Source organism: Mya arenaria, chromosome 2, assembly GCF_026914265.1.
Source record: "Mya arenaria isolate MELC-2E11 chromosome 2, ASM2691426v1".
In the NCBI taxonomy this organism is placed as follows: domain Eukaryota; kingdom Metazoa; phylum Mollusca; class Bivalvia; order Myida; family Myidae; genus Mya; species Mya arenaria.
In genome coordinates this window covers 3,294,756-3,366,844 of record NC_069123.1, presented here as the reverse complement: position 1 = coordinate 3,366,844, position 72,089 = coordinate 3,294,756, and the positions used below count along the sequence as shown (strand labels likewise).

The 72,089-nt window shown below is 33.5% G+C and overlaps 2 protein-coding genes and 1 long non-coding RNA gene across 5 annotated transcripts; all 3 read left to right on the top strand.

Annotated features, from left to right (window-relative positions):
- Positions 1 to 23,088: 23,088 nt before the first annotated feature.
- Positions 23,089 to 30,517, top strand: LOC128241715 (uncharacterized). Of its 3 annotated transcripts, none has more exons than XR_008262458.1 (7): positions 23,089 to 23,852; positions 24,153 to 24,859; positions 25,048 to 25,136; positions 25,455 to 25,613; positions 26,690 to 26,786; positions 27,505 to 27,596; positions 28,976 to 30,517. It is a non-coding gene; the product is annotated as an uncharacterized LOC128241715 (long non-coding RNA). The 3 variants fall into 3 exon arrangements; XR_008262457.1 differs by having other exon boundaries at positions 23,089 to 24,398; positions 24,757 to 24,859; XR_008262455.1 differs by having other exon boundaries at positions 23,089 to 24,859.
- An 11,611-nt stretch (positions 30,518 to 42,128) lies between these two features.
- Positions 42,129 to 49,413, top strand: LOC128205331 (uncharacterized). The gene is made up of 6 exons (XM_052906878.1): positions 42,129 to 42,211; positions 44,147 to 44,231; positions 47,990 to 48,187; positions 48,453 to 48,686; positions 48,960 to 49,208; positions 49,337 to 49,413. The coding sequence occupies exons 1-6, from the start codon at positions 42,176 to 42,178 to the stop codon at positions 49,411 to 49,413; spliced, it is 879 nt and encodes a 292-aa protein (XP_052762838.1). The 5' UTR covers positions 42,129 to 42,175.
- Positions 49,195 to 67,544, top strand: LOC128241708 (sushi, von Willebrand factor type A, EGF and pentraxin domain-containing protein 1-like). The gene is made up of 15 exons (XM_052958750.1): positions 49,195 to 49,232; positions 49,704 to 49,850; positions 50,094 to 50,195; positions 50,753 to 50,993; positions 51,392 to 51,541; positions 53,490 to 53,648; positions 53,829 to 54,005; positions 59,038 to 59,109; positions 59,477 to 59,602; positions 60,436 to 60,687; positions 61,554 to 61,692; positions 63,044 to 63,174; positions 65,484 to 65,580; positions 65,982 to 66,073; positions 67,014 to 67,544. The coding sequence occupies exons 2-15, from the start codon at positions 49,752 to 49,754 to the stop codon at positions 67,301 to 67,303; spliced, it is 2,127 nt and encodes a 708-aa protein (XP_052814710.1). The 5' UTR covers positions 49,195 to 49,232; positions 49,704 to 49,751; the 3' UTR covers positions 67,304 to 67,544.
- The last annotated feature ends 4,545 nt before the right edge of the window (positions 67,545 to 72,089 follow it).

The following is a 72,089-nucleotide window of genomic DNA, read 5'->3' as shown; positions in this document are numbered from 1 at the left end:
CCCAATGAAATCGCCACCGGAAAACAAACTTTAATTTGAATGTCTTTTCGACATCACCGAGTTCGACTACCGTCCTTGCTGCATGTTTGGGATTAATGAAACAAGTTTTTCGAAATTTTCTGACATCAATGTGTGTATAACCACGCACAACTTGTATTAATCTGTGTTTGTGTTGTCTATATGAAACTGTTTTTATGCATGTCTTTGCTTGATAACAATGTTAGTGTTCTAGTGCCACAATCTATATGAAGGAAATATGTTTTAATTAGCAGAAACTAAGTACTGATTAGGTGGTACTATATCCCAATTTAGTACGAAATAATATAACGTTATCAGGAGATAATAAATCCGTAAAATGAGATTTTTTTTCATAAGCTACAAAGTTCAAACTATGATAAGTATCAGGAAAATGGAAATTAACGCACACTAAAATAAAGTAAGTCTTAATAAGGACCCTTTATCCTCTAATTTACATTTTAACGTAATCTTTTTCACTATACGCCGCGATTAAAGCATAATTTCCACCGCGTTCATACCTATAATTTACCCCTGTTTTCCGCCGCGTCGAGTCACCGCAATAAAAGGATCCAAACATTAGATACACTGACAACCTTTCGTTCCGAAAACATGCATTCAGTGTTTCGCCGTGATGTTGCTTACGGCGATATGCAGGTATTTGAACAAGTATAGGCGGAACAAATAGAAGAATTGCTTGCAGAACTGATTTCATTCGATTGCGAGGGTAATTAATACCATCTCCCAAACTTATAATTATTTTGAATACTTTTACAACTCCAAATCATAAATTTCAGGGATCAAGCTACGTTCTGAGTACAAACCAAGATTTGTAGTTAATGGATCGAGTTAGAATGAGTTTAATAAAATTGACATGAATTAAATTTTTAGGATGGATACAAAGAATAAGCCTTTAGAGAATTTACAAATACCTTAATTACCGCTAATTAACGTTTCGCAAAGCCGCGTAGAGCGGATTCCCTAACTAGGATCTAATTTAAGACTTTTCTTATTAGGAGGAATTCCTTAAAAGGAAATATTATATCTTATTTATGACTTATAACTTCCTTATTAGGAATAGAACAGAATATCGATTAGACATAAAGTACAACTAAACTGATATTTGACATTAAGTTATCACATAACGATATAAAAGATTGATAATTTTCAAATTTAATACAATATATTATTGAGTATAAATCATTTTCAAAAGCTGGCAGTTTTGTTACAAACCAACCCCTGTTCCGCATTTTCCGAAAAAAATCGACTTACTTGATTTCCTTGGCGTTGCTTCCCTTGCTACTGCCATTTGGTTTTGATAAAGAATGAAGATGAAACGGGATCCGGTCAATCGACCCTCCCCCCCATTCGCAACTTCCCATTCGGAGCACCTCGGCCATTTTTATCGAAAACAACATAGGATGTATGAATCAGGTAATGTGGTTTATATATTTTTTAATTATATCATTAATTAAATGTAGTGTTTTAGAGTTGTATTTATTGTTCTAAGTTTAAATTGTTTGCCAGTGAAGTGAATTATTGTAAAAATCATTAAGATTCCAAAGAATAAAGTCATAAAGTATAACTACTAAATAAAAGTACAACTCGATCTACTTGCAGCGGATTTAAACGTACCATTATTTTAGTATGTAAACCGTCCAAATACATCCGACGTTGTTTTCGATAAGAATGGCCGAGGAGTTTTGAACAACTTCCGCGTCCGCGACAATTTATTTCCGAGGTTTCTTTTCCACTTTCATGGTTTATCACAAAAATAACGAGTAAAACATATGGATCCTGATTAATCTTTCCACTGACGCTTGTAATTTGAAAGTTAACAAAAGGAAATGGAAAGTCAATTCAAGTCAAACAACCGAACGTATGTAACAGTTTTAAACTGACAATAAATCCTGTGTTCTTGAGCCGGCTAAAGTCTGAATTTGTGAATAATTTAGTGTACCAGTTCCAGTTTGATATGGAGGGGAGGTTTAAGAAATTTAATTGGAGCTCGGTGTATAACTCTTTAGTACCCCTACCACAAATAGGCAACAGCGTTGCCTCTGTCTAATCTACTCCTTTGACCAGATGTGATGCTGAAAGATCAAGAAAAATATTACCTGCCATTAAAAAATCTAGTCACTTAAATTCTTATAAAAAACTCTTAATTTAAATTGACATAACAGTAGTGACACGCAATTTCTTAGGGGCGGCAAAAAGGGATGTCGGGGATGAAAATCCAGCAATGAATAGATAGTTGACTTATTGTTGTAGTGTGCATTGTATTTTGGTAAGAAGTGGCCTGGTTAACCCAGTTAATTAGAGTTTCATGCTAGCTTTTGGGTGTGTTTAGGCTAGAGTCCAACAACAGACGCATTTTTCACCCAAGGTTAACTTTGATGTTAAATGCCAGGGTGTCTTGGTAAGGCTTTAGATAAAAAGGCGAAGAGTAAAATTTGTGTGTAATCCCTATCGAACATGGGGCATCGGTTAGTGTTTAAGTGATCATAGGCTCGAGCCCATCATTGGGCACTCTTTTCCTCGCATATTTACAGTTGAGTGTAATTGTGGTCATTCTTTGATTAAATACAAGTAATTATCAAATCACTCACGTTTTATCACTCACAATTGTATCTTCCTAAGTAGAGTGCAACACAATATTCCATTAAAAATGCTGACTTAAAACAGTCAAATGTAAAGTAATATTATGCAATGCTGGTTGTTCAAATTACCTTTTATAAAAAAAACTCCAATGTCTATACGTTGTCCAATTCCTCGCAAGTATTACAATTGAAAGTCACTGCAATGTTTGCTTGGTAAATCAATCCATTTCAACCAGCTGCTCCAAAATACGAGCACGGTCGTAAAATTTTAAGATCGTCTTCGTTTCATTGTCGCTACCTTATTTTGGGTCACTGACTGTCAGTCATTGACGGTTTCTGAAAGTTGTGTTGACATGGCCTCCATTTTACTTGGCTTATTTTCATTCAAGGGAAGTAACACGTATACATGTATCGCAAAGATACAGGTTGACTATATAAAGCTATTCGTATCGCTATCATTATATCAATATGTTTGCGATATCAAAAACCCAGAAATATCTAACATTTTCAGGGAAATTAAAGCAATGCATTGTGGTAAATGGTGCAATAAGCAATCGGAACTCCTTGGCCTGTTTTATCTTTAAAAATGACCGAGGAGCTCCGAATGGTACAATGCATTGCGGTACTCGCTGGGCATGCATACTTAAAATAAAGGGGACAACAAAGTGTCCACTCGTTTCAAGGACTTTTATTCATCTAGCAACCATAGAATGGGTAGCACAGAAGCCGGATTCCGTGGTAACGGTAGAAACGAAATTTACGTTTCGTGTATTAAACTTGAACACGTTAAGTAGAGACATGTGATAAAATTAAGAAATAGAAATTACAGTTCAGTTCACCATTAAGCATAACAATCTAATCGTCATAATGACACATATACATACCAAACATATAAATGACATGCAACGATTTTATCAAACAGCATGTTATGAAATAAATTAATTTGATTTTATTGTTTCTGGGATTAAAATGGTGAGAATGAATCGATATTGTATGTTTTTTTTTTAAATATTAAATACAATCGGACGTTATTTAAGATGGATCAAACAGTAATCATACTGGTTGGAGAGCAGTACTCGGCATGTTTTTGAAGATTATCTCAGTAGATTAAAATGTAACGAAAGTAATAATTATACTAAATGAAACTAGAGTTGAAGGTCTTCTAACTTTACAATATTAAAATTTGTGACGTCATGAAGGGCATGATGTATTGGGGTCACACAGGGGGAAACCAATTAGTTACGGACTATGAGAAGCAGTATCCGGCAGTTTTATTTCAATACCTCTCCAGGACTATAAAACCGAACTTTATCGGGGTGGGGGGTATGTCTTTCTGTCTTACATACAAAAACAACCTTTCACAAACACAAGGTGAGACAATTTGTTAAAGTTGCCAGCCAATACATGGAGGGTAAGTGAAACGGAAAAGGAGGTTGAAAATAATATTTATACCTTTAATATAATTTTAAATAAATATGAAAAAACCGCGTCACCAATAAGCAAATAAAGCAAATATATATATATATATATATATATATATATATATATATATATATATATATATATATATAAAATGAATAAGTGATTTCACAGTTTTACGAATAAAACCAACTACACGTAGAAGATTGTATTATATATAAAATACAATAAAACAACACAACAGATATAACGGTACCAGGTTCATGATTAATATGACCAGTCTCTTCTTCTAAGCCTAAGCAAAACACAGAAAAAAACATTCTGCGCCTGCTTCAAGAGTCGCCCTTCAGATTATACATTTCAGCCGGACACAGACACTCAAAACGATACCGTCCACTCGACACACATTCACTTCCTCTGCCACAGCCATACCACTCAGCACCCCCTTTATCATCGCTCCTTGTCCGCTTGCTCTCTCTTATTCTGCTCCTCTTTCTGTATATTTTCCTTATCTTCTCTTCACCAGCCTCTCTTCCTCCTCTTCAAGTCTTCTGTCTCGCGTTTCCTCCCGCTGTATTGCACGCTACTCCATTACAATTCTCTTTCATTAATTCTCGGCCGCTCTGTCCTGATCAAAATAAGAGTTTTGGTTAACACTTTACTGACTAACATGTGATACTGGGGTAACCCTACTTCATGGTCATCTTTAACATATACATTTATTCATCGCGTACATATCGTCATGTCAATTTCAAGATCATAGTGCCTGATTTGAAACTTGGCTAATTAAACTTACAAATACAATTACGAGTTATTATATAGGTCACAGTTATTAGTTATATCGTTTCAAACATATGCTTTAGGTCTGATTTAAAAACAAATAATTATATGGTTATTGTATCAAAGTAAATGCAAAACTGATTGCCTGAGCATTTCGCCATGAGTTGAACATAACCGCGGGCCTGGTCCCTAATGTGATCTTGAATGGTAGACCGAGGAACGCCAAAATCAAGTGCTGCCTTTGAAACGCTCATAATTCTTCGGCGCACACTGGGCATGGCCAGTTTCAGATCTTCGCACATGTATTTCATTGCCCTATCGTTGAGTAAAATAAAAACACACATATAATGTGCTATGGTTCATTGTGTATATGTAATAATGCATTCACTGGAAACAACCACGTAACTGTAGTTAATTACGACATAAGATAATTAGTTATACAATATTAAAAAAACGAAACTATACAATTATACTGCAGATAACCTAAGATCATCAAAATCAAATTTTCTTATAGAACAAGATTTATCAACATCTGGACATTGAAGATATCAGGCTTAATTGAAATTGATATTAAAACATGTAATTCATAATACTTCCAAAATCATAGTACGATTGATTTCATAGTAGTCCAAACGTTCAATTAATATTAACATCATCACGTTTATCAATTAGTATTCATACGTTCATCAATAGTTTTCATTAAAGTATGTAAACAGCTACATTATTTTGCTTTCACTTTTTTGTTATTGACCATTGTAAATTTATCCAACATAAAATAAATGCATTGTCGACTTTTTAAGGGGTTATTAACGGCTTATTAAATTTAATTTCCCCATGGAGCGCCTCTATTAAACAGGGAAGTAATACTGCACTTACAGCGCTGGAGTAGTCTCGCTTTAACAACGCGTCTAAAACCATACCATGGAATAAAGAAATATTGATTTTGGTCTCAACATTGTATGAAAGAGGTTGACGGGCAAAATGAAAATAACATTTCAACATGTTTTTAAATACATGTTTCTGTGGTCAATCGAATCACGTGAGCATCCCCCATGAAAAAAGTTGTGATTTTTTTTACATTTCCAATACGTTTTGGGAATAAAATGTTAAAACTAACGCTTTTTGTTGAATTCGATGCAAATGGTGTTGCTTGGATACGGTTCTTTTTTACTAGTGTCACCTTCTTTAAGGAGATTGAAAACACGAATAAAATCCGATTGACGGCTATTGCTTTCCGCCGGCTACTGCTCTCCAACAAGTATATTGATTTTATAAATAGCCACATATGACTGCGTAAAGCACGTAAAAGTGCATTAGATTACATCGTAAGGACAGGGACAATTTTGCAAACATGTACAAAAATAGCAAAACATAGGAAAATACACAACTATCAATATATGAGTTTCTACCCTTTCAAATAAGAAAACATCCATAACACATAGATTATATCAACGAATCACGACGTTCGAACGCCTTATAACAATGCATTGCTATTTTTCTAATGAGTATTTTATTACTAATTATTAATCAATAAAATATATTTCATCTAACTAATGTGTGTATAAATGTACTAAGGAATATATTGGCGTATAAGGTCTGCATACACAGGGCATTTGAGAACAAAATGGAACTCGTCCTCAATTTTATTTAAAATACATATTGTACACTAACTTCCATTTCTAGGAATTTCATGTATGTCGACCTATATCTGTATTTGATTTATGCTATATATGAATATATAGATAAACGTAATTAAACCAGAATAATACAATATTTTGTATTTTCTTCCAGACCGAGATACACTGATTGTTCAAATTAGTTTTAATTTCACGGAAGACATCTAGAGCAGAAGATAAATCTTACCAAAATACATGCACAAAGCACTCATTTTTCAACGAACAGGATAAAGCCATACTTCATTGAGACCAGATGATTAAAGAATCTCACGAACTCTTGACACTCCGTTCGTGGTGTAGACGTTGTTATATACATTATAAATCTGATCAAGTAATAAATCATTAAAAATACTGTTTTCTTGCTTTACCAAGAGGAGCTTTAAAACTAATTTCACCATTCAATATACAATGGGAATCTTCCCAACATACAAGGCCAGAGAGTTAGTGGATTGTTAAACATTTAAAACCCATTTCATAAGTTCCTCATGCACTCTCTCTGAGACCTCCGCATTAAAAAAAACATACTTCGGAACCGTGTTTAAAACAGATAACACATATTCGTCGGAGAGGTTAAACATGATGTTAATTGGAACTTCAATATTACGAACCATCCCAATTAGTGATTACAGTGAGCTCAACCACTTTTCTGCAAGGGTTTGCGCAGCTTGTATAAATGAACCGCCACTGGTTAATAACATCTAGATAATTAAAAGAACGAAACTGTTCTCGTTTCTGATTATTATAAAACTATTTATGATTATTACCCATCCTTCCACCTTTCTTACACCATGACCTTAGTTTTATCAATGTTTACCGTGAGGTACAATTTACTACAATATGAATATAAACTATTTAAAGAGTTCTGCAAACCATGCTTTGTCTCTAAAACAATAACAGCATCGTCTGCAAATCATAGTAGATATATTGAAATTTGGTAAACAGTAATACCGACATTTATAATTTCTTATAAATGCATTTCAATATCGTACAAGAAAAGTGAAAAAAATATCTTAGAAGTAATCTCCTCTTGAAACAAGCCAAGGTGACTGTTGAAAAAATCTGACAATGTCCCCAATTGTTTTACACAAAGTTTCACCTCGCTATACATAGATCTAACAAGGGACATAATTTATCGTCAATTCCAAATTTCATGAACTTATACAAAACCCTGCGTCTATTAATATAATCGTAAGCTTTCTGATAATCAAAAAACTAGGTGTAAGTATGTTATACTTCTTAATTAATATCTCCTTATCCCTTATTAAGAGGGGACGCTTCTGTTGATAACTAATATACCAGTATTTGCTGTGTTTTTTTTATTCTAATATTTATAATTGATATGGTGTTTAAAGTCACATTACGTTTTAGTTATGATTTTGTTTTTGTTTTAAGCATATCCAAATGACTCATCTTCACCATTTAATCATTTGTAACCGCCAAAATGATTTAAAGGTTTTTATCGCAATTACAAAATGCAATACAACCGGAATGTATATCTTAATTCAGGCTTCATTACGAAATTTTCATGGTCGGTGGCTTTTTGAAATCCTAAAAAAATGTGCTTTATTAACTCATTATCTGCATTTGTTTTAAATCAAATTAGCTGTAATATTGGGTCAAGGTTAATCATGAGACTGGTAAACCTCTCCATAAGTTAAAAAAGTTATGCATCCAATATAAGAGGGTTAATTTCATATCAAAATCATGCAAATAAGACATAAATGTATTCTGTATCGAGTGGAATAGAAATTTGTTGTTAATTGATAAACTTGTGCCCGATCCCTTGGTTAAACTGACTTCCCAACAGTAAATTATAATGCAATGGTTACAATACGGCTTGTTACATAGTTTGAAAGATTTACATCTAATATTTTTCTTTATTTTAAGTTACATGCCCGCCAGGATATACATCAAACGATGGGGTTTATCCATGCACACCGTGCGCTGCTGACTCGTACTCATCAAATACAACAACATGCACACAGTGTCCGAACGGAGGGTCGACAGTCGGAGTGCCAGCTGCCTCGTCTGCACAGCATTGTTTTGGCTAGTATTTTTTCATATGAAATAATTATAATTGATGAAAGAAGTTATGGTGTTTATCTTATACCTTGTTATATTTTTTGAAAGCTCTGAAGGAAATAAATTATATAGCAGACGTGTACATAACCTTATGCTTTATTTAAAAAGTAAACCAACTTTTATATGCGCTTTGACACCTGATTTCTTTACCGACATCATTTTAATTCCAGACCCTTGCCCGAAGGGACAGTATTCTTGGTCTGGTTATATGAACACAGCATGCAGACCATGTCCCCTACATCATTACCAAGCTACGCCTGGGATGACGTATTGTGACCCATGCCCTACTTCTCATACGACATTACAAACGGGAACCGTGGACAATACATTTTGTCTTCTTATAGAAGGTAAGGGTTTGTCTGTCTTGTTTATTTCACTTCAAAAGAAAGAGGAGTAAAATTAAGTCAACGGACATTCAACAAAGGGTTGCGTAAGTATTATTAAATCAAGTAAGTGTAGTCCCGTAAAATTGAAAAATGTAACACAAACATATCATTTTGATAACATGTACAATAATTAAACATACTAATCATTAGTATACATTTAAGAAATAAAAAAGCGTTATTACTGCTTTGTATTTATATATGATAATTTCGCAGGTTGTAACAGTGCTTACTGCAACGACAGAGGGACGTGTAATACAGCATTTGGACGGAAGAACTGTCAGTGCGGTAAGGACCTTTTACTTGTAAAATAAACAATAATTTTATAATCAGAATATGTTTAATTCAAACAATTTATTACGGGTCTACTTTCCAATGTTTACTGTCAAGTTCATGAAAACATTTGTTACGATATAAGAAATTAATAAAAAAAGAAACACAAAGAGCTTCATATTCGTCTCGATGCTTGCGGTACCTAACAATCCTTGATAAACAAGCTTAGGTTTTTATATAGTATATATGAACTGTGCTTTTTGTTGAGTTTTGTGCTGTTTTCCATGTTTCTTGTATGTGATTTTTCGTTTTTGTGTTCTATGTCTTTGGCGTTTACCCTGTGCCATTAAGCGGGGGTTATGTTGAATCTTTTGGCTACTGAGTTTGTTTTTGTATTTTTTCATATAATTATTGCTCAGTAAGAACAGTAAGTGAGTGATAATTGTTCAGAATGTATAAACGAGCATGTTTTATGACATTTCACAATTTATTGGGACATTTTTATAACATGTATAGCCCGAACGAATTTGTGTAACTAAATGAACCATCTCCAAGGTTTTCGTGTAGGCGTCTTTGAATTTTACGATTGTTTGTAATCTAAGCTTCAGAGATGTTCAAGTTGTGTGTAATCTCAGCCTTTGTGTACTTGGTGCGTAGTCTAAGTGCTAGTGGAAGTAACGAGTGTACGTTAACTTAGCTACTATGAAGTTTTAGTTTGTTTGTAATCTTAGCTTTCTTTGCGGTTTAAGTTTGTGAGTATAATCATAGCCTTTGGGCAATTAACGTTTGTGTTTGTTTGAGCTTATTTATAGTTTACGTTGGTGTGTAATCTTAGTTTTTGTGCAGTTAACGTTTTTGTGTAATCTAAGATATAGTTGGTGCGTTTACTAATAGTGAGTGCAAGTAAAATTGTCTGTTATCTTAACTCTTTTCGAGTTTAAGCTTGTATACAATCTTAGCTCCTTTGCATTTAAAGTTTGAGAGTTTGCGTTCGTGAGCACGAACCTGCATGCATGTATGTACGTGATCTTAGCTTTTGTGCAATTTTAAAAACTAGCAAGGCTACTTGTAAATTAGTACATTGCTTTCAACACCAGTTGTGGGATACTACGGCGAACAATGCGAGCACATCCTCCATATCTGCAACGGAAATCCTTGCACAAACGGCGGATCTTGTGTTCGTGGAAACTGGCCAATGGAGTATACTTGTAATTGTGTGACAGGTAAGTGTGAAGTAGGTACGTTGTTAGAATTGTCCATACAGCATACAATGTTTTAGTAAAATATCCGTTACTGTTTTATAAGAGAATTTATTTGTGTCTTGCAAACAAAAACAACCCAATTCATTATGTCCAACTAATTTTAAAAGCATGTATGTATTGAATTAATGATAATATCAATTGTGATGGATATCAAGTGAGAACATTTGTTAACAAAAACTTTGAACATTAACACCAAATTAGCCTACCTGTCACCATGCATGGCTTGTTAGTTCTTTTTTCTGACATAAGGATTTCATTTTCAAAAAACAACCCACACACTGTGCAGACTTAATGGTATGATGCCGCATAGAGAACGGGTATTCATGGGTATATAACAATGTGAAACTAGAGTCCTGTAAAAGAGAAAGGTGAGACAATGATATAAAAAAGCATAACATTTTCTTGTCCTGTTTTACGTTATCCTAAAACCATATAATACACATCCTTTGAAGCATTTATTTTTTTGGGGAAATGAAATAATTTATACAATGGATTGAAATGTGTTATTATAAAGACTGAGTATTGCCATTACCTAAACAGTAATGTCCACAATACTCCACTTGTTGGCTTGGTTCCTTTCAACATTTGTGTTATAATGGCCGTTGATGATCTGGAAATGTCGCGCAGAAACATAAAACTTAGCCGTAGGTTAAAACCTTAGCCATTAGTAAAAATGTACGAGATATTAACATGAAAGCATAAAAACAAGTGTTTCCACTGGCAATTTGCATGATGTGTAACAGGACCGGTAACTGTCTGAATGTTATACATTGTTCAGCTATGCCAATTGATCTAAAACGGTCAACGATCAAAATTGGCCGTATCTCAAAAACGTCACAACGTAGAACTTGCTTTACACCTTTGCTCTCATTACTTTCAGATTATGATGTTTGTGTCATGGAAACAAAAGCTGAAATGATGGGCGTTGCGTTTAAGACCAATACATTTAGGTCCAAGATCTGTCTAACGTTAGGATCATTGTACAAAATTCCTTATATTTTGGCTTGCCAGGACTGTTACCTGGCCATGTATAGGGAAATTAATAAAAAAAAAAAACCTGGCAAAAATTTTCATTATGAAAGATGGTGCTTCGCGTGCAAGACTCATGTATGTAAGTCAATGGTGAAGGTCACACTTTATTATTGGGTATATGGTTTAATTCCTTTTATTCCGGCCTGTTTTGTTCATGTCATTTTTTTTCGTGGTGTTATTAAGACATACATACAATGTATACCATGACAGACCGGCTTGTTGCATGCAAGATCTATGACATTAGGTCAAAGGCCAAGGTCACACCTACGGGTTAGAGGTCAAAACGTTTTATGTTTTGCCTTTTCTGGGCTGTAACTTGGCCACACATTGAGGATTTTTAAACTTGTCAAAGAATTTCAACATAATATTCTGCCGTGAGTAGTGTAAGAACCATGTCGGTAAGCTTATCTTGGCTTAAAATCGGCCATTTGTTTGACATAAATATTCACCAGCAGCTGGCATATCGCCTTAACAATGATTTTCATCTCCATAAAGACATTTGATATTGAATTTAACATCCTTTCACAAAACTGTTTCATCAATTATATAAAGCGGCGGGATCGACCTCGTTGGCGTCCCGCCGACAAAGCTCCAATCTGAACATAGGGAAGACTATACATACAGAGGGCTTAGCGTAAGATGAACATAAGTCCTTATATTTTTATGGCCTTACGACCGTCTTGCGCTGAGCCCTCAATGAGAACAACTTCAAGAGTGTCACTTGTCCATATGAATGCCAATCCATCATTGGTTCAAATTGACTTAACCAAAGATTTTCGTCAAATTGCGCCGTCTCTAGTATAACATCGTTGGTAAAAAAAGAAATCTGCCTTGCACCGACCTTATTGTGTACAGCTTTTTAACATTATTTTCAATATCAAGTGTAAAATAGAAACATATTTAGTGCTTTTCACGTATATTTCGTCTGGATTCTTGTTTGCAAATCATATAACAATAGTATTTCTCTGATCTTTTTAATAAAACAATATGTTTTTTAGAATTCAGAATTTTGTTGTACCAAATGGAAAACGTTTTCGTAGTGTTTTATTCATAAGTTTTCTTTCCAGAAGGTAGATATAGCGCTGTGTTGGTTCGAAGCTTGCGGATAAATTACGACACCATTCACTTATACGCACCCTACTTATTGAACGATGTTTGTGAGAAAGTGGAAGAAAAAGAGCTAGTTACAACATCCACTTACCTCGTTATTAAAATAATTTACAATCCACTTATTATATTATTACTATATGCTGGTAGTGTAACCTTGTCTCAGACTGAAAGATAACTACCAATTTCAGGATTCACTGGTGATAACTGTGAGGTTGACAACATTGACAACTGTAACAACTCTCAATGTCACGAAACCTCGCGATGTGTTGACAAAGTCAACGATTATGAGTGTATTTGCTCCTCATCTGGAGGATTAGGTGGCCAATAGTAAGTTACTTGCCACGAGGCATGTTGCTTTCAACTTGTTCATAAACTTTAATAAGTGTCCAGTGTATGAATGTGTTTGATTATGTTACATATATTTCTTAAATGAATTTTGTGTTCAAAGCTGGGTATAAATTTGAAAATCAAGTTTCCTCGAAACCGGCAAAGTCAATTGGTACCATGTTTGAACGTGTTTTCTTTGTTTTCGCCGATACATTAACTCCCATATCGACGGTATCAATAAAATGGGTGTCACCGCTCTATAACTAACGTGCGGATAGATTACAATGATATTCACTTACAACGGGTACTACTTAGGCCTAAAAATACATTTAGTTAGGGCTACTCGACCCTACCTACGAAATAGGAGCCGACCTTGCCGTTTTTATAGTCAGTTGTTAATAAAAAAAAAATATATACATACATATATACGTTTTTTTTTTCATTTGTGTGTTTTAGTATGTAGTTTAAATCTTTAAAGCTTTAAAATGAAGATTACTTTTACACTTTTCTCTCTTATGCATTTCATGTGAGAGCCATTTCCAAAAATATTCAAATTCAAGTATTTAATATATATATCAGTAGAATATGAACAAACATCAAGTCAATGCTAATTTGATCAGATTGGTATTCCATGTACCCGCTGTCCACATATGTTTAATTAAAACTGAATGTTGAGTCTATTCGGGCCATATATATATACCATCTTTTCATTTTTCGTTTATGATTATTAATAATGCAATACGAAAACAGAACATATGAATTGCATCTCGTTTTTTTACCACATATTAGAAAGGCATTATTAAATGTTGGTTTTGTTTCCTGTTTTAAATTGATAACATGGAAAACAAAATAAGGAGCAGATAAACTGAAACAAATTATCTGGCATTGGTTTGGCTTTGAACTATTTAGAAACAGGGGTAAAACAATATTTTATGAACAGCTGATATACTAAAATGAGAAAAGTATTGTTAAAGAGCATTACATTTTTGTTTGTTTATTTTTTTAAACGTTTTTAAACATTGAAATGAAACAATAGAGTGAAGTCTGTTTTTATGAATGCATATCAAAGAATTGTGACGATTGAAATACAATGACTTACTAAATATAAGATGATTGTTCTACTTAGAAACATGATTTTATTTTTATTTCCGTTTGCGTACAGATGAAATATTGTTTTCGCCTTAGAATATTTATCTGGACGACGGATAATGACAACGTTTTCATGGCATACGGGTCTAATTCTCACATCGTCAAACTTTTGATACCGGTTTTATCAGTGAACACTTTCTGAAAAATGAAGTCCTTTCCACGATATTTCAAAATATTTATGAACCCAAAATTTGCATGTTGTTCACATTACACATGCGGAGCAATTCAGAGATCACATGACATCTGTATTGTAATATAATTTTCAAATTTGACAATTAACTTTTAAGTGTCAAAATGCATGATTTGTTTTTGTTTGTTTGTTTGTTTAATAAGTGCTAGACAATTATCAAATGAAAGCTCTGTAATATACGATCAATTTCGTAATGAAAGTATGTTTTTCAGCTGTACAACTCCAGCAATTCCATGTGATGCATCGCCATGCCAACATGGATCATGCATACATGTTGACCGATTCCGATATAAATGCACTTGCGAGGACGGGTATGACGGCATCAACTGTGAAAATAACATTAGTAAGCACGTTCTTGTATTACCGACTTGATATGTTTGCACTAATGATTCGATAAATATTATGCAGTTCTTTGATTGTGATAAGTTGTTTATTTTAATGCTTTTTAATTGAAAGGCAATCAAGTATATGCCATCACCAGGGAACACAACGTACACATACACGCACGCACAAACGCTCGCATACACACATGCACGCACGCACGTATGCACGCACGTACGCTCGCCTGCACGCATGCGCGCGCGCACCCTCCCCCACACACGATTCTATATAAACTCACATACAAATATACGTGTGTAAATTGCTGACATATAATTACGTTTAATATCGGTGTTAATATTTGGTTTGATGGAAGGAAACATACACAACTTAGCCTATTCTACAATATTTTCCATTAACGTACACAAACCAGTTAAGACTTCTTTAAGCCAGATATTCAGAATTTTGTTTACTTTCGTAATATTTCATGTAAAATTGTTTTTGAAGACCTTTTTATCATCTTCCAAACTCATGCACGTCTTTTGTTTGTTCTCTAAGAATAATACCAATAGTCCAATAAGCAGTACGGAGCAATATCAGATATATTCATTTCTTTATCACCTGTCCACATCATACACAAGACATCATCTATCTGACCAGTTATCTGTTTTCAGGCCTTTGTAACTTAAACTAGCTCTGTTTGAAACAACAGAAGCAGCCTACCATACCAACAACACGTTATTCAAACACGGTCAGCACTACACCAGTAAATCTAAAAAATCACCATAACTGCCATGCAGATAGATAACAACGTCATTTACGTAGACTTCACGCTTGTATAAGAGTACTTAGAGTTGCCCTGGACATAATGTTACCAAACAGTTAGAGTCACTCGCAACCCTCAAAAATGAAATTATACTCTCGCGTAAAACCGTATGATTAAAATCTCATCAACTCACTTAATCACAACTTTTCTACAGGAGAGTGCGAGCCAGGAACCTATCATGTTCAAAATTATGTGCCTGTCTCGTGTACGGATTGCCCAATTGGAACATACAGTACAGCGTCGATGGTTAAGCAGTGTACGCCTTGTGGTACAGGAAAAACAACTCTTGCGACTAAGTCGTCAAGAGCAGACGCCTGCATAAGTATGTTGAGGTTTATCGTTTCACAGTTAAAAGTTTTAAAAGCAAACATACATATGTAACAGGATGGTGGAAGTGCACACCAAACAGTATATTCATGATAACTCTTTAATTGTTAAGCTTCTACAAGTGTTTAATTTCGCAAACTCAAGTACCCTTTAAATACGGTATAATCGAATACTGCCCTATAATTTAGTTAGAAGGCTTCATTAAGGTATGATTTTGGTGTTTTTTGTTTGCGAAATGTTTTTGAAAGCTTGTCTAATTGACCCGCCAACTTCGGGCCCCAGCGGGGTTTTTGCAGAAAAAACACGGGTTTTTTCACACTTCCGCGGGATTTTTCTCCCGTTTTTCAAAAGCTGGGGGAAAATCCCGCGGAGTTTCAATAAAACAAAATTCAAGTTATTTTAGCTCAAAACAACATCTTATATCAAAGGGAGCATTATGCTTCGACACCGGAAGTGAATTAACGCGAAACAAAAAAAAACCGATAATGCAAAATCCATAAAAACACCCACTTCTGAGCTATTATATTATTGTCATAATGTTTATTATCACTTGGTTAAGGATTTTGAAATACTTGTTTTTTTATTTAATGAACAACAGAAATTTTATGTGTTTTTTTTACGGGAGAAAACCCCAGCAAAAACAGTTTTGACTATTTATGATTTAAAACGTGAATATTGCATTTCATTTAAAGCAAAAACAAATGTTACTACATATGTATCTTATATGTTTAATATAATACCCATGTTAGTTATGTAAATGATATTATTTAAGGTAATTTTACTAATTTCGAAACTTATTAAATAGTGTAATGTAATCTTGTTTTTTTTATAATCTACCTTTTTTAACCGATTTTAAAAATACTGCAGAAATGAAAATTATAAGTGACGTTAAAGAGTTGTTAATACGTATTGCTTAAAATTGTTTAAATTATTGGTACTTGAATCTGACTTTAAACCGGTTTAACACAAAAATACAATTACAATAATGAATACTGCTGGAAAATTACGAATGTGTCAGACGAATTATAGAAGATAAACAAAATCATCGAGATTTGCAGAACGATGAATCAGAATGACTAAATGTTTTGCAATAATGGATATATCCCAAACTTCCATGATAAGTCATATATTTTATTCATTTGCATTTTGTGTGGCTTGTTGAATATGTATCAGATAAGAACACAGGTACTGAGGTAGATCTACTTGACACAAACATTTTTAATAAGAATATCTTATACACATATCCCATATATAAGGCCGAATTTTGACTATGTGACTTGCGCCTGTGGCTAAGAAGTAGGAAAACTCTCGGTTATGCACCACTCAGTTGAAAACACGCCCCCCCCCCTGTTCCGGGGAATAGCGGGTACTTTGACTTTCTGTCCAGCCAAGCCTGGGTAAAATCCTTGTCCTGCGGGGACGAACTGCCGGTAAATTCCCTGCCCATTCCCCACTATTTTGGGTGCGAAGGCAAAACCACCGCATTCAGCCGCCACTGTAGGGCAACTTGGAAGGTAAAAACATGGACCATTTCCCCAGGTATCTTTGGTATACATACCACTGGACATGGGGACATGGTAGTCGTTCTAAAATGCCGTCCAGGCTTCTTTTTTTAATGATGGTTAGCCTGGACAACCATCATTAAAAAAGAAGAAGCCTGGACAGCATTTTAGAATGACTAGTGGACATGGTTACAATTTACTGGTGCATTCAACGGGTCCGACTATCGGAGCCATTCCCTTGCAATTCATATCATGTTTTTTCCTGAACGTCGAGAAAAACCCCCATTATTATTAAAAGTATTTATTCTTTTCATGAAAGTCTTTTTGCCTGTAATTGCTCATTCAACATCCTAATGCAATATTAACTGGCATGATCTGCCCCCAGATTTCTGATTTAGTAAGCTTCTTATGACACACACAACAGTTTTGCCTATATATGATCTGCAGGTTGGCGCATGATTATAATATATTAATGGCGTATTTAGCTGACTGCAGTGGTCAAAATTGACACAAGCCCAAATTTTATGTGGCAGGGCTTGTTAAAATAATGAATGCCAAGCATTTAGTGTTAGAAGTCGGGCTTGTACCTCCAAAAGTCTAATTGGATGACTGTGACTCAGTATGTGCATGTTTTGACATATTTTTGTTACTGTTTGGACTTTCTGGTAGCATAGTTGTGCTTGTTAGATGATGATTCTTCCCTCAGAAAAATTGTATTCATGACGTGTTTTTTCATGTAAATGTCCTTTTAATTATTACTATAGTATATGTCACTGTTATATTGGTCTAAATAACTGTTTCCAAGATGTGATTACTTCAAATGTACCTGTCCTCACAATTATTAATTTGTAAGTTGTATACATGAATGTAATGTCCGTCCGTAACTGTTCCCATGGGGTGTATCTCTTCATTGTACTTGTCCTTATAACTGTTACTATAGTATATGTCAGTATAATGTCCGTCCTTGAATAACTGACCCCATGGCACGTGTCTTTGTAATGTTCCATACATTTTAGAATGGCTATTATAATTATTACTATATTGAAAGTCAAATGTAATTTCCGTCCCTGAATAAATGTCACTTTAGTGTCGTTTTTTGTTTAAAGTGCATTTTAGAATAACTATTTATACTATATTGTATGTAATTGTAATGCCTGTCCCTGAATTACTGTCCCCATGGTGAGATTCTTTGTAAGGTACATTTCAGAATACCAATTTCTGGAGTGTGTGTCAATGCTATGTCCGTCCCTGAATAACTGTCACCATTGGGTGTGTCATTACAATGTACATGTCAGATTTACTATTACTATAGTATAATGTCATTTAGTCAATGTATGTTTGTCCCTGGATAACTGATCCAATTAATGGTTCAATTCTATGTAATGTAAATGTCAGGATAACTATAAGTAATATGGTTATTGTCAAGTGTGATGTCTGTCCATAAATATGTCTCCTCATAGTGTGTGTCTTTGCAATGTTCATGTGAGAATAACTCTTACTATAGTGTGTGTCAATGTAACACCCGGCCCTGAATAACTGTCCTCATGGCGCTTGTCTTAAAATGTTAATATGTCAACTAGTACTTTAGTGTATACATTAATGTAATGTCCGTCCCTGAATAACTGTCCCCATGGCATTTGTCTTTACAATGTTAATGTCAGAAGAACTATTACTATAATGTATGTCAATGAAATGTCCATCCCTGATTAAAAATGACCCCATGGTGTGTGTCTTTACAATTTTCATTTCAGAATAACTGTTTTTATAGTGTCAATGTAATGTCCGTCCCTTATTAACTGTCCCCATGGGGTATGTCTTTGCAATGTTCATAAATTTCAGAATAGCTTTTTCTATATAGTGTATGTCAATGTAGTGTGACGGTCCCTGATAAACTTTTCCCATGTGTGTCTTTGCAATGTTCATTTCAGAATAACTATTACCGGTATACAGTGTATGTCATTGTAATGTCCGTCCCTGTTTAACTGTCCCCATGTAGGGATTCTATGTAAAGTACACGTCAGAATTATTAATTACTGTATTGTATATCAGTGTTATGTATGTCCCTAAATAAGTCTCCCTAAGGGTGTCTGGTGTGTGTCTGCAATGTTCTTGTCAGAAATACTATTAGTATAGTGTATGTTAATGTAATGTCCGTCCCAGAGTAACTGTCACCATGTAGCGATTCTGTGTAAAGTAGATGTCAGGATAATTAATTACTATATATAATTGTATGTCAATGTTATTTCCCTAAATAAGTCTCCCCATGTCTGTCTCTGCAATGTTCATGTCAGAATAACCATTACTATAGTGTATGTTAATGAACATTATGTTTGTCCCCGTATTGAACTGTCCTCATGGTGTGTGTCCTTTCAAAGTTCATGTCAGAAATTCTATTACAATAGTGTATGTCAATGTTATGTCCATCACCCTGAAAAAATGTCCCCATGTAGCTATTCAATGTTAAGTACATGTCAGGGTAACTAAATTCTATATTGTCAATGTTATAATGTCCGTCCCTAAATAAGTATTCCCATTGGCGTGACTGTCATGGTAATGTACATGTACCCATAATTATAAATTAGTATATTATTTTAAAACTTACAGTAGGATGTCAAAATGACTTACACCATGATAAATGATAATTATATCATGAGTGGATGGTACTCTGAAATTGCAGACATTAATATTATTTTTTTTAGTTGGAAGATTCTACTATTGTTAAAGTGTGGAATAAACAGAATTTATGATGAAATGGGTTTCATTCTCCTACATGCCGTGGCGAAACAAAATAATTCGCTGAGTTTTCTCCGTTCCTTGAAGCTGTCAACTAATTTCACATTTGGATTATATATATATATATATATATATATATATATATATATATATATATATATATATATATATATATATATATATATATATATATATGTCTAATGTCTACACTCATGCACAATATTTTGCTAAGAATTGGGCGCAAGCCCGGTCACACGTTCACAGGGTACTTTGAATGACTTGGGAATAGCACAGTAGAGCCCCTGTGCCTCCTTGTTTTCAGTCCTTATTGACAGATACTGTTGGTCAGCCTTTGAGTATTTGGGGTTGGCTGATGAAGTTTTTTCAACACTAAGAGACTTCTGTTCAGGATTTCCATTCCTTTATTCTAAGAATAGTGTTCCTATTAAATCAGCGATATACAAATAACAAAATTGAAATTGCAAATTCAGTATGATTTAAGTTTATTTCATGTATATAGTTATATGAATTTTTCATATGTGGCAGGTCTTTTGTTTATAATTGTCACTGTGGCTCCATTTATGCCACGCTGATCCTGTTGTTTTTGAGATAATAAAGGTCTGCCCGTGCCCTATGATGGCTTGATCCCTTTACATACCCAAGTTTGACTGAACGATATTTTGAAACCATTAAAGGGGGAGATTTTTACCCGAATCCGTTGTTGGAATTTTTGCTTAAGGAGTATTTTTGTACCCAAAATGCCGTGAAACTTGCAATGAATGACATCTAGAGTGGTCCCACAGCTCTGATACACCCTTAAAATTTTCTATTAGCAAAAAGTCCACAATTAGAAAAAAGTAGGAGAGAATATTATTAAACTTTTCCAATATTTTTTTTTCTTAATCAAGATATATGGAAAGGGCCCTTATAATCGCCAATTAAACTTAAAATTAAAAACAAAAAGTAAGACTTGTTAATTACTCTAAAATCTAGGGTGTTAGATGACCTTAAAGCTGCACTCTCACAACCATTTTGACAACTTGTTTTTGTTTGTCTTGGAAAGAGCAAATTTCTGCCAAGATATCTGCAAATAAATTTATGATATAAGATTGCTGACAAAATCAGATCGTAGGTTTTCAAATTTTACTGTTTGAAAAAGTTTTTTAAGGAAAATGCATATTACATCATTTTTGGAATTTTTGTTAGTAGTTTTATTTATATAACTGGTTCCATGGATTTTTGCAAAAATTGGCTGGTTCCAAGACAAACAATAAAAAAGTTGTCAAAACGTTCAATCTGTGAGAGTGTAGCTATAAGTGCACCGTACAAAGAAAGCTGATAAAAATATTGAATAAACACTTAAAGCCAAATTATGTTTAAAAAATTGCGAATAACAACAATAATAATAGTTTTGTCTCGCTTTTCTTACTCAAATAGAAACTAATTTCTTAATCAAACAAAAGACATTAAAACAGCATTGATTTTCCAGAATATATATATTTTTCACCGATAATTGTGAAGAGGCCTAGCATTTTCATTTTGGGAAATTTAAACGCATGAAATTCTGCAGTTGGGTTTTTAAATGCTTAAACGTCTCAAATGGGAAATTCCACTTATGATGGTTGAATACAACAAATATCTTTCTGTAAGTCTACTACTAGCGTTTTTTTATTATGACCTTTTTAATATGAAATGTGTACAAACTCTCCACAGGATCAAGCTTGAAAGGTCTGGGGTAGAAATCCTGTCTTTGACTTCGATTTTTTAACATGACGCAATGACAAGAGAGGGAGAGAGATTAGTTTGAATCTTCATTATGAGAGTTGATTCTAAATCGAGGGGAAAGAATTGATAACAATATATGGACTTAAATTGGTCATCGAATTACGTAAATATATTATACAGCATTCTTCTTATGTCAACTTAAAAGACAAAAAGAATAACTCAAACAGAATAAACTTTAAATTGTAAATTTTTGAAGTAAGATCTACCTTTTTGGGAAAAATATCTCGGAATTGTGAAAAAAATATTTGGAAATTGGGAAAATATGCCATTTTTCCCAATTGTGAAGTACTAGCATAATTTCGGCCCCTAGAAAAAGGGGCCCCTAGTGAAAAAGCCCTGCAAATGTACTAAAGCATCTGAATTAATTAACAATTAGCAATTTTAGCAAAATGAAGAATAATACCTTTAAGAAATTCACATAAAATTCACCTTAATTTTTCCTTTTCATATATAATTATATATATTTTTATTTCATATCCTCTTTGCTATTAGCCTTAATCAACATAACCATAAGCAAATATATTAATCAATTCTGTGAAATGCCATATTAAACTTTATTTTGCCATTTTATACCATTTAAGGATATTAACTTGTTGCATGAAATTTATGTTCAATTCTAAATTGACAGTCATTTATTTCTTCCAATATTATAAGGATTTATATTTTAAGCATAAGGAACATGTATTTTGATCAATTAAAGTGCATAACTGCAGTTTATGTTTATTATCTTAAATAAATTATAAGCCCATTCATAATCATATTTATGGCCCCCTTTTCAGAATTATGATTGTCACGTTATTAATCAGGCTTTTCCTGTATAAAACTGTCATTCATAAAGAAACATTAAAAGGTACATTAACTCAGCCAATCAGATGTCAAAATCAGTGAAAGGGGCAATGTCAAGTCCAGTGAAAGGGGCGGAAATAAGATAAATACTGACTTGAAATGTAGATGAATCTTACCAACCGAGGAACTGTTTTGTATTTCCTCATTTGCTTGTAATAAAAAATAAATTTTATTATTGATACAATATAAAAGTGAATTATTTAAGCAAAATAATGACACCAAACATGACACATCTTGCATAAAGATTAGCATTTTGATAAACTTCCTGGAATTGTTATAATCAAAATACCTTGCACCAATATATCAAATCGTACTCCCACACAATGCAATGTAATAAAGTAAATATATATATATATATATATATATATATATATATATATATATACAGTATGCAAAACTTAATATCTTGATTAGGCCAAAACAATATTCTTTGTTTCTACTAACATCCCCAAAAAAGGGTAGATAGGTATTACTTTTTTGGACAACCATAATTCTTAAGCAAACTGACCTGTACACTAATCAGGGTATTATTGTAGGTCTCTGAAAAACGCATTTTGATCAAAACGCAAACAGGTGAGGATTAAAAATATTTTATTTTATTTATGGTAAAATATACTTTTTCTGCACATTGTTTCGGACATAGTCAGATAATAAACAGCGTATTGAAGTTACTCTATGGTTGGATTGCCGTTCCAGCAACTTATGATTGGCGGTTTTTGACGTGTATACCTTTGCTTTCCTGTTGTAATAGCTACTTCACAAAATAGCCGAGTGACTGATATAATATATTATTTCGTTTTTAATTTATGGTATCTTATTTGATCTGGATTTTGAAAAGTAGGGTTCATTTAATAGCTTGATTGATAAAGCAATGTAATTTATCCGCAATGAATGACAGTTTACACGCTAAACACTCAACAATATAAATAGCGTAGAAATCGCTTTCTTGTAATGATAAAGTAGCGCATTCGAATTTGTATACTATGAGCATGGAGCAAAGTACTTGAAATTCGTCTTTTTATGAATAATCGTTTCATTTTGAGTTACAGCATCATTCTCTAAAGGTTATGGGTTGAACCTTCAAACCTATGGATGCGACATTTGTCAGGTAGGGCAGTAGTACAATCCTAGTATTGGTGCGATCCCCAACTTCTGCAAAGTATGTAGAAGTGGGACAATCAACTTTCAGATCGGACAGTCATCGTGTCCGGTAATGAGTGAGTGATTTTAATGTTTTGTAAATTTATTTCATGAAGTTATACAACAGAAACAAAAATCATAATGTTTTTCCTAACACGGAAATCAACCATGCCTAACATTGTGTGTATTTCCTCACTAAAATTATTTCATTTATACTTGTAGATATTTAAATATTCCTATTATAACTTATTTAAAAGTGCATATAAGAGTCAACATACAAATAGTGAATGAATAATCAATTTAAATCGGCACCCTTTTCACTGAAAAGCTAAATTGAAACTTAATATACATGTTGGTATGAATTTGTTTTGTTATAGCTGACCCAGCAGTTTATCGATATAAAACTTACGAAGTAATGATCAAACACAGGGCAGATATCGCCGACTGTAATATTGATATACGAATCATCGAGACACAGGTGTCTTTTGCAATCCGGATGACGTTTGTTGAACAGAGGGCTGCACGATATTATGGTCCACGATCCTTCTGTTCATCTATCACGTGCAGTAATATTGCAGTAGATTTTGACAAAGATACCAACTGCAATCTTGTGACCCGAAGACGTAAGAGGGCTCTGGAATACGAATTAGTTTTCATGGTTTCCTTTGCTGACATAAGTTAGACGTTATTTAAATTTCATAATACAAAACTGTGGAAGTAAAATGACATTATAATCAGACAGCTCCCACGTTGTTGCCTTTAAAATGTATTTAGGTTAAAAACGATGATGTCATCTTCAAATATTATTCTCATGTGTGACATTTATTCATGATTGTGCTTGTCATATTTAATTTCATACCTTGTTAGATACAAGCGGTTGAACATTACCCCCCCCTCTTCCCCAATCTTATCCAAGATCTAGTGAAACGAGCAATACAGACCCTCGAATTTGAGCAGTAAATTTATTTCACTCCCTTTCAGTACAGTAATTACTGACTCTGTTCAAAACGAGGAAATGTCGACAAGAGACATCATACTCCTGATAATATAGTTAAACGCAGCCCCATTGCAACCCTCTGATTTGGTAGGTTTCGATCGGTACGAATTGGATTTGATATTTATCCATTTATTTGTATATATGAAACAGAAATTCAGTTATTACACAATGGATTTGAAAACAGAGAGAATAAAACCATGCTCAAATAGAAATAAAAACTATTGATATAAGGAATGCCTTTGGCCAAGTATGGATACTTCTTGACTCTATTTCAGGTTGGAATAGTACGATATGATAGCATCGGACCAATAGTATCCAAGGGGGAAATGTACTCCCGGATACAAGATACTTAGAGACACATGCAGTTAGTAAATACATAATAATAATAATTATATAAGTAGTTATCTGCCCTATTTAATCCTAGTACATATAATCGACACGACAGCGCTTAACAAGTAAGCCCGTAACGAAACTGAGTGTCGGACTAGTTTATCCGGATTGCATGTTCACATCGTGAATAAGTTAACGCTGTCATTAGTATAACAATTGATGTAAACAATTCATTCAGTGCCCATGTGCAGGACTCAAATCGAAACTACCTGTATGGAAAGCAATCATGATAAACATCACGTAAGAAAAGAATTGAATATCAATTATACATATATGTTTGTTCCTATGTCAGCCCCTTGTCCATTAGGAAGCCGCGGCACTGATGGGGATACGTGTCTACCATGCGGTGTGGACACATACCAAGATCAAACAGGCCAGGCGGACTGTAAATTGTGCCCTACCAACTGAAACAACCAAGACCAAGGAGCAACAACAGTATCTGCGTGTAAAGGTGAAATGGTGATATCAATTCTTGATTTATTAAATTGGTAATATGCGATCGGTTTGCTTTATCGTGCTTAACTGGTTTGGAAGATCCTGTTCTGACACGGCTTCTAGTCGATAGAGCTACGGGGATTTCGAGAGGTAATATAATACAACGTTTGTTTTTACATAAAATCACCGCTCACTTGTGACATATAAATGATGAAATTTAGCTAATACGGTCTTATTAACGTTGATAGTGTCCTCCTTTCCATAGTAAATTGGCTGATGAACTATGACATGTACAATATGTGTGTTAGGAATGTAAGGTAAATTCAGTTAACATGGTAACAAGTTAGGGCGATAAGAATTTCCAGTTTTACGAAACAAATATATTCTCGTTCCAATCACATTATATGAATCTGATACTAACAAAAACGGACAATACATTTAGGAACGGTATTCTTCCATGTAGTTCACAATTTTAACATGATTATGTTCAGCAAGGAAGTAAAGCAACTAAATGAATTGAATTTTAACCTGCATCCGGAGGACGTTTCATCCGAGATTTCATAAAACGGTTACGTAGAATTTCTCCAGATATGGAGTTGCTCCTAGAATTCCTCATAACATAGCCCCCTTTGAGATGGCCGTCTGCAAATAAAAAATGAATACAGTAATGCACATCATAGCAAAACTAACAAACTAAAGTAAGCAATGAATAACTACTATGGTTCAAGTGTGGTGGTGAACTGAAGCGTTATTTGAGTTCATAAATCTTAATATGGTTTTAATTTTAAATACGTAGAATGTATTTTGTTCAAGGAAAAAAAGTTCAATTCTGCGTTTCCGGTTATTGCTACTATTAAAGACATTTTAGCATGATGTGGATTTCACATTTCCAGCTTAGATCTTGATGTTATATACTATTCCTTTGATGAAGTAGTATGAATACTACAAACATTCTATTTATCCGCAGTCTTCGTTGCAACATGAACATGATATAATTTTCTAGAAGTATTCACTGGCCTGCAAGAGTCGTTGTGCAACAAACTAAATTTGCATGTGTTGTCAATGTTTAACGCGACATTTCAAAATGTTTAGTTTCAGATGAAGAGAAAAGCAGCCCTGCTATTATCATAGGTGCTTCTGTCGCTGGTGGACTTACATTCCTTATTATCGTTGCCTTCATTATTTACCGGTATGAATACATTTGGTTAAGAACGAATGGCAAACCTAATGATATTTATAATAGGTTAACATCTTCCCCGACAATTTGTTTGTTGCATAGGATGGACAAAACCTACCCAATGATATTAACTATTCATTTTCTCAGGTTTTATAGATGTTTAATAATGCACTTATGTATGTACATTCCTACTTACAAATAATTACAAAGATAGAAAAGCATATGAAGGCTCTTATATGTCCCGTCTGTGGTGGTATTGATGAACAGAGAGAAGCAAATTTAAATTGTGTTCATATTTTTCGTTTGCAAATTTTCTATATACATATAAACCTTTGATCCGTTTTACTTATGTACGATTAAAGTCATATAAGTACCGACATTCAATGTGGATTGACTTATATTTCGATTTTGTTTATTTCGGATTTTCAAGGAAGTAAAGCACGAGCCATGCGGTATGAACGATATATTGAACGAACGTTTATCTTGCTATACAAGTTTTATCAATAATTTTAAACACATAGATATCCTGTGGTAAAATAATGTCAATAACTCTTTTGAAACACCTGCATACGTTAAATTGCATGTACTTGTAATTGAAAAATAGCACATGATTTTGAATAGTATGTTAATACCGGGAACCCTTGCTTAAACTCCGTAAAACAAGATTGAAGTCCGAATAATTAGTATCATTAAATGGGATTGCCATACTGATAACCTTGACCTTTTGAAGACGCAGAAAAGGAAGCAGGAAGTTACCTGAAGAAGACCGTTCCGGCCGGAGTGATAATGCCAATCCTGGGAACGTCTATGAGCTACCGCTGGGTATGGTGTATTTTAACAATATATGTACTTTATACATTTATATATGTTTGCTTAAATTTATGTCAGTATATATCTTATTCTCTTCCCTTTGGGAACTTTATATTTAAATTTCAGACGATTGGGTTTGTCCCCCTTTTTAATTGTATAATTGTTCAAGAGCGGTAACCACAACCTATATTAGAACCGTTTTATATTTCCGATAAGTGTCTGTTTTTTTTACCTTAACCTGTGCCACTTAGCAAAGACCTGATTATTGATTAAACCAAAGAAAGGGAGAACTTCGGAACATGATATATGGCGTGCAATCGGGTAACCAACAACTAGTATAATATTAGTAAAAAACGAAACATTCGTGTGCAATATTTGCTATTTTTTCTAGCCTATTGACATGGAAATTTTACTGGAACAATTATAATGGGGTTTGCGTCGTACATCTGCTTATGTAAATAGATGTATAAATATTTCCATTCATATTTGACTACTTGACTTGTCCCGTTAGATTTCTTTGTATTATTATTAATGTGTAAATCGGAGAAAAGATACATTGTTGAAAAGAGATCCTCCGAATGCATTAAATACATCCGCGTTATGAAAACAGAAGTCATAATTAAACTGAGTCTGTTCTCTAAAGGAACAGTTGGAGTATACCGGATGTACAATTAAGGTGTCCTTTTAATTGTTCTATAGGTTGTAATTTTAAATTTTGATTCCTGGTGACTTGCTGTAAATTTGTTGTTATTTTTAAAACGTCTTGCCTACTCATTACTTAAAAGTTAAATAAATAGCAAAAATATCATTTAATAAAGATTTAAAGCAATTTATATTTTTGAATCTTATTTCAACTGAAATCGTATACACATCGATTGCGATTTCGTTATGTTTCAAGACCCAAATAAATTGTTAACAATCCCAATTAAGTACATCGTTTTCATTTTTAATGTTTGCTGATATAACCGTTTCAAGTTAATGTATGTAAAGAGGTAGAAACAAAAGATATTTGGGCCACCAGGCATATACAAATCACCTAATAGTACATCAGATACTAAGTTATCTGGTTTTATCCATCACTTATTCAAATCAATGGAGTAGAATGGACTAAAATTAAATACCTATACTCTATGTCTAGTACATGATGTTTTTCATTATACATCAGATACTTAGTTCTCTGGTTTCTTGAATAAACTACTCAAATCAATAGATCAAAAATGACTTAAATAAATAACAACACTCTTTGTCCAGCACATGATGTTTTTCATTATACATCAGCTACTTAGTTCTCTAGTTTAATGCATCACGTACTCAGATCAATATATCAGAAATAACTAAAATTAATAACTACAATGTATGTCTAGTAGATGATGTTTTTCATTTTGTTGCAGACACCGAAACTGACATACATAATACTAAAGACGAATATGAAGTGATACCTGCGGATGTTAACTATTATATGACTATAAAAGAAGATCAATCACCTGCTGGACCTTTCCTAGACACAGTTCAAAATGTTGATTCTGTGTCTTCAGAAAGAAATGTTTACACCCAGCTTGACGTTGATCGTTTGAATGACAGGGCAAAAGAGTATCAGCAGTTGACATTGAAAGATCCTGATGACTATCTTGTCCCTGTGCGAACGGCGAAAATTGGCAACATCAACACATCTAATTTGTAAATTGACAAATTTACATCATTTGTTTACATGCTTCAGCTTTCATTCTCGTTTCTCATGAATTCTACCGAGTTGGCGAAAAGAACTATAAAACGCATCGGTATTCTTTCGTGCGATTATTAGATAATTGTTATTTTTGAGTATTGTTTTATTCAACTAATTAACTGTAACACAAGTATATTGGATATAAGCGCGTTGTTAAAACATTCATGAACAATTCCGTTAAAGTAATGTTACGGTTAAAGGAGTATTATATCTCAACCTAGTCAGATTGTTGTTCCGAGATAATAAATGAGTAAATTCGGCATATTGGTAAGATAAAGTTGCATTTGTGTAATGTCCAAAAATTAACACAGTCAGAAAGGAACTCTGGGGTTCGATTATAGTCGACTATCATCTAGATCTCTGAAAATTCAATGCCAACATTTACTAGGAATAACCATGGCTACCAACGATAGCCATCAAACGAAAAACGTATTTGTTGCAACAGCTATACACAACATGCTCCGTTAGTAGCATTTTATTATTATTTTATGACTTGAGCTTAGAATTCTACAAATGTTTGATACAATGTAAACCGCGTTTTGTTTATTTAGGATTTTACTTTCGAGCTGGATTAATTCAAAGAAGTGCGTTGACATAATTATGGATTATATTTCTGTATATTATAAATTACTTTCTACGTATTATTAAAATATGATTCCCATTCTGCACTGAACCTTTGAGTACAAATCAATATACATGTTTTCTAAAGTAATATTCGTTTTGTAATGCATGAACATGTATCTAATGTATAAGTGTTTAGTTATATGTACGTTGTATAACCATTGTATACATCTATATTATAATATGTTGACTATATCTAATATGAACTTTTAATAACCTTTGTAATTTATATATATAATAACGTAGTCATATTTGCAAACATGAAACTTTATATATGTATTTGTATATTTATATATGTATTTCTAAATATAACTCTTAACCAAGGAAATTAAGATTCATTCTAAGCTAAAATGAGCAGTATGAATAGAAGATATATATTTTGAAATATTTAACACAGCAATGTTCCATCTTAAACGTCGATAATTTTTGACACTTCTATTTTAAATCATGACGTTCATACTAACGGACCATGGCAACACCATTATAGATTACCTTGCGAATCGAATATTTGGAATTGTTGGAACAGCAATCATTTTAAAATTCAACCGCACACAAACATACTCATATACGTTTTGGTGTATGCATTGTACTGCAGGAAACGGATAACTTATTTTATATAGAAACATATTTTGTGTATCGCTATGAATAAACTCTGGTATTATCCAAGCACGTATTTTGTTTGTTTTTATTGGTATTGGGCCATTTAAAACAAAGGGAAAGGCTACAACAGCCACTTATATAACAAGTGGAAGAGTTGTCCACGTGTCATCTGAAGGCTCGTTTGCACGTATATTTTAAACATGTTATTTGTCAAAAGCTTTATTGGAATAATATTTACCAATCAATGACAAGTTTGGCTGACCTAAAATTAGGTTATTCATAAATAATTCATTTCCATTTACATTTTAATACTAACAGGTAACACTTCAGATTGGAACAAAAACCATTTTTGTTTGACGCATAGTACAACCATACAATTCCTTGAAATTCATTTTAAACAATAAAAAAGGTATGCCACGTAACTCATGAGAAAATTCAGTCACTTACAAGTAAGGCAAAGTTTTTGCAGGAATCAATGTTGCATCAGGCCCGACGTCAGCAAACTTCTAGTCCAGCTGAACATATCTAATCTCTGCAAAATTCGTATATTTTGTCGCTCTGCTAGTAGGTAATGGAATGAATTCAAAGTTTAACAACTATAACTTATTAGCATTTCTCAAAAGTAAATACAGCAGCTTTATCAATCTTGCATATATAGAAATGCACCCTGGACCACATATGTACACTTGGCATTTAGTTATAACGTACCTATGAGACAACCTGTCTCTGCATTTTTAATGAAATGCACAGGATTTTCTTATTTGGCTACTTGACTTATAATGAAAAATATTGATCGTGCAGCCTGAACCTGTACCAAACCAGAGAATTAACAAAAATACGATGAAACAACAGGGACCCAGTAGTCGAACAAAACAACAACAAAAATACCAGTGAGGCACAAGGCACAGACCCAAACTACAATGGATTTGAGACACAGACGTAAAAACAAGACATACACAAATACAAACACAAATACCACAAACGGTCCACACAAGCATCACTTGCTTAATAAGTGTACAAGTGTACAAGTTTATATGGCAATAAGAGAAGAACAAAATTAATGAGCCAATTCTTGCATCGTTTAGCATACTTCAATTCCGGAAGCCTTGTAAAAATTCAATAGTATGTGTCTACTTTATTCGAAGTATTTAATTCGAGGCATGTTACTAAAATGAATGTCAGACACTTCTCTTCATAACAGATCCATTTATACCTTTCTAATTATAACAAAAGATACTTATACGGTGTCTAATGGCCGACATATGTAGAACAATTAACAATTAAATCGATCAAAACACACAGCAACATAGAAAGAACAACTCACAGAAATAAACAAACACACTTTAGTCTACGTTAATAAACAAAAAAAAAATACATTAAAACCTACCAATCATGAATTGACCGATGCAACTATTTCGCAGTGGGTGTTCGGCGTTAGCTATTAGCAGATTGTTTAAACTGAAATATTAACATAAGGTTGTGAACAGACAGGATATTATAGCTATTACTAGCTCATGCAGATAGAGTAAAACAAGGTTAATGCCACTTGATTTGAATGTATATTTATGACCCATTACAAAATAGCAAGAAGTAAATAAACAAATGCACTGCTCATTTGCAACCCCACGAGACATAATATATCATATATAATATATCTGAAAGAAACCGTTAAAATATGCCCAATCCAATATAAATGGAAGAAAAAATCATCCCACCAATGGAAAGCCTTGGTACTGACAGTCACATGGGGTAAAACTTAAGGCTTTTTAAACAAGCGGGAAACATTTCACACCTAATCGGTTGTTACAATACGATCAAAGGAAATCAATTTACAATGAGGACAAGAAAATGGAACAATCAACCTTGCGGTCTAGTTTACCTAATGTTCTATGGAATTTAATGTTCTAAAACAGATGCAAACGGTAAGAGTACATGTTACAAATATTAACAAGAACTGTCACAGAGACAGTGCGCTCGACTACTCCGCCGCTCTTCAGTTTAAGGATTGAAATGTTTTGGTAAACATGCAGCAAAGAGTTATCTTACTTGTTAAATTAAATAAAATGGAAGATTGGTAACCTTGTTTAAAGTTTCAATGCAATACATGAGGTAGTTGCTGGGACTATAAACTATAATTCCTAAGTCGAATATTAAAGGGCCAAAATTGTCATTAATGCACAAAAGTTATGTAACATAGTTTTTCAAGTAGATTTAAAAGTTAAGTCTCAATGCAATACATAAAGTAGTTGCTGAAATATTTACCTATATCTGATAACATGCAAAACCATTACACGAAGGTAGACACTTACTAGAGATCCCGTAGGAAAGCTTACATTTCAAATTACGTGTCTCTAAAGACTTCCTGAAATCAGGAAACCTTTCGAATTTACACTGATATTTTATTGTTATGCTCGGTGTAACATTTAATATATATATATTCAGTAATTCCATATATAGATATATAGACCTATCTTTGTTTTATAGGTCCGTGGTTATAGTTGGATGACAAGTAGTAAAATCGTAATGATTAAGAATGCGCAGAGTGAGCGTACTTTTCACATCGCTGCACCAACCAAGGAAAAAATAACATATTTTATCACATTGCTTGCATGTTTTACCGGTTATTTCATTTCTTTACCAAAATAAACAAAACCCACTTCATTTTTTTTAACGATTCTTGGAAAGTTTTCTTCCGATTTGTGTTTCATTACTTTTCGCGCTGTTTGGTAAGTTTCACTTCAATAGTTTTGGCATTATGGTGTTTTTTTGTTTTTTTTTGGTGTTGTTGTTTTTCTTTTTCTTTTCTTTTTTTTTTTTTTTTGGGGGGGGGGGGGGTGGCGGGGGGTCTGGCGGTTCCGATACGTTTGCGAGTTGTTTCTTTTTACTATTTGCGATAAGAGACGAAAACTACGATGTATACAATATTCTGGAAGTTCATTAGGTTAGTAACACGCATGCTCACGATTCTTAAATTTTATGCCGAAGAGTGAATAATACTAAAGTTTTCCAAAAAGAAACACTTTTGACAGTTGCTTAACTTCGAACCCTAAGCCTACGCCAACGCTAGGATGAGTGGTATATCTCTCCTGACGCTTTGAATAGTCGAGCTAAAATCCGTTTAAAGCATACATATATTCCAAAACATTTAAGTCACTTTATCATGAAAATCTATCAATCTATAATCAGTAAAAATTAACAAATACACTCACTGGTGATTTCACTGGAACAGTCATAAAATTGAGATGGATTTGAAGATCTGTAGTCACGTTTTGGTTGATAAGAAAATTCTAAATGTGCGATTCACTTAGGAAACATGTTTGACAGTGTTAAGTAACAGTGAAAGAAGCTTGATTTATCCGTTTGACATTGAAAACAAGTTTTATTATAAAATGACATATTTGATTCCAAAGGAAGTAACACGATCTGCAAATAATGAACTGTAATGATCAACTCAACTAGAAAAGCACTTTTTAAAACTTATCGTGACATTTTATACTTGAATGCACGAGTATGTTACACATTGAAACTTTACTTTAAACAGTTAAAGAATGTCATAGGTACAGCTTCACGCCTACATAACGCCAGCTCCAACACTTATCGGTGGTGCAAAAAAATGAGCTGTCGACATTTCTGTATTAAAGCTGTGTGTTTCGTTTATTTCTACACACTTGAGTTTGACTTATATTGTGATTAATACTAACATTAAGTGGATATATTTTGAAATCTGAGAATATAGTTCCGTGTATAAATACTTTTACCACAGGAAATCGACTTGTGCGATCTGAAGTGCCAGGAGCTTTCCTCCCGATTCGGACTTATGCATATTTTGATATTTGATTGCGTTTCAGCTACACTTCAGTACATATATTAACATTTCCAACATGTTTATAGTCCTACATAACACGTATTCTTAAAAATTTCCGAACTTTTATTCATAATTACCCATTATCTGGAATACACGAAGCATCAATAGATACAAATCTACATTCAGGACTGAAAATTCGACTAACAATTACAACTTTGACTGTAGGGTTGGAAACAACCTGTCCTCATTTGTATTTATAACGATTAAGATTATCATAATACCTCTAATCGTATATTGGCATATTGCATTCGCGCTCCTTTATTTTCTATCCGAATTCCGCGTAGCAACATAATGGGTTACTAAAATTTTGAGAGTCTGATTACCGAATAATAGTACTGTTCACAAATATATTTTGCATCCCAACCTCTCGATTCCTGATTGCTCTTAAAGAGACCTGGATACTAAGTAACATAGGGGATGGTAAGTTATTTTAGCGTATACATAGCGTAATGATAATTACACTGAGTATGCTCATGTATGTGCGTAAAGATTAACTTTTGACATGTGTTCCTGTGAACTCGATTCACTGGCCGTTCCAAAGTTTCGTAGTGTTCCATTGTATTGTTGAAATAAAATGAATATTTATAGTGTTAATCTGTATATGATAATGGGCTGGTGGCCTTAAAGCAAATAAACTTTGTCAGTGCCATAGTCCCAAGCGTGTGCATGTGGTTGTAATACGTTTGTGTTTCTTGTTAAGAGTCGTATTGGCCTTAACCTTGTACCTCTATAAGCGGTTTATATTTTAACTTGGCTGGCACACTTTTATATAAGACAATTCAATATTAAATGAGGAAACCACACAAATAGAATGTGTCATGAACATTTACATTTGAATAACTGGAGAACAATTAACATTTTAACTTGCGTTTTTTAACTTCAGTCTCAACTGGAAAAACTTGCACGAATATGTTTATCCATACTATACGCACATTGTGTTTAAAACAAATCTACCACGTGACGCCAAAGCAATATTGGTACAACATTATGAGGTAAATATTTAGGAGTTTGTTATAGTTATTTCAAACTTTAAAAACACGTCATACCCCAACAAACAATGCATCGACAAAAAGATGTATTTGAAAGCTGCTGATGAGATCATTTTATGTGTTTTATATTGGGTTTAAATTTCTCGAAACGTTTTAGATTTATTCACGGTTTAACTTGAATAGAATCATCTAAAGTCTCCTCTAGTCGTCATGGGTATTTTTATGTTTAAGTTATATTTGTATACGTTCATCATATCATCATAGACAAAAGTTAAGATAAAGGCATGTTTAAAATTTGAAGTCCATGTCGTATGTAATAGAATATTTCTGATTAACTGCAACATTTTTCATAAATTGAAAAACAGATACACGTATGTTTATGATATCAGTTTTTCTTGAGACAATATATCCAGCTGAAAGCATATAGGTGACTTAAATTAAGATTTTCTTAAAACTTCAGCACCCATGTCTGAATTGACTTTAATCCCTGAAGCCACTATTGGTGGTGTAGGAGCTATGTTGATAATCATCCTTGTCAATTTTTGATGCTACAAAGTACCTCTCTGTGTGTGGGTTATTTGAAGATTCTAAAACTTGTTCTTTAGTGTATGTTGATTTCGGTGAGGTGAAATGACACCAACTTTGACAGCTTGATAATATAATCTAGTTCTTGCCCATTAACTTGTACAGAGATATATGTGAGATTTTATAAATGAGTGTCCTAAGTAGGACTCGAACCCACAACCTCATGGCTGAGTGACGAACATTTATACAACTAAATCACACATCCTAAGTTTACTTCTGGAGTGGCAACCTTCAGTTCATGGAGTGATTATGAAACACGTTGAAGCTATTTCTTTTTAAAACTATTTACACCAAATCAAAAACACAACTCTCAAAATTTATTTTTAGCAATAAATGAACTTATTTTTTAAATTATGATTTTTGGTTATGACATTTTTTTATGAAAGTCATTTCATATTTACTTTTGGTGTTCACGAAGTGAAAATTACCGTTATCTTACACTGAAACACACTTTTTGATTCATGATATGCTTTCGCTTTTTTGACTTGATAGTGGGCTTATATTTTAACAGCAACAAGTGTACTTAGTGTCATGTGAGTATATGACAGAACGACTGCATCGTATCTTTGAAAAGATTTTGCATTAGGTGCTCTGAATTGTATTCCTCCGTCTGCAGATAGAGTTCGGATCTCGAATCATAGAAGTACTTGGGGTTTGCCTATAATTTTATTATTATTTGTTAAATTGTTAAGTTTCCTCAAGTTAATGCATACTTTGATATGATTTACCTTTTGCGTTTTTTTCTTTATTTAGGATTGTTGGGATAAGAGTGAGGTTTGTGCACTTAAACTGGTTTAAACCCCCGGTAAATTTACCCCAACAAACAAGCGTCAATAAAAAAATGAAAATTGTCTTGTCAAAGTTCCAAGTGTAAAAGATGTATTTGAAAGCTGCTGATGAGGTCATTTATGTGTTTCATATGATTTTTGGTTATGACATTTTTTTTTATTTACTTTTGGTATTCACGAAGTGAAAGTTACTGTTATCTTACACTGAAGCACACAAATTGGTTCGTTCTATGCTTTCGCTTGTTTTGACGTGAGAGTGGACTTATATTTTAACAGCAACTAGTATACTTAGTGTACTTAGTGTCATGTGAGTATATCGAATGGCTTCTGATTAATGGCAGCATTTTTAAGTGCTTGCAAGACGACAAGAAAGGCGTCACTCACTGTACTATATATGTTGAATTTGCATTTACTTTGTACTGTAAATTTGGAACTTGCATTTATTGTGTACTCTATATTTAGAACGTGCATGATTTTGTACTGTATTTTAAGAACATCATTTATTTTGTAATGTATATTTGGAAATTTCATTTATTTTGTACTGATATTTGGAACTTATATTATTTTGTAATATTTATGTTCAATTTCTATTCATTTTGTACTGTATTCGTTTTAAAATTGCATTAATTCAAAATTCAACTGATGCACATACTTTGTCAATAACTGTAAACAAACTCTTTATTGGTAAATGAATTCTTAAACAACGTTTGCTCAACTATTCAAATCATTTGCTAGTAACTCTTAGTATCGTTAATAATGGTTTAAACTCTCGTAAGTAATTTTGATTAATATATATTTAATATACAAGTAACTTTATTTCAAGGAATACAAGAACATCTATAAGCATAGTATGAAGTTCTGTTTAGGTTTGTATTATGTTTTATGTATAACAGTTACAGGCAACAGAAGCCAAGAATAAAGTAACTATTTATTATAACATACAATCCAGAGGCGTTACGCCAATAAACAGGAATACCTCGATACGAAGAAAGAAACAACTCGTAAATACCTTTATATGCAGTTATTGCAACTTTATGAACAAGGAACATAACAATCACAGATCAATTCTAGTAGCAGAAAACAATTTTGTGACACACAACAACCAAATATTGGCGTTTCGCGATTGTATTAAAATATGAACTACATTTCTGGGCAAATGGGAACATTTCATTATTGTTTGTTATTTGTAATTGTCTGTAGAAATTCCTAAACGCCTCCACCCATACAATCCATGAACTAAAATAATAACGAAGATCATTTATTTTTAATGTAGAATTAGCATGATTGCAATCACTAACGCATTTATTTGATTAATTGAATATAGAACAAGGAGGGAAACATCACACTATAGATTCTGAGGGTTTCCTTCTTGAACATTGCCCAATCGTGAACTACATTAATTTATTTACATAACAGGAGTGAAACAACACTATGTTTTACATTCCATATAGCTAGCGTAATAACTATACATAATATGTAACCGCATCACAGAAAATTTATTCATATGGGCAGTCAAAACACATACACAAAAATCAGTAACGATGTTTCAAAAGAAGCCATGTAGGTGACAACACACTCAGCTCTACGATGAAAAGAATGGTGAATATGGCTTGGCTCAGGGACAACTACCTGATCACAACGCCAAAAAACATCGGGAAACAAGAACATGGCATCTTTAAAAATATATAGCCACATGAATCCTAATCAACAGTAGTATATATAGTATATATTAAAGTATATATCCGACACCCTGAACTCTAGTAAAATATACCCCGTCGACATCTATATCTCTACTTTAGGCAGTTCACCAGCAATGCTCAAGTTCAGACAATCACTGATTCCACATGAACTCCCATTTTTTGACAAATCTAGATACCTAATCCATCAGCAAAAAAGCGATTTCGCGAAGTTGGACTGTGACTGCGACGACAACCTCAAAATGACACGTACACCCTCACGTGATTACTGACGTCACGTTGTATATTTGTTTAATTAAATTGTATTGAAATATGTAACTTTGTTGTTTTAACTGAAAACTTGAGAAATCGGTTGATAATTGAGACATGATTTATTTCTTATTGTGAAAGAGAAGTTCTTTGTTACGAGCTATTCTCGTTCCTCCTTATGAAACATAATCATAACACATACTGTTCATTATGAGCATAAGGAAACAAAAATGTGTATTAACGAAACTTTTACCAAAAGTCTTAATGAGAGAGCAGAGCCTCATTTCTATCGTTTTAAAATCAACTCGTTTAATAAATTCGATACAAAATAAACACTTATCTAAGATCCTCTCTCTTTATAATTTCTGTGTACCGAAATGATGGAACTGAGACACGTTGAGCAGCAAACAAAATACTGGCGTATAAATTTCAAACAGTTTGCCTTGCTCGATGTTGGTTTGGCTTAACATGATACAAGCATTCAAAGGAAAGCATATTGCTGTCAATGCGGCATTGAATAAAACTTCTTAAGAATGCGTGTGTATACATATACATTATTCTTATATGTACTTAATAACCAAACTGCAATGAAAAGCATATAAGAATAAGACTCAAAGGCGTTGTTATAGAGTGATATAGACCAAAATCATTATTGTAAGTAGATTTTGGGTTGTGTTACTGTTAAAACACCGCATGTACATGGTCCGTTTTGGATACTGACTGTGACTTATAAAATGCTAAAATTATATTACTCTTTCTAAATCGCGTGAGTCATGGTAACCCATTTCTCACACGATATTAAGGAATGGCATGTTTAAAATACATGTATATTAAATAAATTTTGTACAAGATTCAAAGACCCGACCTTCAGCACTTTCAATGCTTTGATTTTTACAATAAAGCCCACATTTACTAGATCTTGAATCTCGATTTAAGACTCTGAATTAAAACTCTGCTTGCAACCAAACATTAAGCGTTAATAAAAGCAAAATCGATCATCTTTAACATAATCATAAAACTCTTTTCAAAAGCACCGCTTAATATGTAACATCTTTCATCTCAACTTTACGTCGAACCATCTTTCCACTTTCAAGTTATGGTGAATCTGTACACTAAGACGAATATTAACAGTTCCGCATTATTCGATGTCGTCATAAAGTATCTATTACTATTTGTTGATGTGTTGTTGTTTTATTGTGATATTACTGGTCACTTTCGATCGATGTATTTTATACATTCCAAAATACTGTTTATAGCTAAATTGTAATAACGATCCATGAATTGTATACACCCGATTGTATATTTAGTAACATATTCTGCAATAGTGTGGATATGGAAGTGATTTTATTTTACAACAATTTAACACAATGTTACGCAAATGTTTATACTAGGGCATGTTTTGAAAATTGAAACAAAGTTCATGTATATAGTCGAACAATTATGTGTAATTGATCAAAGATCAGAGCTCTCTGTGCATGGGAATAAAAGCGACCCTGGAAGATCAAAAAATGCAATTCCACCTAAAGAGACAGGACAAGATGAACAAGCAGGTCAAAACTATGTTTGTTCCAGATGTCTCGATCTTGTCCTATTGACACACTTAACCCTTATCTTGTTCAACATTGTTTTCCCTTCTTGATAAAACCAATCTGCAATAAATCGATTATAAGTCTAATGATGAAATTTTCAGTGTTTAATTATGTCAACATTGATGAAAATACCAAAATCAAAGCACTTGACGTTAAACCAAACAATAATTGTATTTCACCGTCCCAAAGAGCATAAAGGGGCCAAAAAGGGAAGATTAGATCATTTTTCATTCGTCTCCGTTCTTCAGCATGAAATGGTCGTGTTGACAAAAGCCAAGTAAACTTTTTGTTCCACGTACAGACGTGTATACATTTTCTTATATTTTATTCGGTTTTGTTTTGTTTTTATCTAGGTAGCTAAACACAAAACAAATAATCCAAATCACGTTACGGATGACGAGGTAATTGTCAAGAGATATTTACACATCACAGACACATCGCTTGGTTAAGTGAGAGATTTCGGAGTGGCATTAGAGGTTGTTATGAAAATGTCGACAAAGTGTCAGGCAAAGAAAGGAAAGTCGCATGTAGTCTGTTTGGAAAGAGATGAAAATGAATATGGATACACTGACCTTTAAAGTAATATAATTGTATTCGCGAACACTATAATTGAGAACAAAATAGAATCATATTTAAGTCATACATTAATATTACCGAAAAACACTATTAACACAATTAACATAAGGCTAACGTTGCACATTGAGTCAGTTTCGAAATAACTTGGTTGATTAGTACGTTATAACTTATATCATATCTTCATATTTTCATATCTTCAGTTGTAAGGTTGGTTATTACTCCATGTCTTCATATATCAATTGTTAGGTTAGTTAATACTCCATATTTTATATTTTAATTGTAAGGCTGGTTATTACTCCATATCTTCTATCATTTTTGGATTGGTTATTATTTGAATGCCATAATCAATAATGCAGCAGGAGAGGCTTTGCGAGCAACATTTTAAACATTTCATAGTTGTAAGACGAAAGTAACTTTGCGATTCATTTTATAAGATGTCTTATATAAGACGGAAGAAACTTTGCAAAGCATCCTTTAAAAGCCATTAACATCACAACGTTGCACGAGGCCCGACAATAGTTTCGCACTTTAAAGAAGAACCAAAAGTGCAGTGGCAGGACGAACGAAGCTTTCTTTATCGGAAGAACATGAAAATATATTCTATTATGTTGGATACAATGATTTGCTGATCTATCGAGTTTCAATTAAATGTTTATATCACAATACTTCCCTGTCAATGATGTCAGAAAGACATGCAACCAAACTGCTTACAACGAGTTTCGGTATGATCGATAGCTCAGTCTGGCGGGTTGCCACAACGGACTTTTCGTCATGAGGTGTTATTTTACCAAATCCATATTTCATTCCGAAAATTATAATAAGAGACCGAGCATTCTATTGAATATTAACAGGCGATAATTTGAATAATTCTAAATTTTCAATTGTCCTTAAATAAGTGAATACACGTTATAGAACATGTTTGCTAAACTGCTATTCTATCTTTCACTTACATTTTAAACTAATACATTAATATTCCATTCAGCTGTTATCAAATGTAAAAAAGGTATTCATTTCTAGTTTATACGAATTGAAGCTCCTAAGGTGTGTGTTCGCGCATAAAATGAATATTAAAATGCTTACAATCAAATAATTCATTCTTTATATTTATACCAGACAAAAGCCATTCGCCATTGGAATGGGAGAACGTAATTTTAATTGAAGAGGGGTCTTTGTAACATAGTGGGTACCCGATCATGCTTTGTGTATTTAATATAACCATTTTAAAGTGTTCACGGTTATATCAATCATTAACGGGAAAGAGGAAGTATCTCTGTTTGTTGCGGCCACAGGAAACTGTTAAATTGTAAATATGTGGATTATTTTTATTACTATTTGTCTTTTTCGGGTGAGTTTAGTTATATTTAGTGTACGTATTTCAAATATAACCGTGAAAATTATATCAAAGATAATGATTATCAGATACCATTTCAAGTCTAGCCTCATCATAATTTATCAAATCAATAAAATGTATATTTTTTAAACAAAGAATGGTAACATTTGCGTTACATCAGTTGCCATTTTATACAAAACAAACAAAACGAGTAATGAAAAGTAATTACGCAAAGTTTTTTTCCGTAAAAAAAATCATGTTTTTGGCTAAAATGACAACTCATATAATTTAAAAATTATTTTTATTACATGTAACGTTTGTCGCCAAATGTTTTGAATTACTATAAGAACAGTACGTCAATATTAAAGCTTTAAAGAAAAATGCGTAATCTTTGATTTCAAACTTTCCGATGGATTATTGAAACATACCGGTAAATTATATCTCGATATATTCACCGCTTCAAACAGTGAATTTATCGAAATATGATTTCACGGATTTTAACCGTTTTATGGGGAAAATAATATAGACGCAGTGTAAGATTGTAACATATTTATCACCTAGGGTACACCAAAAGTAAATATTTCACGAGTGACAAATACCTCTTTTGGTGCTCACTCAGTAAAATATATTGCATATCGTAATCTGAAACAAACGAATTTCCTCTATGTAATAAACTGCAAACCAGCAACGCCATGAAAGAAGACAGTATATCCAGTGTTTTAATCGAAAAATATGGATTATAGAATGGCGAAATCTATTCGGGCTTCGAGCGTTAACAATTCTGCATTACAGTCTCTGTTCCCTATCATTAAATCAATAGTTTATTTTGTTGTTTCAAAACTTTATCATTTATACTTTTCAACATGTTGTTGTGAATATTGGTGAATGTGTCCGCACAAAAATTAAGCCACGGTGTCCAATCAAAGGCAGTTTTTATTCCTTGTCATAAAGTGAAATGATTTTTCTAATGTCTATGAAACTTTGTCAGAATACTTGCCTACATGTTGTCTTGAACATTTGTGAGTATGGAAAACCTCAGGTCAACAACTAGGTCGCAGGGTTATATCTAAGGAGTTTTCATATAACAATGAAAAGCAGGTCATAAAGTCAATATTTTAATATTTTTTTATGAAACATTGTCAGAATATTTGTCTACAAATTGTAATGAACAGTTTTGAATACGAGTCACCTAAGATTAAAAACTGGGTCACTGGGTCATATCATAGGAAGTCATTATTCAATGTCATAAATGAATAGTTTTATCTAATTCTTATGACACTTAATACAAAATTATTGTTTACACGTTGTGAATATGGGTCACCTCATATCAGAAACTAGGTCACTAAGTAAGTCAAATTTAAGTATTTATCCAAATGTTATGAAACTTTGTCAGAATACTTGTCTACGTGTTGTCTTGAAGATTTGTGAATATGGGTTACTTCAGGTAAAAATCTAGGCCACTAGGGAAAATATGTTCCCAATATCATAAATGCATTTTTTAATCAAAGCTTCATAAATCCTGTTCCAAAAAATTATCGTTGCCGCACTGGCGTCTTGCTTTTAAATATACATTTGGAACACTGCACTATGCTGGGATTTGTGAATATGCGATCCATGTCATCACTGTATTTAAATAAAATATTCGAACTTTCAAAGAATATAGATTTTTGTGTTATTTCGTGGTAAGCAGTATATTGATGAAATAAAAGTACAAAAAAAACAACAACACGTAAACGAGCGCCTTTTTTAATATTAATCAATAACCTCATATTGAATCAATTATGATACTCAGAATCATTTAATCGAATTACTCCTTATGCATTGTAATTTTTGTTTTCATTAAATAAAATGCAATTGAAGTAAATGAACTGAAACAGTTATTCTGACACTATAGTATGTATTTGGTGATTATAAAGGGTATACTTTGAAATGGTTAAGCTTTTTCACCAGAGCACGGCACAGCAGGAGTGTCTATCCTGTGATGAAGCAATATCGGTGAACAGTCGAGAAACAAGAGGGACAAGCGACAATTCAGGTAAGAGGCCAAACCTTAGGTTTCCCTTAAGAACCAGTCTACAATTATTCTTTGGTGTTACTACCAACCCAGGCAGATGTAATAACGCTCGTCCAGTTGATACATACTAGAACGTCCAAAGACTATTTAGAGTGGGTCGATCGGTAGCTAAATACTAGTATGTCCCATGTACACTAAGAGTGGGTCGGTGAATAGATATTGACTACAACGACCAAAGAAGATTAAGTGTAGGTCGGTCATTAGGAACTAATAAGTACGACCCAGGTAGATTCAGTGTTGCTCGGACGGTAGATACCTACCGGTACGGCCAAGATAGATTTCATGTCGGTAAACACAAACTAGTACAACCCAGGTAGATAAAGAGTGGGTAGGTCGGCAGATAGCTACTAGTACGGCCAATGTAGATTTATTGTGGGTCGGTCGGTAGATACTCATAGTGCAACCAAGGAAGACCAAGGTAGATTTGGTGTGGGTCAGTCTGTGGATTCATACTAGTCAGTCTAGTGCAATCAACGTGGATTTAGTATGTGTCAGTATGTATATACATACTCTTACGCCGTAATTATAGTTAGTTTGGGTCAAGTACATACTAGTGCAATTCAGGTAGATTCAGTATGGGACAGAGGGTATGTACATATAAATACGATCCAGGAAGGTTTAGTGTTGGTCTGTCGGAAAATACAAACTTGTACGGCCAAGGTAGATCTAGTGTCGGTCAGTCGATATATACATACTAACGTGGGTCGGTCGGTAGATTTATACTATTACGACCAATGTAAATCAAGTGTTGATTGGTTGATAGATACCTACTAGTACGGCTAAGGTATATTTAGTGTGGGTCGGTGGTAGATACATACGGCCAAGTTCGGTTTAGTGTGGGGCATACTAGTGAAACCAAGGAAGATTTAATGTGGGTCATTCGGTAGGTTCATACTAGTACTCCCTAATTATATTAAATGTGAATCAGTCGGTAGGTATAAACTAGTACGACCAAGTATATTTAATAGGGATCAGTCGGTAGGTACATACTAGTACGACCTTGAAAGATCTAGTTTCGGTCTGTAGGTAGAAACATACAAGCACGGCCAAGGAAGATCTAGCGTCGGTCAGTCGGTAGATAAATACTAATACGGCCAAGGTACAAAAGTGTGGGTCGATCGATAGATACAAACTAGAACGAACTATGTAGATTTTCAGTGTGTCGGTAGATAATTCTAGAACGGTCAAGGTAGATTTAGTACTGGTCGGTCAATAGATACCTACTAGTAAGGCCAAGATACATTTACTGCTGGTCTTTCGATAGATAAAACTAGCCTGGCCAAGGCAGATCTAGTGTTGGTCGGTCGATACATTACTACTAAACAAGGTAGATTTAATATGGGTCAGCATGTGGATACATACTAGTGCAACCAAGCTTGATTTAGTGTTAGTTAATTTGTATATACATACTAAAACGCTCTAGTTAGATAAAGTATGGGTCGGTCGGTAAGTACATACTAGTACGACCCAGGTAGATTCATTATGGGTCAGATGGTAGGTACTTACTAGTTTGTCCCTCGAAGATTTGGTGTTGGTATGTCGGAAGATATGTACGCCCTAGATAAGATTAGGTGTAGGTCAGTCGGTATGTACATACTAGTACGTTCCAGTTAGGTGTTGTACATGGTCGGTTGATTCAAACAAGTACGACAAAGGTAGATTTCTAGTGGGCTAGTAGGAAAAAACACACTTTGACCTAGGTTAATAAATATGAGTCGGTCGGTAGATACATACTAGTACAACCAAGTCGATTATTGGTGGTTCTGTTGTTTGGTAAATTCAGTGAGTGTGTGTCGGATGATACATACTAGTACGAACCAGGAATAGTTAGGATGGGTCGTTAAGTAGATACATACCAGTAAGGCCAATGTAGGTTCAATGTGTGTCGGCTGGTAGATAAAACTACCGATGTATATTTAGTGTGTGGTGGTCGGTAGATACATTTATGTACAGCCAAGGTAAATTTAGTATTGGTCGGTCGGTAGATCAATACAAGTAAGATCCATGAAGATTAGGAATGGGTCGGTCGAAATATATTAATTGGTACGACCCAGGTAGATTCAAATTTGGTTGGTTGCTAAATACAAACAAGCATGACCGAGGTAGACTTAGTATGGGTCGATCAGTACATTTATAATTAGTCTAACAACGGTAGGTCTTCATGTGGATCTATAGTTGAAAACATACAAGTACAAACCCCGTACATTAAGTGTATGTCGGTCAGTAGATACATATAAGTACGACCTAGGAATTCTGAGTGTGGTTCGGTCGGATGATATATACAAGTAAGTCCAAGGTAGATTAAGTCTGGGTCGATCGGTAGATGTAAACTAGGAAGACCCAGGTAGATTGAAAATAACGACCAAGCTAGAATTATTGTTAATCGGTCACTAGATACATACAAAGTAGCACAACCGTATTTAGTGTCGGTAGGTCGGTTAAAGCACACTAGAACAACCCACGTACATTAAGCGTGGGTCGGTCAGTAGATACATACATGAAGGATCAAGGCATCTTGCGTGTTGGTCGATCGATAGATACATACTTGTACTTACAAGGTAGATTAAGTGTGAGTTGATCGGTATTTACAAACTTGAACAACTAAAGTAGATTAGTTTTTGGCATGTTGGTATAAACACACTAGTACGGTCAAACAGAATTTCCAGTTTTCCTCTACGAAATTCAGGCGGAACATTTTATATGTCATTTTGTTGTATTGACAGTGTGACAATTGAGACAATCAACACAAAACATCGCGTTTATATTGCCTTTTCCTCCTTAAGGAAACAAGTCTCTTTGGTGCAAATCAATCAAGTGGAAAATGGCGGTTGAGAAATGTATGTACCCATTTGAAGAACAATACCTGAATAACTGGTCCCAAAGTTACCCTTGATATTACCTTTGTTCTAACATAAGCAACCATACTTTTGAACAAACGTGTATTTTTCATATAAACATCTAACCTGAGCGATGTTTACATATGGTTAGTTTATTGTTAGCAAAAATTAACATAAACAACATTAAATTTTAAACTGTTTTGTTTGTTATTTTAATCATCCTGTCCGCCCGTCTGCCACCCACATGTTGTTCTATACTGTTGTTTGTCCTGAATATTTATGTGTGTTACTGATACAAATTTCAAAGTTTATAACTTTGATGACAATAACAATGCGCTCATTTACGACAAATGATACAATTCAAAATAAAATATTATCAGATTTATATGTCCTTGTAAATCATGAAACATATCAGCTTATAAATGAACCGTATAAAACTTAAACATCAACATAAATATGGCGACAGGAATGTGCGCTAACTACAAGAACTAAAACCCTGTGATCCATAAAAAACAATAATACATAGAATGACATATTTCCTCTTTCACATTACAAGAAATAACCTTGCATATAAATGTCTTCTTCAAGTGGTTTTTCCCATCCGAAAACTAGATCACTTTACAAAACGGCGCAAATTGATCCAACATATGGGGTGAAGCACCATTTTGTAAAAAATGGCAAGCGACCATTTGCTGAATAATTGTTTTGAATGAATTCAGAAATAATGGCTTCATGCTCCACCATATTGTTGAAACTCTACACAAAACCGTTCGTTTCCAAACCGCCGAAATCCTTGAAACTTAAACGAAAAACTAGTTTAGTATCAACAAAAAAGTAGCCCTTCTTCGTTAAAGCCATGATGTTTTCTGTTTGTTTTTGAAGGCGATGTGTGCATGGACCCAGGAACACCAGGTGACGCCAAACAAATAGCATCAAGCTATGACATTGGTGCAACACTTAGCTATGCATGCAAAAGAACCGGTTTTAAACCAACAGGGCCAGAAAACTACACCTGTGAAAATATAGGTGGTTCCGCAATATGGTCAGACAATCTGGACAGGGTTCTTCCTACATGCAAAGGTAATTTTGAGCTGACTGGAAATTAAAATTTGTTTTACGTCTTTGAAACGAATTTAAAAAGGTATCATATACACAAGGTTAACAAATATTCAAAATACACTATATTTTTTTTTGAAATGACTGCGTCATATCAGTTCTTCAAAAGTTGTGTTTATTGCAATTTAAGAACCTTAGTTTGAAAGCCTTTATCTGATACACATTGACAATAAAAATATATAATCATCGTTGAACTATTGTTTAAAAGTGTGTGCATGATTCCTTACAGACATCCAAAAACCGATTTTCAATGCATGCCAGACAGAACGACAGACTGCGTTTAAAATGCAATCCGCAGAAATTAATGTTCCGACATTTAGTGACAACTTTGCAATTAGAAGTGTTTCTAAAACAGGCTTCGCTCACCCTGGGGATGTTTTGACATCGAATGAAGAAGTTGTGTACACGGCGAATGATTTTAATGGAAATTCAGCGACTTGCTCTATTTACATTGTAGTTTCAGGTATATCAGTAGCGCGTTCTAAAAACGCATTAATTAAGAATTTGTATGTTAAAGCGTTTAAGCTACAAAAAAGAATACCAAACAATACCATATACATTCATTTTAACATTCTTGCTACACGGTGAAATTCGGAAATGTTATATAGCAAAGATTTGAATAATTAAATGCTTTGTTAATAAATTATACGTATATCCTATAGTTATTGCAACCATACAAACATTTTGCAACATAATAAGCAACTACTTGAGACAAGTGTTTATGTTTCTTTTGTAGAGCGCGCGAAACCCATGGCTGATTGCCCGTCTAAGAAAATCACCAGTGTCGTCGATAGGACTGAAACTGTGTACAATGTGAGAGATTGGAAAACACGATTTTACCAGGAGGTGGACGCTCACACAACAGAGCTTTTATTCAGCGTGCCAGAATCTGTGACCACATACATAAGCAAAATAGGGGCTTCGGAAGAAATCGTGGTAACCGTAGGGTTTACATACGGGGCTAATGTGGGCGAAGAGGCACAATGTAAATTCAGAGTATTCTTTGAAGGTAACCATCGCTGTGATAAGGTTGTTGCGACTGTCTTTTGTTTTCATATATGTTGAAATATACAGCTATACATAGTTTTCCTTCAATTTTCTTAATGTCTTCAGTATTCCGTTACTCACTTATGCCCCCTTCCTCAGAGCGTAAACAGATATCATTTTGTGGCGTTTTGCTTAAGCTTTAAGAAAATCATAACCTTCAAAATTCCCCCTTAGGGGGCGCTGGGTCAATTGGCAGCTCAAGGTCTATATGTATCACAAACATGCTTAGACTTTGCTTATCATGCAAAAATGTCTTGAAATATCTGTAATTAATTCGTGTAGCAGCTTTAACAAATAATGAAAACAATCATAGAAGAGGTATAATATTCATTTTTATATAGCGGTATTTAGTTGTTTTGTAAATTTGCTTCTGCTGGTGCTTGTTTTGAAGAAAGCTTATTTAGTGACAGTTTTGCAACCACGGAATGTACAGATACTGGAGAGGGAGGGTTAGAATGCACTCGGACATGCAGTAACGGATATGTGTTTGGAATTGGAGTCACATCAAGGACATTCATCTGCAGTTCCCCTAATACTTGGAACTTTGCCCAAGCGGACCCAGCAGATCGTTATTGTCTCCGTACGTTTCATAAATAAATGTCTTAAAATATTTACATTTCTATTTTATATATAAATGCTTAAACTTTTAAAATGTTTCAATGACGACGTTAATCAATTATAATTTGAATACCTTTAAATGTTTGATATAAAATATCTTATAATTATTTTAGCAATACAAAACTCAGACGATTCCATCGACGTGCAAGTTATCTATGATTACGACTTTTTTAACCACAATTGCTTTGGTATTTTTTTTAAAAAGGTGATTGGTGAGCTCAGTACCTTTGAAAACAACATTCAGTCATCGTGCAATAGAAACTGGGATGCACAAGTCGTTACAGTAAATTTGCTTCAAACAGCCAAGGTTAGATTTATATAATTGTATAATGAAACATTACCAGATACATTGATTGAATAGCAGAAGAAGAGTAAAGGAAGGGAGTTAAGCGTTAAGGATGATAGTAGTTTAGTGGTACATAGCTACTCCTCACACCTTAGAAGTTGTGGATAGGAGCCCAACCGGTCATACGTTTACATGGCTTCTTAAATTTGATAATGTTATTGGTTTTATTGCGACTCGAACGCTATTCTAAAAGCGATAAGCTGGCATTACAAACAAGGTTTAACGAATGAATATTTATGCAAAAAGCTACAAAAACAAGCTCAGTAGCAAAACGTTTAAACATAAACCCGGTTTAGTGGCACTGGGCAAACGCCAAAGACATATATATATATAAATAATTGGTATGTTTATCAAGAATTGTTAACAAACTTTGGTAACAAACTTACAACGCTATATTTTATCTGGATTAGAACAAGTACTGACACTTTTTTAAATGGTAGATACTGGCCAAATTTTACAGTACAATAGTGATGGACTATGCTTTAAACCAAGTTGCAATTCATGTTTTTATTTCGTAGTTTTCCGCGACGTTGAAATTGACTCTGCTATCGTCGGCAACAACCATTGAGAAAAAGAACTGTTTGGATATTATACGTAATAACTCTGCGTTGTTTAATTTCGGGAATACGTACTTGCAATGCGGTACATTTACCGCTGCAATAAGTGTTGCTACAACTTCTACCGGGGATATAGAGGTTACCTGCCGACAGAGCTATCACTTCAAAGTGACAAGTGCTGACCTAGCTGTCGACTTTTGCGGTGGGTTATAAAAGGATAAACATTATTATAAACGTATATGTACAATGAAATGGCGTCTGTAACTGCTTTATACAATCCGTTAATATGGAAGGTATGAAAGACTTTATTTTTTTGTTCAAATATTTTATTTAAGTTAAAACGTGAGCCTATGAAAACATGCAGTTATTTGTCATCCCCTATTGTTTAACAAATGTGATTAAACATTTTGCCATTGAAACCCCTTTGTTAAATCTGAAGAAAAAACGGATGGAGACATTGTTTACATTATTTAGAATTATTGATATCTGTTAACTAAAAACATAATTATAAAATGTGTATCTTGCTTTTAAACAGATACAAACAGATTCGATTGAAAACCAGAGTATGCACACAATTCATATTTTACACTTCTTTTGCAGTTCCATGCGGTCCAGGTCTGTTCTACAGTTCTTCATCACAATCTTGTGAAGCCTGCCCTGATGACCACTACAACGGAAACATCATGCAGACAACTTGCCTATCATGCAACAGTGGTTCATATCCGAACGCAGCTAGAACCAACTGTCAATGTAGCATATATTTATTTATTTTTATTATTCAATTAAATATGAAATATGACTGATATAGTAGACAGAATGAGCAGCTTTCTTATGAAAAGCATCGTGTTTAAAGGAATGGTTGAAAATACACTCGGACTCACTGGGGCTTTCGTGAACAGGACCGTGTTGACCCAACAGCAAATAATTATATTTTTTTTCATGCTTTACGATGAAATATGGGGTTTAAACAGTGAAATAACAATTGTGAAAATATCAAATTTTCACTATTGCAAAATAAGGAGTGAAAATATCAACTTTCAGTAACTTTTAAATTCCTTGCGTTGATCATAACAGAACACTGGACTTTGAACCAGTTAATGTTGTCAAAAAATGTTTAAAAATTAAAGAAATGTTTTATAAATTAAAATGAATATGTATTTGGAAATTAACAATTAACCGTTTATTACCGGTTATCCCGTTTTTCTAACATTTTCCAGATCTCTGAAGCTGAATAATCGAACATCTTCTTTCATTCCAAACAAATTACAGACAAAAACAACAGTTCGAACATAAATATAATTTCATATCATCTTTCAAATATATTTTGAACTGTTTGCCGTTGTACGTAAAATGAGCTTCCTGGAAAATATTCACACAACAATTTACAGATAATCCGATATTTTTTACCCCACCCACACCTCAAAATTTGTCAACAAACTAGCGTGCCATTCACTCTTTATCTGGAAAACAAACCTGTTTTCAAGCGAAACAGACTGGTCTCTGACAGTAAGATGACTGAATATTAATTTACTATGAAACACATGCAGGCTTAAACTGAGAAGAATGTTAAAATCCAATGAGTATCCGCATTTGTTTTGCTGACACATTTGACCTTCCAAATTTTCATTCATTAAATAGCGGCGTAGTAATTTGGTTATGTGTTCATGCCCAACTTTAATTAAAAGTGTTTTTATTATATTAGGAACATGTATGCCCTTATAAAACTTCATTGTTTTCTGCTCATAAAAGCTTTGCACTAAAAAACGTGCGAATAATAAGCTATAAGAATGAATAGCAGAGAACTATTTCTCAGCAAACCGAAAATAGAAAAGTTGACAGCTATAATCGACATCATAGAAAACCTTCATTTAAAATATGTTTCTAGTATATCCTGCTTGTAACAGGCAAATCAACTGAAGTAATTTGCCGATGCATACTATGTCCTCTGTAATCTTTTAAAAAATGTAAACATTTAATCCATAATGTAGGTAATGAGATTTAGCAGCTTATAAAACAACGCATTCCCATTCAAATTCAGAAATGAGTTTTGTATAGCCAAATAATCTCTTACAGACATTGGAAAAAAACATATTGGAACATACAACTCGAAATATATTGACGAAGTGAACTTGGGAACCTCAATATATTATTACAACTTGCAGTTTTTCTAAATCTCGAGCACTTAACAAAGTGTATCGTTTAAGGACTTGCTATCTCCTTTGGACCAACATTCTCCTAATAAAGAGTCTGTATCTGTTAAGTTCTTCTAATAAGAAACAGAACAGAACAAAACCATTCTGTTATGTCCTAATAAGGACTTCGTTTCTCCTTGTGTCTCCAAATTAACTCGTATTACCTCCAGCTCCCTTGATAAAGATATTTATAACTGTTAAACTCATGGAGAGGTTTATCAGTCACATTGACTTTGGTTCAATATGTTTAAATAGGGAATTATCAAAGCAGTCGTACTTCATGTCAATTGGATGTAAGCTGGGCGTGAAAATAATGTATTTTGAGTTGAGTTGAGCTGAAGTTAATCTCATTTAATGAACAAATAGCCATTTATCATAAAAAAAATTCCAATCCCTCAATTATATATTTAGCGGATTTTCTAACAGTAAATTATAATGGAATGAAAAAAGGCAAATCATACAGTTTAACAGTATAACAATTCCTATATCTGTATATATCTTTTAAGATAACTGCCCAGCTGGATATATATCAACCGATGGATTTTATCCCTGTACACCATGCGCAGCTGACTCTTATTCATCGAATACAACAACATGCGCAAAATGTCCGAACGGAGGGTCGACAGTCGGAGTGCCAGCTGCCTCGTCTGTGTCGCAGTGCTACAGTAATTATTGTTTATAACTGAAAAAAAAGAGTTATGATGTTTATCTCAAATCTTGTGTTAAATAATATAGGTGTTTAAAAAGCTCTGAAGATAAAGAATATACTTCAGATTATCTTTTATCTTTACCATACGCTTTTTGATGAAAACTGATTAACATACCGATTTACGATTAATTTGCAGACCCTTGCCCGAAAGGAGAGTATTCTATATCTGGCTTCAGGAACACACAATGCAACCCATGTCCCCTACACCATTTCCAACCTTTCAATGGGATGACGTATTGTGATCCATGTCCTTCCTCTGCTATGACATCACAAACGGGAGGCGTACATGATTCGTTTTGTGTACCTATAGAAGGTAAGGATTTGTCTGTCAAGTGTTGAGTTCTTGTCAGTAAAGGAAAGAGGAGCAAAATTAAGCTATGTTAATTGTCAACGCACATGCAACAACATTGAACGACAAAACAGAAGTTAGAATTATTAATTTAAGCAAACGTAGTCAATGAAACTTTTGAACTCTAACACAAACGGAATATTTTGGAAACAAATTTTAAACATATAAGTTATTAGAATACATTTAAAAAGTCCAATAGCATTTTTTCTTCTTTTCGTTTTGGAATTGCCAGTTTATAACAACCAGTTTAGTTTTTATAGAGCAAACATTAATTACAATATAATTAAAAAGAGGAACACTATCATTTAACTAATGGGTTAAAAAGTAAACATTTTGAAAAATTGCATAAACATTACATTGATATAATATTAACAAAATTGTTAAAAAAATAAAATATAAATGCACAATAGGCACTCAGAAATTAAAAGTAAATATTCAAAATATTATACCAATTTTAACACTTTTATAACCTTTCACTATATATTTTATACTTTAATATCTTTCTGTATTCCACATATTCAAAAAATCTCAAGTATAGCATTCCAAAAATGTGTCAAAATTTGATAATTAATAAAGAGGTGTTCGTTATCTTTATTTCAATGAATACAAAGGACAATCCATCAACTGCCAGGTAAATAAACATTGCTAAAATATTATGCAGTAACGTCATTTTAAACTGTTTAACTGTATTATCCTTAATGGCCTTACGAACAATATAGTACAAAAAGTTCCAGTAAATATGCTCTTGTAACCGTCAATTCCGATAACAATGAATGATAGGCTTTTTATAAAATGCGCAATATAGATTTGATACATTTGATAATGAGTCATATCTTTGAAAGGGTTGTTATGGAGATTATTAGTAATTTTGTATTAACGTTTGTATTTGTCGATACATCCGATCTACGAGTTTCTTAGGAATGACTTGTTTTGAAAAATATAGGTCTGCAATCCAATTTCATTTATTTTTGAGCTTATTAAGAATACAATTCGCCTCTAAAATGTCCGAACTCGATAGAATACGGTTTATTTTAAGTATGTTGGAATCAATCAAGATCTAAAGTAAAATACTTTTTTATTTTTTTAAAATATGAATTTTTAACCTATATTATTTGTTTCCCAGATTGTAGTAGCTTTTGGGTGTTTCCGTTTGATGAAGTGGAAGTTATTTAACCTTAATCCATATTTCTAACAAATGCTTATACAACAAAGCCATTTTGTTTACTTTGATAGGTTTGGATTTATTTTTATAACGAGGCTTTATGCAGGCACTTAGTAAATACATATATGAAAACAAAGTGTACAATGAGGTTCAAGTTGTCTGAAAGGAATGACACATTCAGTTTCAAATTACAAATAGAATTACAATTATCAATAATCAGAATCAAAATTATGTCACGTTTAATCATTTTAAAACAGAAAAATCAATATTATGCCAATTATCAAAATTCTCCGGAAGAGAACGTTATTTTAAGATATTAAGCATGGGATAATTTTCCAATTCAATACGCCGAATAAACGAGTGATATACGTTTACATAATGAACAGTTTTTAACACTAAGTGGTAAACGATTTTAATATGTGTTTAACAAGTATTGATAGTTTCCTAAAATCATTTTCATTTGCACTTGTCAAGAGGTTCAGGAATTTAACATAACTTGGTCTAACATAAAATACAGGTTTTATTAACGTTTTTCTCAGATTTAAAAACATCAGGACATATTATAGAGTGGTATTCGTTACCTATCGTTCTATTGCAACGCGTGCATTTTCTATTTTCTTATTGGACATTACTCTATCGACCAGTTTCACATGGTAATTTGTGATTTCTCATTCGTAATTTTGCTTAACTTTTTGTATTTATGTCATAGGTTTTATAAAGATATTTTTCCATTTCAAACTTTCTTTGAATTGTTTGATAAAATCGGAAGCGTGTGGATGTGTTTAATGTTATGCACCAGGCAGTAATAAACAAATCTTTTAACTTTTGTGATACTGAGAGTGTTAACCATCTGCAGTTAGTAAATGTATGTGATAACCAAATTCCATACATTCCTGTTTTTAATAACATAGTTTTATTATTCTGTATCCAAAATAATTTATTTTGACTCCCGTTATTTTGAAGATCATGATAAAGACAATACGTCGCAAGTTTTGTAGACAATTTTCGAAGGTTGTACTAGGTGTGCCCAAAATTTAACCATCCGAGTTTCTATGTCAATTTGTATAGGAAATACACCAGTCTTACCATACACCATTGCGTTTGGGGATGAGGATCGAAGGCATAAAATGAGCTTCAAGAATTTAAGTTATACTTTTTCCAATAACTACAAATTTCCAAAATCTCATATTTCACATCCATAAAGAAGTATTGGTTTAACTATCTTATCAAACAAGTCAATTTGCATATTTTGGAGGTATAATGATGTAGCTTTTTTATCAGACAATACATTGCTTTTGTAGCTTGCTTTGCAATATGTTTTTTGGCAGAAAGAAATGATCCAGAACGACTGAAATATATTCCTAGATACTTGTTACCTTTCACAGTTTCTATGTCCATATTATCAAATTGGAAAGTGTGATATGTCATTCTACAAGATGAGAATATTACAATTTTTTGTTTTATCAATATTTACTTTTATATGCCATGTAAGACAGTAGTCATGATATGCATTTAAACAATCTTGTAAATCATTTGCAGTTTCACAGACAATTGCTGTGTCATCAGCATACAAAAGTATAAATATTTTCATGTATGACAATAACTGATTTTCACCGATTTCGATGCCATTAAGCTCTTTAGTGTTAAAGAATTCGTGCAGGTCGTTAAGAAACAGGGAAAATAACATTGGAGAAAGATTTTCTCCTTGTCTGACCCCGATATTACTTGCAAAATAGTAAGACGACTCACCATTAACCCTAACACACGATTTAATGGAATTATACATATTTTTAATGACCTTTAAAAATATGGAATATGAGAAAATTATTGCCTAATTGGTGTTATAATGCTGATGGTATAATTGTCCAATTTGCATCATCAGGATTAGTCAGATCGGATACTATAAAAAAGCAAAAAGGGTACAACCTTGCCGTATACCATGCTGTAATCTTAATGAATTTGTGATCCATCCATTGTTTCCAAGTCAAGTACAGATATTTATCTAGTGATCAAAGTCCACCGGCCCAAAATCCGTGACATACCAAATAAAAAAAATACTGTACGAGTTGTGTCAAGAAAATGAATCCAAGCATATATACCTAATATAATATATACCTATGATATAAATAGAAAGGCAACTAACTTAGATTCTCAAAATTGGTTGTTTTTATAAGGTTATAAAAGTCATTTAAATCTTTACCGGCAGACTACTAATTGAACAAATAGTGTATTCTTATTTTGCCATACTTTCTACAGGCAAAAAGGCATGACATTCACAATCAAAGACAGAAATATGTTAATTACCAAAACAAAATATATACGACTTTTGGTATGTTATGATGTCTACCAGTATCTATTCTCAATTTGTGGTTCGAACATCGAAATTTTGAATGTGCTACCTTATGTTTAAATGGTAAAGCTACTGATAGGTATCTTTCAAGATTCAACAGTGAAATATTTTTATAATGAGAACAACGACTAGAATTCCTTACATATTCAAACCACTTTTGGTCAGCACAATTGATATTTTCAACGTTTCGAGTTATCCAAATATACCCAAATCAATATGTAAACAACATTTACAGTTCGCCCAACTTTATCAAGAGATTTAAGCATTTAAACATCATTATGTCGCATATCTAGTATTGGTCATTCTTAATAGCTTACAAAAATATCTCATACCGTTAAAACTATGATAAACATAATGGTAATCTTCCACTCTCTCCAAGAACCATCCATGTGCTCATACTCCTATTTACACAAAGGTGCTTCCTGCTAAAATCAGATTCAATACTTGGACTTAACTCATATCCCCAAATCTGGGGATCCGTAACATAATATAGGTTTGATCATGTTATCAAAAATCTTAAACAGTTATTTGTTTGGGAAATAATCGAATGGATTTTGTTAATGGTTAATTGCAAATATAGACTTTTTGTGACTGAGCCGACTAGTTTTCTTGTGTACGTGGGGTAAAGAGAAATCCCATATATTTATAAACTGAAGTAGTTTTAACGTTAAGTTCACGAAACTGTCATTTGTCATAACGGTCAACTATATCTAATACAATATCTTCTGTGTTTTCATGGTACACCCCATTTCTCTCTTAAAAGAGCTGATAACTCGTTAATAAAGATTGTCTGACTGGATTTATCTCCTTGTCTCGTACCAATATTACAAGCTCAGCCCAATTGTAAAGTCTCTGATTAATAACACCAGGGAAAATCTTATAAATGTTATTTGTAATAGATATAACACGAAAATTTCCTGGTAAAATATTTGACTCAGATTTATGAACAGGGCATATTATTCTTTGTCCCCAATAATGTGGAAAAACTCCTGTTGACAAAATCTTATTTAATAATAACTATAAAAATAGTTCTATCTCAGAACATGAATATTTATTAAACTCAGACGGAATACCATCTAACCCACAGCTTTTATTATTTACTAGTTTGGAAATGTATTATTCTACCGCAGATGAAGTAAATGGATCATTAAATATGCTAGCACTTTCGTCTATAAACTCATGAACATTTGCTCTATTAGAATAAACCAATGCTGCATCTTTATCATCGAGAAGACTTTTGAAATAATCGCGCCAGTCCTTGGTTGCAATACTAGACAAAACTTTCGATTTCTTTGCACCAAGTTTCAATTGCATCCAAAATGATATAGGGTTTGCACTGTTTACTAATTTAAATATATTTTTACATTGATAATCGTATTGCTTTACACATCAACAGTTCTAAAACGCGTTGAGGTTATCTTTATATTGTTTGCACTCGTTGACGTTATATAAAAATAAAGCGTTATTAACGTTTTGTATTACAGATTGTAATAGTACTTACTGTAACGCCAGAGGGACGTGTGAAACAGCTTTTGGGCGGAAAAACTGTCAGTGCGGTAAGGAATATTTAGTTGTTAAATATGCATGAATTTTACATTTAAAAGTATTTATAATTTTATAAAATTTATATCAGTACATTTTCCAATTTTAAATTTCAATTTCATGAAACCAATTGTATCGATATAATAACTTAACAAATCGAGGTACATCAGGAGCTTTATATCTATTCCAGTTCTTGCTCAGTCAAAACAGTATGTGAATTTAAATAAATATATATATATGTGTGTGTGTGTGTGTGTGTGTGTGTGTGTGTGTGTGCGTGTGCGTGTGCTTGTGCGTGCGTGCGTACGTGCATGTGTGCGTGTTCGTAGCTTTTTAATAGCTGGTCAGGAAACTCATACCACTTAATACTTTCAACATAAGATGTAGGATACTACGGCGATCAATGTGAAAAGATAATTCATATCTGCAACGGAAATCCTTGCACAAATGGCGGTACTTGTGTCTATGGAGACGGGCAACTGGACTATACTTGCAATTGTGTGACAGGTTAGTGTTAAATGAATACCTTTTGCTATGGGCTACCCATACGCTTGCATGGTTTTAGTTAAATATCCCTAACTGTTAAATAATAAGATTTATTTGTATCTCGCAAATGAAAAGCGACATGAAATCAAATAACAAGTCATCAAATTTCTAACGAAATTTCAAAATGTTGGACGGATGTGCCCCTTCACTTCATTGATTTGCAATTCTATTGGACTAACCCTATAAATGACCGTTGATTGGTAAAGAACGGTCTGATTTCTATATATATATATATACAGAAACATGATGGGGTAATTTGACATATTTCCGCCTGAATTGATGGATTTTCTCTAATTTCCTTTCCCAGAAACTGCAATGCAAAGGATGTCCGCATATATAACTGTAACATACGAAACAATTATGAACGAATGTTTAAAAAAATCAAAATCACACTACCACTGCTCGTCCTTTTGGGCTCTTGCATATGTATCATGCGCTCGTGTTTGCAGCATAGTCCAGTTTTTATGTTGCAAACACACACAGTACTGCATATTAAGTTAAACCAAGAGATGTGTCTATACAATGGCTGTAAAACTCAGAACAAAGGATACCACTGGCATGCTCAGATGCGAAGCAGGACTGAATACTTTGATGCTAATAACTGCTGAGTTATACCCATTGTTAGTTATAATTGCTCAGTAAAAACTCTGATCGTCGTGGAAATCGCCTGCAAACAATTCAACCTTCACTGTCTCCTTTATTGACTGGTAAAGGCATAAATAAATACTAATTCATCGTAGTATGACATTCTAAAATGTAAAAATTGCCTTACACTCCCCTTTCATAACTTTCAGATTATGATAGATGTGTAATGGAAACAAAAGCTGAACGGATGGGTGGCAATAAAACTGGTGAAATAGATTACCAACAAGTTCAAGATAAGGCCGCTTGCGAACTACTTTGCCTAAATAACGATGATTGCATAGAGGCGACGTTTTTCACTTCAATTTCCGGTAGTTTTATATGTAGACTTTTCAACACAGAAGCCTATTTACAATCCGCATTCGTTGCAGGAACTGTTCACATGGCAAAACGCTGCACAAAAGGTAATTGTATGTCTTTTGTCAAAAACAAATATGCCACGGACTGACCTAAATCCGTCCTGCCTGTCCTCAATATTTACAACATTAAATACATAGGAGAATAAAGTTTAGCTGGTCGCTTTTCACTTATTTTCCTCAAGCAAGTTTATTTACAGTCTATGTTTACTCAAATAATAAGAAAGGTAATATTTACTGCACCCAACTTACTTGTAAGAACAGATGTACCCTCAACTCGAAATACATTCACATACGATTCAGCGGCGTGCCTATTAGGATCATGTTAATCAATAACTGGCTGGTATAACTTAGCTGTGCTAACATGCGGGTTTATAATGGATAGACAAAAGCAAAACAAACTCTCTTAAAATGGTAGAATAAAATTGAACACGCACACTGTAATGACTAATTGTAATTTCGACAATAGCGGGTGCATTCTTTGACAGCGTTCAATATGTAACGTGTGTAAAAGTTAATATCTGTGTACTTTGTCCGAACGCTATTTATAAAAGTTAAGTTCCGGAAAAAAGCTCGTAAACATAGTACAAGATTCATTGAATAAGCTGATATAATTTATTGTTTGAGAGTAAATATACATATTAAGTATCGGAAAAAATACGTGTGCATACATATGCGTGTGTCCACAATAATAAACAAATCCTATTAACTCATGCTGCTTACCTAAATATTTAAGACAATAATGCAAGTATGCTAAAAAGGGCATATTAGATAGTCGCTAATGCGAAAGAGGAAATAAGACCCGATATGTTTTTAGATTCATAGCTACTTGATTTTGCTAGTACATACAAATTTGTTATTGCTTATAATATTCTGCTAGAGTGCATTTAAGTGAAACATGAACAAAATTTCAGGATTCACAGGCAACAATTGTGAGGTTGACAACGTGGACAACTGCATCGACTCTAAGTGTCATGAAACCTCACGATGTGTTGACAAAATCAACGATTATGAGTGCATTTGCTCCTCATCTAAAGGGTTCGCTGGCAAATAGTAAGTTACTAGCCACGAGACAAACACGGCGTGACAAGCTGCTCAAACGTGTTCGTAAACTAAACAAAAACAGTGTATTGATGTGTTTGTCTCTGTTATATATATTTCCTAAACTTTTTTTTGTTCAAATATTTCAATGTTTTGGTCAAAGCTTGGCATTTATTAGAAAATAATCACAAACAGGCAAAGCCAAAGAAAACACTCGCAAACATGGACCTCATTTCACTATTTATACATCTATCTGATCTAGTTAAAAAATTCCTTGTTTTCACAACTTTTGTTTAATAATAAAAAGCATTGAGACGTCTGCAATCTTACGTAAATTTGGTAAAAATTTGACTGTGATAACTTAAAATGTGTGCTAAGATGTCTTTAACTGCACCATTTGGTGCCTAAAATGCCATTGGAGTTACAGACTATCAGATTGAGCTAGTTCTGGGTGCATTTATGTATGTAGGACTAATCGAAATAGTTTTTTATTTCATAAAATACAGGTACAGATTAACTTAAAGATACGCTATTTATAAAATACTAATTATCAGGATGTGGTCCAGGATGCCCTTTTTCAGATTGAAGATGCTACATCGGATTGATATTTGGTTTAAGTCTTGGTGATGCGCATAATGAAATTATTGTTATACTTTACATTCAGTCCAATACCTGCACTCAGAAGGAAAAAAATCAAAAATATCAGAGGATAAATATTTGTGTATAACTTATAACTAACAAGCAGATAGAACACACTAATCACTTATAACGAAATAGTACTAGTAGTTCAGAATAGTTACGTCACCTGCAACCCTCGTGACTGAAGTCATTAACTTGGGATAAAGCGCTCTTGAATACTCGTAATAATTGGAGTGAGGGGTGCCTATTACATAATCGGCATTATTACACCTTTTAGCTACTTAGTAAGATATATCTGCAAATGTGAAAAAATAATGAAACAAAATGACTTACTTATTATCAGATGATCGTTCTACTTAGAAACGTTTTTTATTTATATATTATATTGCCCATAAAAAGAATACTGTTGCCGTTTTATAATGTGGATGTGGACGACAGATGAGGACATCGTATCAATGGCATACTGGTCTAAGTGTAAAATCTTCCAAATTTTAACACCGGTTCTAACAGTAAACACTTGCTGCTAAAGAACTTTCTGCGATGTTTCCAAATATGTATTAACCAAAGAAGACTTCATATTGTTACAAGCATGCATTTCACATTTGACACGCGTAGCAATTCGACGATAATCTTCTAAAATGTTATTCTCTGATGTGTCTTGCTAAAAAAACAATAAAAATCCTTTGAAGTATGATCAAGTCTGTAGTGAAATTTTGTATTTCAGTTGTGCAACTCCGAAAATTCCGTGTGATGCATCGCCATGCCAAAATGGATCATGCATAAATGTTGACAATATTCGATATGAATGCACTTGCCAGGACGGGTATGATGGAATCAACTGTGACAATAATATTAGTGAGCATTAGCTATTATTACCCTATTTGATATGAAAGAACTACTGATTCGATTATGATTATTCAATATTTTGTTTGAAACAGTTTCTTCGTTCTAATGCTTGTTAACAAATGTACGGACAATACGACTTACATATGCATCCTTTACGAGCATGGAACACACGCACACGCACACACACACACACACACACACACACACACACACACACACAATGTATACAACGCACAAAACTATACCAGCAATATATTTGTTTTTACTGACGGTTCGTTTTATTTTAAATATCGGCATACAAATTTGTTTTGGGACAATCTCAAGCAAGCCGACGAAGAGGATTTATAAAAAGTTTAGCGCGAATCATCACCGGAGAAACTGTACTTTTTCTATAGCCGTTCTGTCTATTAAAACAGGACATGAATCTCTACAGGAAACAAAGATGGAAACATACGCTTACCCTCTTCTACAAGATGTTTAATTCATTTACAACAATAAATCGGCATACGCTTATATCATCCCCAATGGAGATCGAATATAATAAATGCAAATGAGTTCAGCTTTGAACTATTTTATACCAACTGTTTTCCGAATTCATTTTTGCCGTCTACAATGTCCTCATGGAAAACACTTCTTAAAGCAGTTCGTTCTTTTCCACCTTTACCCTCTAGCAAGTATAATCTTAACAATAATAAAAAGTCAGTTTCTGCAAAGAGGATACCGTGAATAAATTATAGAATAATGCACGGTTGACCATGGCTTTTGGTTGGTTATTGTTCCAGTGGGAAAAATAATTGGCACACCCAATCAAAAGCCATGTTTAACCATGTATCATCCTGTATAATTCATTTGTTTAATCATGTGTCAATGATTTTAACTGGTTTTGAAAACAAAATTGTTGAACAAAGTAGGATTTAGCAGGAAGTCTTAAAGGTAAATAATAGAAACATTTCCATTGTGTTTGAATGACATTAGCTATTTAGAATCACGAGTTATTGGGCATTAAAATAGCAAACCTTATTTTTAAAAAAAGGTTCGGAATATTTCCATTCCACGAATATTTCTTTTTTTTCTTCGTGTGGTTTTGACGTTATTTTCAATTAGTCAATATGTTAACACAGCTAGTGTCGATCAAACCTAGAAGCAGTAAAAAAAGACCTTCGGCTTGATTCACCCTAGCCATTTCGCTGGATTAATTAACATTTCTCAGCAGAAAAAGTATAACAGAACGTTTCAACAAAATATTTCCATGTCTCACCGCTTTCTGACATTCATCGAAAGTAAACATCCGGTACGATTCACGGTAGTACTCGCTACTGCAACAAGAAATGACGGTGAAACTAGTTAAAAAGCTTGTGTAATATTTGCCTACCAGAATACCGTTGGCCATAGTAATATCGTTGAAATGACGGCGTAATGCACCTTATCGTCTTCGTCGGGCAAATATGCCATAATATCACCCACTTGTTGTGATAATTTCACGGGTGAAAACGATAATCATTTTTGTGAGAACGAATATTTGTAGAAAAATGTTACTATATATAGTAACAAGTGTATTATATGTCACTAATGGACGGCTGCAGATACACTGTAGTAATATAAACAAACATTTATTCTCTTTGAATTTAGTCAAAACTCCCAATTGTCAGTGTCGGGGAAACCTGTCTTTTATATCACGCTCAAAGACATCATCCATCCGACAAGTTATCTGCTATCAGACCTGGTACGAGTACTACCAGACAAACAATAAGACATTCCAACAGGCTTAATACAAAAAAATATCAACATACATTTAACTGGCTTCTTGGGGCTGATTCATACGAGAAGTCCTAAAAAACAACGGTTACTTATCTCTATTGAGGAAATATAAACGTGGGATTATTAATGAAACAGTCCCCTTTGAAACGAAAGATGAGCACATAAAAAGTTGAAGACATCATACCAAAATATCACGCCATTGTTATCAAAGTACGACTACAAACTTGATTGTCGGCTATGAACTAAGCGGTTATTTGAGAAAATACATATAAATACGGCATAGTATCTATATGAAAAAAACAAAATGATTTTGATAAAAATATGCGATTAGGCGTTTCTAATAATAAGTACAATTACATACACTTTTAGTGCGATGTGAATTATAATATTCAGGAAATTAGAAAAGTACATGTATCTTTATGTTATCAACACCATTGTGTTGTTACCGCATTACACTTCTATGATATACTGCAACTGGCCTAGATGATTCGTTGTTCAATGAGCTATTAATGTCTTCGACAGAAATCAAAGTTTATCGCTACATTTCAAAACTACTAAAGTTTCAGATAAAGCGAAAAGCAGCTCTGCTATTATCATAGGTGCATCTGTCTCTGGTGGACTAACATTGCTTACTGTCGTAGCCTTCTTTATTTACCGGTATGTATGAATAGTGGTAGAAAGGACCGACATAGTAAATGATGTCAGTATGCTGTATATATGATAAGTGGTAGGAACAAACCACATATTTAAGTATGCTGGCATGTGCGGTATGTACAACAAGGCGAAGGAACAAACGTCACTGTTAATGTAACAAACGAAATTGTTTTATTTAACAAACGACATTGCCAATGAAACAAACGGCATTATTAATGTAACAAACGTCATTGTTAATGTAACAAACGACATTGTTTATATAACAAACGACATTGCCAATTTAACAAACGGCATTGTTAATGAACGAGCCCATGATAAAGTTCAGGAAACCCGTTTGAGATTAAGTTCTGAAAAATGATTGCCAATGTATGTTTATGTTCAACTAATAACCATTACATTTTCAGACACAGAAAAAGAGGCAGCAGGTTACATCAAGAAGAACGTTCTGGCAGGAATGATATTGCTCATCCAAGAAAAGTATTTGATATAACGCTTGGTATGATTTATGTTTTATTTTAACGTAGCAAAATGAGGACTTTATACATTCATAAATGTTTAATGTGATTTTCGTACTTTTTGGCTTGTCCCTGTAGTTTGAATTGTATTATTCTTCCATAGTAGTAACAGCCGTTGTATGCCTCAGTGAGTAGTCTCTAGCCTTCGAACTGATCCAGGATTAAATAATAGGCACTGAGCACTTGGAGACATGAGGGTAGATGTGCGAGCCTTCTCCAAGGAACCAATCCTTTCTGAACGTAGTATTGGTTTTATGTTTTTAGGCTTTAGGGTTTATCGTGAATAAATACGATGTAGAAAAAATATTAAATGCATTAAATACCTCCGCGTTATAAACAGAAGTCTTCATTTCACTGAGCATGTTCTCTGAGTGAACAGTAAGAAAAACACTTTTGACACCCACTGGCACTCTTTAGGTATCGGATGTACAATGAAGGTGTTTGTTTTATCGTACTATTGGTTGTAATGGTAACTTTTGATAACTGGTGACCTGATTTAAAATATTATTTTTTTCAAAAAGTCGTGCTTGCTTATTACTAATATGTCAAATAAATGACCAAAAATTCATTAAAGATAAAGCTATAACAATTTCTTTTCTTAATTTCAACACTAAATTGAATGCAAAATGACCGATTTAGTAATATGTTTTCAAAGGCCGTAAAAAGAGTGTTTACATTTTGCTTTTAGTATATCGTTTCCATAATCATACTTTGCTGATTAATCCTTTCAAATAAATGTATTTATAGATGTATTAACAAAAGTCATTTTGGGCTATTAGGCATCAACCAATCACCTAATTGTATATAGAATACTTAGTTTTTTTAGTTTCATGCAATACTTACTCATATCGAAATATCAGAGATGACTGAAAAATAAATAACTACACTGTTTGTCTAGTATATTTTTTCAATTTGTTGCAGACAGAGAAACAGACATATCGAATACTGAAGACGGATATGAAGCGATACCTGCGGATTTTAACTGTTATATTAATCTAAAAGTAGATCAATCACCTGCTGGACCTTTCGAAGACACAGTTCAAAATGTTGATTCTGTGTCTTCAGAAAGAAATGTATACAACCAACTTGACGTGGATCGTTTGAAAGACAGGGCAAAAGAGTATCAGCAGCTCAACTTGAAAGATCACCATGACTATCTTGTCCCTATGCGAACGGAGAAAATTAGCAACATAAACACATCAAATTTGTAAACTTACTAGGCATTACCATGGTTACCAACGATAGCCATCAAACGAATAACATGTGCAAGAACCATACGGAACATGCTCCGACAGTAACATTGTATTATTATCGTATGACTTTCGCTTAGAATTCATAAGTTTTTTTAATGTAAAATACGCTCTGTTAATTTAGGTTTTTACTTTCGAGCTAGATTAATTTCAAGACGTGTGTTGACATGATCATGGCATATCTTTCAATAGATAAAACATATGTACCTTATGTATACGTGTTTAGTTATATGTATGTTTTATAACCATTGTATGGATCTATATTCTAAAAAGTTTTAACTGTATTTAATGTGTACTGTTAATGACCTTTGTATATATTTTATATAGGTTTAAAATAGTCATATCTATAAACATGAAACTTATATACTTATTTGTAATTATAATTATGTTAAACTCTTAACTGAGGAAATAAAGATTCATTCTAAGAATAAGCAGTACGAATCCTTGACGTAATTTTTTTAGAAATAATATTCCATCAAAAACGTTGTTAATCTTTAACACTTTAACGTTAATAGTAACGGACAATGACAACACCATTACAGATTGCATTGTGTATTGAATATTAAGAATTGTTGGAATAGCAATCATTTTAAAGATCAAACGCATACACGCATACTCATAAACGTTTTGGTGGACGTATTGTACTGCAGAAAACGGATAACCTATTTTATATACAAACATGTAATTTGTCTATCCCATAAATGAACTCTGATTTAATCCAAGCACGAATTTCGTATTTTGTCTTGATATTGGTCCTTTTAAAACAAGGGGAAAGCACCAGCAGCCACTTACACAAGACTTGAAGGAATTGTCCATCTTTAGGCTAGTTTGCACGTATATTTTTATTATGTTTTGTGTTAATATTAATTTTTCAATAAATATTGACCAATCAATGAAAAGTTTGGCTTACCTATAATAGGTCATCATTCATAACTAATTAATTCCCTATATATATCAATGTAAACAGGTAACGCTTCAGATTGAAACAAAGGTCATTTTAAGCGTCTCACGCATAGTACATCCATACAATTCCTTAAAATTCGCTTCAAAGCTAATGTATTTAAACAATAAAAAGGTTAATCACGTAACTCCTGAAAAAATTCACTCACAAGTTAGGCAACATTTTTAACGGAATCCATGTTGCATCAGGCCGGAAGTAAGCAAACTTCTAGTCTTGCAGATTATAATTAATCTCAGCGATATTCATATACTTTGTCGCTCTGAGTGTAGGCGTTGGACCGAGTTCAAAGTATAACAACTATTAATTATAAACATTGCTCAGTTTTAAACAAAATATCAGTCTGATGCATACAGAAAGTTTATACTGAATCACATATTACGTTCCTGAGTAAATCTGTCCCTGAATGTTCAATGAAAATCACAGGAATTTTCGTAGATATTTGGCTACTTTTCTTGTAACTAAAAACAAAGAGTAAGCATCCTGGACCATGCATTTTGCATTGATACCAAAACAAAACCAGAGAATTAACAAAAAATATGATGTAAACTACAGGAACAACCCAAGTAGTCGACAATAAAACAACAAAAAATACTGTGAAGCTCAAGGCACAAACTATAACGAATTTGAGACACAAACGTAAAAACAAAACCACAAACGTACCACACAAGCATATAAATTGCCTAACCAATTACAGTCGAACCTTGTTGGCTCGAATTCCGAAGAACCAGCAAATATATCTCGAGCCTCGGAAAGTTTGAGCCAAGCGGAAATACTTACGTTCAGCATAATGTTTTCGATCCAAAACTTTACCTTCGAGCCAACTTTCACTTCGAGCCAGGCGAGTTCGAGCCAACGAAGTTCGACTGTAAGTATCGGATTACTTCAATGGAACGGTCGTTCACTTGAAGACAAATTTACTAGTTTATATGGCAAAAACCTCAAACGTGTCCAAAGCTTAACTACCAAAGTATCAAACTTCATGTCAACAAATGAAGAACGAAATGCAAAATAAGAAACAAGATACAACGGAACAGTCTATTGATGAATATAAGGGTACCGCCTTGGATATAACTTGATTGAAAACACGCAGGATTTCATTAATCCCACTGACATGTAAAAGATATAAGTCTAGAATATCTTCTACGTTTTCAACGTTAAGAAACTATAAAAAATGTGTAGTTGAACAATTAGAGGGATTTCTCGACTCCGGCTTTCGAAACACCCTAGAATAACTCAATATGAACACCTTAGTTATTTTCTACCGTTTTAAATACACAACATTACAAAGTTCTAATAAAACATACAGACACTTTTCTTTATTACACATGTCGATATACATTTATATTATAACAAGCTGCTCATATGGTATGTAGTTACCGACATACATAGAAGAAAACAGATAATAATAATTTCGATCAAATCACACAATAAAACATATATAAACAACTCACAGTAATAAACAAACAAACTTAGGTATAAACTAACTAGAAAAGCTATTTACATACAATCCTACCAATTATTATTATTATTGAAATTACTCCGCTTGATTTAATGTATGACCCATTACAAAATATCAAGGAGTAAATACAAAAATGCACCGCTCATTTGCAACTCCATAAGACCTTATGGTCTAGTCTTCCTAATGTTCTAAGGGAAATAATAAATACTAGGCAAGAGAACATGTTACAAATATTAATAAGCGTTGTCACCGAGATAGAGTGCTCGACTATTCCGCCACTTATAAGCTTAAGGATTGCATAATTGTGGTGAAACATGCATCGATCATTGCAAATTTACATTTCACGAAAAAAGTTAATAAGAATTTCTAAGTCGAATAATTAATTGCCATTAGTATTACAGAAAAGTGTTCGTTAACCTTACTTGTTAAATTAAGTACGATGGATGGCTGAGAAACCCTAAGGGCTTGTTAAGATAGTCAATGCAATACATGAGGTAGTTGCTGAGATATAATCTAATGTGTGCTTACATGCAAAACCCTAACCAGAAATCTTTTGTCAAATAATTTAGGGCTATACTTCGAATTATATACACAAACGAGTTATCATACTTGATTGTATAAAGGTTCAAATCAATACATCAAGTAATTACTCGGATATTGACCAATACGTGCTAACATATTAAACCTTCACCAGAATTTCTTAGATGAATCATAAAAGGGCATTATTTGTATTATATACACTATAGAGTTAATGACTTAAAGGTGCTGCCATGCAATGATGTGACGCCAATTCCGATGCTAGCGTGAGTAGTATAACACTCCGTATTCTTCTAATCTTCAAGCTAAAGAATGACCACTTTTTCATAAAAGCTATCAATCTCGAATCTGTCAAAATTAACAAATGCACTCACCCCATCAACTTTGTAAATCAACTAATATAGTAATAAAATAGAGATCGTTTTGTAGATCAGTATTCACTTTGTGGTTGATAAGAATGTTCTAAAATAATGGAAGAAAGAAAATTATAATCTCACTACAGCTAAATGGCATTGCGATTCATTCACAATGCAGTGTTAAGAAACAGTTAAAATAGTTAACTCAGTTTTATTATTAGATGGGATATGATTTCAAGGGAAGTAACACGATCTGCATGTTTACACTCGTTTCTGCTTCTTTAAGAAGACCATTTGAATCAACTTGTTTATTAAAGTTCCATCCAAAACATTCCGAAAATCGCAGAAAACGTAATCGCAAAATTTATATAATTATGACATTGCAATCGTTTTAATTTTGAACGCAGAAGAATTGCGACACTGTTTTTTACTAATATTTTTAAAACATTATGTGTTTCCAATAATTTATCGCAAAAAGAGACTCAGAGACCCCCTTGCGAGCCTTTTCTACCCGGAAGACCTTGGTATTTAAAAAAATAAAGCCACGGGCCCTGTTTTTTTTTCACAGAATAGCCTAAGAAATTCTATATTTCTATATTTTCACATTACAGTCCCAACAATAAAACTACATATTTTTGAAAATTCCTCCACACAATCGAACTATTTCAATTCCACTGTGCATTCTTATTCCTTAACAAAGCGAAGATGCTGAATGAACGGGAAAAAGGACGGTCGTCAAATACGCTAAACATGTTCATGTATGAACGATATTGATGACTTGAGACTCGTGTTCCAGTGAACTCGTGATTCACTGACCGTTAATAAGCGATCGTCCCATAATTTATCATTAAAGCTATTTGGTGCATGTGTGGTGTTCGCACATGTGTTTATGGTGGTTATTCGCTTGTGTCTCTCGTTAAGTGTCGTTTTGGCCTTGACCTTGTTCCTCTATACGCGGCGGATAGTTATTGTTTCGGCCACAGGGCTACATAAGACATACAGACACACAAGACACGAAAACATTCAATGAGAAAACTACAAACACATAATTTTATTGAGAAACAACAGATGATAATAGAAAGACAGAATGTAATAACAACAAGACATAGTACTGTGTCATATGCGCAAGAAAACCGGTTATGATAAGAAAATAACCGAACATATTAAAAGAAAAAGACAGCTTGTAATGGCAAAAAAACAACAACTCTAAAAACAACATGCCAGAGTACCGTAATATATGTTGGAACATACCGAAATCAATGAGGAAACCACAGATCACATTGAGAAATCGACAGCTTATAATAACAAACGGAACTACTATAAAAGCAACACGGCAGTGTGAAGTCCTCTCTGGCATAACGAGGCAGCAATAGCACGGTTGTACATATGTCTTGCATTGATAAAGATACAAGTTATTTGATATTGGAAAGCGTG

What these genes read in the sequence shown, in the direction of transcription:
- LOC128205331 (XM_052906878.1), top strand. Translation starts at nt 42,176, where the DNA reads ATGTGGATTATTTTTATTACTATTTGTCTTTTTCGG. An exon ending in TTACTATTTGTCTTTTTCGG is followed by an intron (nt 42,212 to 44,146) that starts GTGAGTTTAGTT and finishes CTTTTTCACCAG; the next exon opens with AGCACGGCACAGCAGGAGTG. An exon ending in TGTGGGCGAAGAGGCACAAT is followed by an intron (nt 49,209 to 49,336) that starts GTAAATTCAGAG and finishes TAATGTCTTCAG; the next exon opens with TATTCCGTTACTCACTTATG.
- LOC128241708 (XM_052958750.1), top strand. Translation starts at nt 49,752, where the DNA reads ATGTGTTTGGAATTGGAGTCACATCAAGGACATTCATCTGCAGTTCCC. An exon ending in GTTTTGTGTACCTATAGAAG is followed by an intron (nt 54,006 to 59,037) that starts GTAAGGATTTGT and finishes TTTGTATTACAG; the next exon opens with ATTGTAATAGTACTTACTGT. An exon ending in CAACTGTGACAATAATATTA is followed by an intron (nt 63,175 to 65,483) that starts GTGAGCATTAGC and finishes AAACTACTAAAG; the next exon opens with TTTCAGATAAAGCGAAAAGC.